General features: G+C 56.6%; 1 protein-coding gene across 1 annotated transcript; it reads right to left on the reverse strand.

Annotated features, from left to right (window-relative positions):
- Nucleotides 1-39,378: 39,378 nt before the first annotated feature.
- GSC (goosecoid homeobox) lies at nt 39,379-41,248 on the reverse strand. Its single transcript, XM_008159545.3, has 3 exons — nt 40,782-41,248; nt 40,105-40,364; nt 39,379-39,791 (listed from the first exon to the last, which is right to left on the reverse strand). The coding sequence occupies exons 1-3, from the start codon at nt 41,134-41,136 to the stop codon at nt 39,636-39,638; spliced, it is 771 nt and encodes a 256-aa protein (XP_008157767.1). The 5' UTR covers nt 41,137-41,248; the 3' UTR covers nt 39,379-39,635.
- Between the last annotated feature and the right edge of the window lie 29,331 nt (nt 41,249-70,579).

Raw genomic sequence — 70,579 nt, forward strand, 5'->3', positions numbered from 1 at the left:
GATGTAGAGAGTGGAGGGACCAAGGATGGGATGCTAGAGAGTGGGGGGACAAGGATGGGGATGCTAGAGAGTGGGGGACCAAGGATGGAGATGTAGAGAGTGGGGGGACCAAGGATGGGGATGTAGAGAGTGGGGGGACCAAGGATGGTATGCTAGAGAGTGGGGGGACAAGGATGGGGATGCTAGAGAGTGGGGGACCAAGGATGGGGATGCTAGAGAGTGGGGAGCAAGGATGGGGATGCTAGAGAGTGGGGGGACAAGGATGGGGATGTAGAGAGTGGGGGACCAAGGATAGTATGCTAGAGAGTGGGGGGGGGAGGTCAAGGATGGCAGTGTTGGAAAGAGGGCGTCAGGAGGGCAGGGCACGGGGCTCCAGGCCTCACCGGTAGGTTCCCGCCAGATCCCGAAGGGTGCTGGCGGCCTGGCTCTGACCCATCACCACTCCGGGATCTCCTGCGCCTGCCCCGGCATCTGGAAGCCAATTTGCACGTCCTCGGGTGAAAAAAGTGTGCATTAACGGCAGGCTTTGTGCTCATCAGTGTCCTAATTTCCACTGGTTTTGGGTTTTCAGCTCTATAAATCCTAAGTGTGCCTTTCATTCCGTTTCCCCAGCCTTTGAGGACATCTGTTTGGCATTTGCCTTGTACGATTGGGAAGGTGGGAAGGGGTGCCAAGTCCGTTTCTTTTTAACTTCTTTGCATTGAAGTGAGAGGCCACAAATGTGCCCCAGAGCGGGGGGGCCACGGCCGCTCCCCGCCCTGCGCCCGCGGCTCCCCTTCCCATCCTCAGGTGCTTTACGAAGATGGCTCAATTTCAAGCCCGTGTATTAAAACCACCGTCAACACGCCAACAGAGGGCAGCTTCACATGGTTCCAATTGACGGTCTTTAGCATGTTGTAATGTGGGGTTTATGGACATGTATAGTCAGGTTTTCCCCTCCTTTTTTCTCCCGATGAGCCTCCCTCTGCCTATGCATTTCCATGGTGATTTCGCCCACGATGGCTGAGCGGGACCTGCTTTTCGGGAGGGGACGGAGGCTCACGTGACGTTCCCAGTTGCTGCTTGGGACCCCTGGGGTCGAGAGGCCCTGGGACAGAACGTCTACTGAAGACCTACTATGCGTCATTGGCTGCCGTTTTTTGCCATTTTTCTATTCTCTCTCGTGGTTGTTTTTCTTTTAGCAAACTGGAACACCTTCCGTTCTGATTGTAAAACTAAACAGAGGCTGCGTTTTAAGAAAAACCAAGTAGTAGAATACGGGTTTAGCAGCTTGCAAACGCTCCTCACCTGCTTCTCCCAAAGGGATAAACACGGTTCCAGTGTGGTTGGTGCGTACTTCCAGATTATCTATACAGTATTCGGAAAATACATCCATCAGCCCTGGCCGGTGTGGCTCAGTGGATAGAGCGTCGGCCTGCAGGCTGAAGGGTCCCGGGTTCGATTCCGGTCAAGGGCACGTACCTCGGTTTTAGGCTTTTCCCTGGCCGGGGCCCTGGTCAGGGGATTGTGCAGGAGGCAACCCATCGATGTGTTTCTCTCACATCGACATTTCTCTCTGTCTTCAACTCTCTCTAAAAATCAGTGAAAAAATATCCTCGGGTGAGGATTTAAAAAAAGAAAGAAAGAAAGAAAGAGAATATAGAAATCAATGCGCATCACGAGGATTTTACAAAAACGGAGCGATACCCTTGGAAGTGCTCCCTCACCGGGTGTGCTCTAACGTGGGTCTCACTCCAGATCGCTGGATGCAGACGTTCCTCAGTGAGTGACGCGTGTTTCACCGCAGGGCGGGCTCTCCTTGAACCTGGCCTCCCTCAGTGAGCGGCCGTGCGCCCTCACCCCTATGTGCAGGGTGGCCCTGAACCTCCTCTCCAAACCGCTGTGCCTCTCGCTCAGATCGCTCCGGGGGCTCCATCCCACCGACGGCAGCGCTGGGTCAACAGATAGAAACGGTGTTGATCGGAATCACCACGTGGATCTGGTTGAACCAATTTCTTTCTCTTTTTTCCCCCCCTTTATTGATTTTCAGAGAGAGGAAGGGAAAGGGAGAGAGAGATAGAAACATGGATGAGAGTGAAACATCATGGATCGGCTGCCTCCTGCACACCCCCTTCTGGGGATGGAGCCACAGCCCTGGCATGTGCCCTGATGGGGACTCGAACCCGTGACCTCTTGGTTCCAGGGTTGAGACTCCATTGCTGAGCCACACCAGCCGGGCTGTGGACCGATTTCCACGCCACTGACTGTGCGGGGAGGACGTCTCCCAGCCCTCACCTCAGACCCAATTTGCACTTGAGCTAACCCTGCAAGAGAAAGCTACATTCTCCTGCCCCGAGGAAACTGAGGCTGAGGCCCAATTCCTCCCGTCAAGACGCAGCCTCGCCCACAGCACCCCAGAGCCAGGGAGAGGGGCTCAGCCCAGTGATCCCGTAAAGAAGGGGGGCGGGACCCCGGGTTACATGCTGGCACAGAGCCCCAGTCTCAACGCGTGTAAAACGGGAACCCGGGGCGGGGGCGGGGCAAGCTCTGGGCTGTCCTCGCTCCAGACTGGGGCCTCCACAGAAACCTGCCCACATACTGGCTGCCGGAGAAGGGAAGGCCAGGTGGGCACCGCAGGGCCCCAGTGCGTGAGCTGGCCAGGGCGCCCCCTCCAGGCGGAAGCAGCCTGGCACCTGCACCCTTCCTCAGTTTCCCCGTCTGTCAGACAGAGGAGGTGCCCTGCCCGCTGCCCCTCGACGGGCACGCAGACGTTTCTGGCTGTTTTTCTCCCCACGAGGACTCGGCCTAGCGCCTGCCCCGCCCCGCCGGGCAGTGGCCCCCACCCTCCAGCTGGGGCGCCCCATCATTTCCCCGGTCCGCCCTGGCCTGCGCTCCCCGGCTCTGCTCGCGGGAAAGCGGCAGCCTTTTTATTGAGTTATAAACCAGCATTGCTTTTGGACGGGGTTGGTAGAAAGGCCTGGAAAGTTGGTAATCTGACCTTCTCAGGTTTGGAGACAGATCTTGTTGCTCGGAGAGATAATGAGGGCTGCGTTTGCAAGTACTAAATTATTTTCATTTTTTTAGACGGTGCCAGAGGCGCCTGGCTCTGCCCCCCCCCCCCCCCCACCCGGCTGCAGGGCTCCGCTGCATGGGGCTGCGGGTGCACCCAGCGGGAGGGACCTGGCCAGGCCGGGGCCCCGCCCCCCGAGGGACAGCACCAGCCCCCAGCCAGAAAGTGGATGCAGAGGGTATGTGTCCCCGTCTCCTTTCTGGGGTGTGGGCAGAGGGACCTTGGGGGGGAGGGGGGGCGTCGCTGTGAACCCGAGGAAACTTCCTCGTCCACCCAAGCCCTCCAGGGACAGAGCGAGTGGCCGAGTCTACGTGTGATCTGGTGTAACTCACACGTGACCTTGGGCACGTTACATGCCGGCACAGAGCCCCAGTCTCCACGCGTGTAAAATGGGAACCCGGAGCCCGCCCCCCTTCTTTACAGGGTCACTGGGCTGAACCCCTCTCCCTGCAGGAGGAATGCCATGTGCTGCCGGGTCCCAGTCCCTGGCCATCATCCCAACCCTAACGCAGGAGCTAATGACAGCTCAGTAACCCCAACCCCTCCTGCTTCGTGCAGGCCTGAGGGCGCCGGCTCAGAGCTTCCTGCGTGCTGTCTCCCACGTCACGGCGGGAAAGCCAAGGGCGCATGCATCCCGGGCTCACTCCCGGCCCAGCCGCGCCGCTGGCTTGTCGCAATGGCCAGCGGGTGGGGACACGAGGCACGGCCGCCGGGCTGTCCTGCGGTGGGCAGTTCTCCCCGGCCGGACGCGATGCAGGGGAGGGGTTGAACCCGCACAGATGGTGCGGAGGGACTCAGGCCCAGCCTCGGCTTTCTGCTTGCACAGCTCACGGAAGGCGGGTGGGAGCCCTGCTGGGTCACGGAAGGGGCCCAGGTCACCGCCGCCCGCTCCAGGGCTCCAGGCCCGGCTTTCTGTGAGCCTGAGCGGCCGGCCCTTCCTCCCAGGCAAAGGGCAAGCCGTGGCCGATCTACAGCTCCTCAGCGCCGCCCCCCCCTCCGGCCCCCGTGCCAGCTGGAAAGCGTGCACCGTGCCAAGACCGCCGAGCTGCCGGCAGGCCTGGCCGGAGCAGCGGGCTGCATCCTGCTCCTCCCTCCGGCAGGGCGGCCCGAACCTGCACAGCCTCCCGCACAGACGGCCGCTTCCAGACGGCGGCCCCTTCTGACCGGCCGCGCTGGGCTCTGGATCCCGTCAGGGCGCCGTCTCTCCTTTCCTCCCCGAGAAGGTGAAACCCAAGCCTGCGAGGCCGCCGCGCCCTGGACGCGAGTCAAAACTCGAATCTGATCAATCTGCAATCAGCCTCCATCTCCTAATTGGACCGCACGGCGGCCCGAGGCGGCCACGTCGTCTGTCACTGCGGCGCTGACAGAAGAGACGGCTCTTCCAGGGGCTTCGGAGAGAAAAGAATATCCCATGATTCCCGGGGCTGCATGCCTCCCCGTCTACTCACTACAAAGGGGCCTGTGTCGGCCCTTAATATACGGCCGGGACCCCAACAACAGGCCCGAGCGTGACCTTTCACCCCCACACACACACACACTTACTCGGGGTCCATGAACTCTCTCTGCATTTGCACTCCAGTCTGAAGAAGTCCCTGCTCCTCCGGCCCAGTTCCGAGGCCCATTTCTGAGACTTCCCCGACGCCCCAACCCCTTGGTGACCGTGGGTCTGAGGTGTCCCTGCACCTTCCTAGCCCATTTAGAGCCCACTCCCCCCACCCCGGCTCCTTTCCACCCCGGAGCACCCCCGGGCGGGAGGAAGACCTCGTCCTGCTCCTCTTCCTGTGTCCCCAGAGCCAGCACGCGGCACCGGCCACAGGCGGCGCCGGAAGGCTTGTTGGGGAGTCAGCCATCATTACTCTTGTTATTAGTGTAAAGCAGTGATCTTCAGCCGAGTGGTTTTGCGCACCTACCCCGGCCCCTGGGGTCCCCCCGGCAATGTCGAGGGCACTTTGGGTTGTCAGTCTTGGAGAGGAATGCCAGGGCATCTATTGGGCAAAGGCGGGGCTGTACGCTATGACTTCTGTGGGCCCTGCCCATTTTCACCACGGTGAGCCCCTTCTGCTGTAAAAAAAAAAAATAAGCCCTGGCCGGTGTGGCTCAGTGGATGGAGCGTCAGCCTGCAGACTGAACAGGGTTCCGGGTTCGATTCCGGTCAAGGGCACGCACCTCGGTGGCAGGCTCCTCCCCGGCCCTGGCCCCGGTCGGGGCTCGTGCAGGAGGCAACCCATCCAGGTGCGTCTCTCACATCGATGTTTCCTCTGTCTCTCCCTCTCTCTCCCACGCTCCCTAAACATCAGTGGGAAAATATCCTCGGGGGAGGATCAAAGCAAACAAACACACTTAAAAATTATATTTTAAAATGAGGTTGGTCTGAAGCAAATGACAACCCAAGCTGGGTTCGTTGTTGTATCTTCTTTACTATTATATTCATTCTTTTTCTGGCTTTAATGAAAACGAAAGCATTTCCGTAAGCCCCTAAAGGAATCGGGGGCCTAGGCCCTGGGTCTCGGGTGACCTGTGGGGAGCGGCCTGGGCAGAGGCCAGGAGCCTGGGAAACGGGCTCGGTGCGCAGAGCCACCAGGCTGGGAGCACCGGCCAAGGCCAAGGTCGGCAGCGGCGGAGGGCCTGTCCGGAAGGAAAAGCCGGCCGTGGCCGCAGCTGGGAGGCAGCACCGGCGAGCAGGGCCTCCGGCAACTAGCAGGCTCGGGGGGGCGGGGGGGGGGGGGCCGATGCCCGTGCTCTCCTGAGAGCGCTCACAAGAAGGCCACGTGTGTGTGTTCCTTTTCTCCAAATGGTGGATAGAGCACGGAACACATATTTTGTTCAGAGGCAGCTATGCAGGCCGCGGGCCACACCTCATTATTCAGGCAAGTTGGGGAGCCCCATGCTGCCTCCGGCCTCGCGGTCAGCCGCTCATTATCTGAACCAGAGCCGGCTGCCAGCGGCGCAGCCCGAGGGAGGGCCTGCCGCGTGCCCCTCACCTGCCTGCCGAGGTGACCAGGCCGGCCCGCCCGCGGGGGCCTCCGGCTGCCTTTGGGAGGGGTCGGGTGTACGGGGTCTGAGCCGGGGATCTGTGTTAGCCAGAGCTCTCCAGAGAAATAGAACCATCAGGTGAGTGCGTGTGTGTGCATGTGTGTGTGTGTGTGTGTGTGTGTGTGTAGGGGGGAGGGAGGGAGGGAGAGAAGAGAGTTGGAGAGGAAGAGGAGAGGGAGGGAGGGGAGGAGGGAGGGAGACGCACACTTATTTTATGGAATTGGCTCACGCAATATAGAGGCTAATGAGTCCAGACTCTGCAGAGCTGCTGGCAGGTGGGGAGCCAGAGAGTCGCCGTTTGAGCCCACGGCCGGCATAACCCTTCTTGCTGGGGCGGTCAGTCTTTCTTCTAAAAGGGCCTTCACCTGATTGGGTGGGGCCCACCACATTAGGGGAGCAATCTGCTTCCCTCAAAGTCCACCCATTTAAATGTCAATCACACACCAACCAACAAACAACCCCCTCACAGCAGCACCCAGGACTGGGGACTGTGGTTCAGCCAGGCTGACACAGTCAATCAACCGTCCCAGGCTCTACATTCTCTTGTCCTCAGTTGCCCCTCTGTCTCTCCCTGAAAGACCCCTGGGTGCACGCCGCAGGGGAACACGCAGGTTCCACATGGAAAGCAGGCAGTTACAGGCATGGAGCCCTGACGCTGCCCCAGGGTCTGCACCCTTGGGCGCGGGTGCCACGCGGAGCCTGGGGGCATCGCTGTCCTCCTCTGCCAGGCCGGGCCTGTGCAGCCCACAGCTGGCGATCAGCAGAGCCAACCTCAAACGCAGCCTCTCTGGACCCGAAGCTGTGCCCCGTGGAGCCCCCAGCAGCTGCCTGGGCAACCCCAGGGGAAGGAGGGCGGGAAGAGCCGCATCCAAGTTGGAAACTAGTGGGAACCCTGGCAAACCCTTCACTGCTCAGCCGCCTGCACCCTGCTCCTGCTTCTCTTGTTCACACCCCACACACTCACACATACTCACACACACACCCCACACACACTCATACACACTCACACACACTCACACACACTCACACACACCCCACACACATTCACACACACTCACACACTCACACACACTCACACACTCACACACACACACCCCCCCACACACTCACACACACTCACACCCCCACACACACCCCACACACTCACACACACACACTCACACACACCCCACACCCCACACACTCATACATACTTACACACTCACACACACTCACACACACCCCACACACACTCATACACACTTACACACTCACACACACTCACACACTCACACACACACACCCCCCACCCACACACCCCACACACACCCCACACACTCACACATACTCACACACACTCCACACACCCCACACCCCCCCACACTCATGCACACTTACACACTCACACACACTCACACACACCCCACACACACTCACACACACACACACTCACACACACACACCCCCACACACACATACACACTCACACACACACACTCACACACACACACCCACACTCACACACACACACACACACACTCACACACACACACACACACATACACACACCCCATACACACCCACACACTCACACACACCCACACACACTCACACACACACCCACACACCCCACACACTCACACCCCCCACACACTCACACACACCCCTCACACACTCACACACACACACACACACCACACACACCCCACACTCACACACACTCACACACATGCACACACACACTCTCACACATTCACACACACACTCACACACACTCACACACACACACACACTCACATACTCACACACACTCAAATGCACACGCTCACACACACTTACATGCATGCACACACATACTCTCACACATTCACATGCACACACACTCACACATTCACACATACACACACACTCACACACTCACACGTGTGCACACACTCACACACATGCATTCACACTCACACATTCACATGCACACACTCACATGCACACACACTCACACATGTGCACACACACGTGCACACACTCACACGGGCACACACTCTCTCACACATTCACACGCACACACACTCACACACTCACACACTCACATGTGTGCACACACTCACACACATGCATTCACACTCACACATTCACATGCACACATACTCACACACACTAACATGTACACACACGTGCACACACACACTCACACGGGCACACACTCTCTCACACATTCACACGCACACACTGGGTGTATGTAGATAATGCATGCTACTTGCCTAGCAGAGCATGCATATTTTGTGCCCATTGGAATGATGGTAGTAGTTAGAACAATGCCTGTTAGTTAACATGTGTGGTAATAACAGGGTCATATGTCAAAGGCGAGGGAGGAGGGGAATAGAAAACAACAGGGAAGGGAAGCAACTTAATATCAATGGGACTTCGGAGGTGACACCACACAGCCCCCAATAAAGCATCAACCGCTTACCTCTGTCAAAGCACAGGCCTCTGCCCACGTGGGAGGTGAGGCATGGAGCGGCGCGTGCCCGTCCCAGGACACACAGCGTCTGCTCCGGGAGTCCCAGCCAGGCCTCCGCCGGGCCAGCTCCCCGGGACATGTGCGCTCAATGCACCCAGGAAGCGAGGGCCTGGGGGGCCTCCGAGGGGCCAGGCCTCTGCTTCCTGCATCTCTCGGGTCACCCAGGATCCGAACTCCCTCCTGCATGGGGGCCACAGGGTCAGCAATAACCTACGTGAGGGTCCCCTCCTGGTACGGGCGCAAAGTGCCAACACACCCCCGCGGCCGATGACAACAGGCGGCAGCGGCGTTATCCTCAGCGGCGGGCCAGGCGGGCCAGCCGTTCGCTGCCGTGGGGAGGGCGGGAGGGGCCGGTCCGCGCCTCTCACTGTGTGCGGCCCCTTCTCCCGAGCGCCTCCCAGGCCAGCGATGTCCAGGGCGGCCCCCTGTCTTTCGCCTCCGAGGTCCCTATTTAAACGGCCTGCGAATGCTGGCAGCCGTGCGACCGCGGACTTTTTCTCATTTCCACCCGAAGGCCCAGCGCCGTGACCTCACCCTGACCGACCCGGCTTGTTCACCGCACAGCCGCCTCGCGCGCAGACACCTGCTCGGTTTCCCGCGTGACGTGTGAGGCCCAGAGGGCAGCCCCACGGGGGTGTTGGGGGGAGCCGTGGAAGGGACACCCAGAGCCCCATCAGCCGTCGGCTGGGACGGAGACAGGCAGGCTCGCAGGCCACACGCGGGCGGGGGACCGGCCCTTCCCCACGCGTGATGGCAGAGGGCTTTCTTTTCTTTAAAAATGAGTTTTTAGAGTCCAGTTGGCTGGAGCATCACCCCGATACAGCCGGTGCGGGTTCGATTCCGGGTCAGGGCACATACAGGGATCAACCAATGAATGCATAAATGCGTGGAACAAATCAATGTTTCTCTCTCTCTCAAAAAAAATCGCTAAATATAAAACAAAGAGCTAAGGAAATCATTTCATTCTGACTACCACCCAGGAGTCTCAGTTTCCTCGCATGTAAAGTGGACAAAATATAGGGTGTGCCCCCAACATGTACCCACACACACGCCGAATACTTATAAAGGCGGTGGTCCCTAAAACACGTTTCATTTAAAAGGTGAGCTCCCAGCTGGTACATGTGTGTGCCTTTCCCTGGGGCGCCGTGTGTTTGGCTGTGACGGCGTGTGAGGCTTACCTCCACGCGGGGCTGGAGCGCAGCGCGGTCGGTGACCGCAGCCTCTGCGTCTTCTCCTGGCGCCCGCGTGCGCTCCCGGGGCCGTGAAGCTCTGCGCTGGGATGCTGCGACTCCTCCTGGAAGGCCCTTCTCCGACGGCAGAGACCGCCGTCCGGTCACCGTCTCTGGGGCTCCGCTTCCACGTTCGTACAATAGATGGTGCCACTGGATCGGAGCTCGGCTGCTGGCCCTCGGCCCGTCGGTTTGCAGGCATGTTTGGTGTTTGGCTTGCTCTCTCTCTCTCTCTTCTCCCTCTCTCTCTCTCATAATTAAAATCTATTTCTCATGGATAAAAATGAGATGATTTCGTCTAAAAATTTGGAGTTCTAGCCCCAGCTGGTTTGGCTCAGTGGATAGAGAGTCAACCCATGAACCAGGAGGTCATGGTTCAATTCCCGGTCAGGGCACATGCCCAGGTTGCTGGGCTTGATCCCCAGTGGGGGGCGTGCAAGAGGCAGCCGATCAGTGATTCTTCTCATCACTGATGTTTCTATCCCTCTCTCCCTCTTCCTTCCTCTCTGAAATCAATAAAAAATATATTAAAAATAATAATAAAAATAAAAGTCTGGAGTTCTAGCATCTCTTGAAGAATAAAAGATCTAGCAATACCGGGCCGATTTCACTCCTGGAACAATCTGGGGGAGCTGAGCAGCACCCACCCCCTCCATGGGACATGTGCGCTCAGTGCGCCGCAGTCCCCCCCACTCCCTATTGCCCTGCTGCACTCACTTGTCTCGCCGCTGGCTCCTGTGGACACTGGGCTGTACAGCGTTTATGATATATGGGCTGCCTGGCTCCTTCCCCGTCTCCTAGTCTAGGAGCCCTGGAAACCCCGCCTTGCTCCCGGAAGAGGAAACCTCCTTGATAAACTGCAGAAGAGCACCTGGCTCCCGATGATTTGCTGCAGCCTTGGCTTGGAGCAGAGAGCTCCTGGGCTCTGAGGGAGAGTCTCTTTGGAGGAAATCCATGGCCAACTTGCTCCGCAGGTTTGCAGGCCCCATGAAGACCGTGGGCAGGCCCAGGGCTGACGAGGACGGACGAGCGCGGGAGGCCTCACGGTGCCTGGGCGCCCCAGGGCACAGCCGCGCCCGGCAGAGGGACCAGTCTACCCTGATGTATGCACCAGGCACCTGACACGGACCCCCAGGACGGGGGGGCGGGGGCGTCTAGAGGGTGAGTGGGGGTGCCGTGCAGACACAAAAACTAAAAAAACAAACCGCACTGTGGCCCAGCTCAGACGTAAACGGGACCCTTCCCAGTCAATCTCCCCAGGACGTCCAGGGGTGCCCACACAATTCTCTCCCAGGTGTCTCTCAGGGCCACCCCGCAGCAGGCGCCGAGCCCACGATGTAGACAGAGCTGGCACTTAACCACGCACGCACCCTCGGACCAGTCACCCTGGGTCCCCGAGCCTCAGTGTCCTCCGCAGGAAAATGGGGACAGTGAGAATGCCTGCTTCCGGGTGGCTGCGTTCCAGTCCCTGGGCCTCGATGGCGACGCCTCCGGCCACAGTGACAGACTGCAGCGGGCGGGCGGCAGAGGTGACTGGCGGCGCGGCCCAGCTTGTGGAGGCGCCTGTGGCTGGCGCAGAGGGAAGCCCAGCCATGCAGTCCAGAGGGAGACGCATGAAACACAGACCCGGGCGCTCTGGCCCGGGAACAGACTAACACCGTGCTGGCCTCCTGGTGGGGAGACGGGCAGCGGCACTGGGAGGGTGGGGGTCACCTCTGGGGGTAACCCAGGGCGCACGGCGCGCTCCCCACATGTGAGCTGAGCTGCGGGCGGGGAGCAGTTGGGCCGTGGTCTGGGGCCATGAGAAATGTGCATTACCTCGTCCTTTCTGGCTTCTCGCCTGGAAAGTTCCTAATGACCCGATCTCCTAGGAAAAACTGTTTGAGGGAATAATGGGTGTGAGCGATGGAAGTCAGAGAGTGCCTTACACAGCGCTCTAGGGTTGTGAGGGCGATGGGCCCAGCAGGGGCCCAGGCCCAGGCTGCCGCCGCCGTCCCGGGGGCGTTCGCTGTGGCAGAGTGTGCTCGCACAGTGTGTACCTAGCGCGTAGTGAGCGCTTAGTGGGTGCTTAGTGGGTGCAGTGAACGGAGGACAGCCCGCAGGCCCGGCCGGGACATGTGCAGACACGGGGCACCTTCACTCGGAGTCCGGGAGAGACACTCGGTGCCAAAGGGCAAATGGTCACCTTATCATGTCACGTCCAAAGAGCAACGTGAAAATGGCCCAGAGGGCCCCGGCCGGTGTGGCTCAGTGGGTAGAGCGTCGGCCTGCGGACTGAAGGGTCCCGGGTTCGATTCCCAGTCAGGGCACATGCCTGGGTTGGGGGCTCGATCCCCAGCGTGGGGCGTGCAGGGGGCAGCCGATCCATGATTCTCTCTCATCACTGACGTCTCTATCTCTCTCTCTCCCTGCCTCTCTGAAACCAATACAAACATATTTTAAAAGAAAAAATGGTCCAGAGGCACCGATGAAACAGCAGGAGAACGCCGACGGCCGAGAAGAGCAGGGTGGACGGCGTCTCATCTCCCTTCGGTGGCGCTTACGACACAGTCATGGAGGGGTGCGCGCCACGGAGACCCCGATGCGTGTCCTTGTCCCACCACGGGCTGCCTGGTCTTTTTCTAATGGAAACCACCCACTAAGCACCCACTACGCGCTAGGTACACACTGTGCGAGGCACGCTCTGCCACGCCGATGGGGAGCTCCCGTCCCCGCTGCCAGGTCTTAAAGGGAGGACTCGGCATCACAGCCTCTGGAAATGGGAAAACGGCTAGGAACTTGCCCAGGACGTGCGGCGGGGAAGGGCACAGTCAGGGTTGCAGCTCCGTATGACATGTGGACAAGGTCCCCCAGGGTCCCCCACAGAGGGGGCCGGGACGAGGGCGTGGGCAGCCTTGGACGGCAGTGTCCACGGCCGTCCTTGCGCCCCCTCTGCCGGACTCTGAGAAGGACGCCCCTTCAGAACAAGGACAAGCTGGCCTGGGCCCAGAACCTCCCCAGACAAGGAAAGCGCTAGAACCGGACACCAGCGCTGAGCTTTCGGCAGTTACGGTGCCGCCACGGCCATCTCCTCCTAGCGTCCTCGCTCCGCGTGGCGGGCCAGCCTCGTCTCCACCGACGGCAGTGACAGGCAGCGATAGCAGGCTCTTTCTCACCTCCCCTTCCTTCTCTGTGACTTCCAGGATGTGCCCTGAGATTCGGGGCGCTCTGAGCCTTTAGGTTGAACCACTCCCCATCCCAGGGTTCTCTGTTCCGAAACATCTGAAAACCCTCCCTAACGGGGCACGGAGGGTCCAGACGCTCAAGGCCAAACGCTGTGCTGCGTGATCTGAGGCTCCTGCACACCGATCGGCTGACGGGTCTCGCGAGGCTGTTTCGTTTCCAAATAAACGCATCTGCTTTAACCCGTGCAACAGCTTGAAGAAACGCGAAGTAAGCCATCAGGCCGATGCGGGGGCACGCACTGGGGGCTGGCCCCGCCTTACACCTGGCCTCCGTGCTTTGCAGACGACCGCTCCTCCACGCCTGGGTTCGGGGTGCTCTGGGGTTCCCGCTAAGCCACCAGCTTCTCTGGGGCCTGGGATTCCTGAGCTCCTCGGAGCTGCGGCCCTGGAGTCTTTCCTCAGGCTCCTGGGTCCCACTTGGAGTTCTATGGCTGCGAACCACGATGACTCCAGGGAGCGCTGGCGGGTGGCAGGGAAATGCCCTCGGAAGCCAGAGCGCAGCCAAAGCCTCGGTGAGCGGAGGGGCCCGGGAGGCAGCCAAGCGGGAGGCGGGCCAGCCTGCTGGTGGGTTCCTTCCTGCGAAGGGGACGGGGGCTCGGAGTCTGAGGCGGGTCCAGGGCGGCTGGAGGTGGGATGCTGGGCAGTCGCTGTTGCCGCTGCGAATGCCAAGGGGCTGCCCATGTGGACTGGCAAGGAAGAGGCAGCAGGAATGGGAGCAACCACCTGGGAGGGCTCCCCTGGGGCCCACTGCCCCTGCACCCCAACCTGTTACCCTTCGTGCCGGGAGGCGCACTTCTTCAGGAAGAATCCCGGCAAACTCTGCACACAGGCTGGAAGGAGTCTGCTGGGCTGGTAGGTACACAGACTTTGTACCTACCATTAGCGCCCGTGGGAATTCAAAGTTAAGTCTCCAGATCCTATATTCCAGGTGAAATTGTGGCTTAAAATCTCCGCCCTTCCAGGAATGTGTGTGTGCTCAGTGTATGTATTTTAAAAAAATATTTTTATTGATTTCAGAGAGGAAGGGGGAGAGAGACAGACAGACAGAAACATCCATGATGAGAGAGAATCATGGACCAGCTGCCTCCGGCACATCCCCCACCGGGGATGGAGCCCGTAACCTGGGCCTGTGCCCCGACCAGGAATCAAACTGTGACCTCCTGGTTCGTAGATTGATGCTCAACCACTGAGCCCCGCGGGCTGGGCTGTGTTCCTTTTGGTGAAGAATAGTTTGGTTACTGTCCTTCAAACACCCAAGGGCACCTGGAAAGGACGGTCAAAGGCAGGGGGTTCCCATCCCCGGGTCCCCGAGCTCGGTCCTTTAGTCCTAGATGGCATCCTATTTCTGTTTTTGCTTTGGCTGCCAGGAAGCTCCAAGTTAAATGACCTGTTTAGCACCAGTTACTATACTGGCCAGAATTTAGAGTATGATCCTTGTTCTACGTACTTCAGTATTTTTTAACAATCCTCAATAACAATTGTGATAGTCCTACTATGTCTGGGTCTGCTGTATGTGTCTGTTATGTATAAGCTATATTATAGATGGTATAGATTATATCAGGTCTCTTTTTGCTTACAACGGACAGATATCCAAATCAAATTAGCTTAAGGAATGAAAGGTGTGTGTGTCCGGGGGCTGGGGGGGAGGGCGTATTGCCTCGTTGGTCTGGAACGTTGAAACTTGCAGGGTAGACTCAATCATAAAACCTGAGTAGGAGTGAGTCGGGTAGACACGGGCCCCCCTGGAAGACTCCCAGTGACCACAGCCGAACACTGTGAAGAACAGGATCAACAGCTGGGGCTGAACTGTACCCCAAAGTATAAGATAAACATACAGAGTCCATCTTATATCAATGACTAAATAAATGCACACACAGAGACCAGAAGCAAACCTTCCTTACGAAAGGGCTACACATTATACACGGAGTGGCCAGATTGTTATGATCTCTGAACGCATAATAATCTGGCCACTCAGTGTATATCCTATATAATCCTATATAATAAAAGGCTAATATGCAAATTGTCCCCTCGACCAGGAGTTGGACCAGCAGGCAGGCTGGCCAACCGCCCATGTCCCCTCCCCCTGGCCAGGCTGGCCGGACCCCGCCCATGCACGAATTCATGCACCGGGCCTCTAATGTGTTCAGAGATCATAATAATCTGGCCACTCAGTGTACATGTAGACACTGCCTTTGCAGGAGGCAGAGTTTCCTTAGCCTCCCCTCCGCCCCGCCCCCCCCAGAGGCGGGCTAGGTTTAGTGACTTGCTTCCAAAGAGCGAGGCTTGGGAAGGGGAAGACGTACCGCAGCACCTGGCCTGCCCACCGCACCAGGCGACGCAGGCCCGCGTCCCCGCCGCTGAGTCACGCCGAGTGACCGTGGCACCTGGCACGGTGCTCGTTCCCTAACTCCCAGCCTCAGTCCAGCCAGGAGAAAAGCCAGGGACAAGCCCGAGTCGGGGAATGTTCCAGAGCATCGCTGCCAGGGCTCCTGTCACAGACCGAGGGGAGGAGCCGTGGTGACTCAGCGCCGGCGCTGCCTGGACTGAAGAGGACACTCACGGAAACACTGTGAAATCCGAGGAACGGCGGGTTCAGTGAACAGTCACGTGCCAAGGTCGGTTCTTTTTTAATGTATTTTTACTGGTTTCAGAGAGGAAGGGAGAGGGAGAGATAGAAACATCAACGATGAGAGAGAATCATGGATCGGCTGCCTCCTGCACGCCCCCCACAGGGGATCAAGCCCGAAACCCGGGCCTGTGCTCTGACCAGGAATCAACCATGACCTCCTGGTTCACAGGTCGATGCTCAACCGCTGAGCCGCGCCCGGCTGGGCGAGGTCGGGGTCTCACTTGTGGCAAACGGACCTCCTGGGGGTGTACTGCCAGATGTCAATAACGGGGCCCGGGTGAGGGGCACACGGAGCTCTGCACCACCGCCCTTGTCCACGCGGGCTGCTGGCATGCCGTCGGCTGGTGCGGACAGACAACAGACTTTTCTTTCTCACTGTCCTGGGAGCTCCAAGTCCGAGACCGGTGGGGGGAGGGGGGGGGCAGAGGGCTTGCTCAGTTCCAGGGAGGGCCCTCGTCCTGTTTCCATGGCCGCTTTCTCGTTGGGCCCTCACGAGGCAGACAGAACAAGAGGAATCCCGTGTCTCCTTTTTTATTTTATCTTATTTTAAATCCTCGCCCGAGGATATTTTTCCATTGATTTTTAAGGAGAGTGGAAGAGAGAGGAAAAGACATAGAGAAGCATTGATGTCAGAGAAACACATGGATTGGTTGTCTCCTGCACAAGCCCTGACCAGGGCCGGGCCGGGAGGAGCCTGCACCGAGGTACATGCCCTTGACCAAAATCGAACCCGGGACCCTTCAGTCTGCAGGCTGACGCTCTACCCACTGAGCTAAGCTGGCCAGGGTCTGTGTCTCTTTTCATAAGGACACAAATCCCATTCCCAAAGGCTCCACCCTCATGGCCTAATTCTCTCCAAAGGCCCCACCCCCAACACCATCACACTGGGGATTAGGGTTTCAAACCTACGAATTGTGAAGGGACACGAACACTGCATCCACAGCTATATTTGCACCTTCTCCGTAAACTTAAAATTATTCTAAAAACAGCTTAAAACTATTGGGAAGATGACTTCATAAGTTATATAAATGCCTAGCCACTGCCGTGCACCTGAAACTAATATAATATTGAATGCCAACTGCAACTGAAAAGTATTTTTTTAAGTTAAAAAACAAAGGGACAAACTAAAAATAAATAATAAAATGGTGGACCTGAATCCGGTGGTCTCAATAATCACATAAATCTTAATGGCCTAAACACTCCAATTAAAAAGTAGAATGATTGCCCTAACTGGTTTGGCTCAGTGGATAGAGCATCGGCCTGTGGACTGAAGGGTCCCAGGTTCAATTCCAGCCAAGGGCATGTACCTTGGTCTTGGTTGCGGGCACATCCCCAGTAGGGAGTGTGCAGGAGGCAGCTGATCGATGTTTCTCTCTCATCAATGTTTCTAACTCTCTATCCCTCTCCCTTCCTCTCTGTAAAAAATCAATAAAATATATTTTAAAAAAACAAAATAAAAAGTAGAATGATTAGAATGGATAAAAGAGACCCAACTAGCCCTGGCCGGGTGGCTCAGTGGGTTGGAACGCTGTTCTGTACACCTAAAGGCTTGATTCCCGGTCAGGGTACATCCCTGGGTTGCTGGTTCAATCTCTGGTCGGGACACTTATGGGAGGCAACCGATTAAAGTTTCTCTCTCACGTCAATGTTTCTCCCCCCACCCTCTCTCTCTCCATTCCTCTTCTCTCTGAAAATCCATAAAAATAAATAAGTAAAAATAAGAAAGACTCAACTATATATTGTCTAAAAGTGATGTACTTTCATTATAAAGACAGATAGATTGAAAGTAAGCGGATGGAAAATAATGTACCATATACAAAGTGAGCCTGAGCAGGATGGGCAACCATATTAATGTCAGGCAAGATGCACTTCATGCCCTCGCCTGTTTTGCTCAGGAGATAGAGCGTCGGACTGAGGACTGAAGGGTCCCGGGTTCAATTCCGGCCAAGGGCACATGCCCGGGTTGCAGGCTCGATCCCCAGTGGGGGGGCGTGCAGGAGGCAGCCGATCGACGATTCTCTCTCATCATTGATATTTCTATCTCTCTCTCCCTCTCTCTCTTCCTCTCTGACATCAATAAAAATATCCTACCTAATAAAAGAGTAATATGCCAATTTACCATCACTATGCTACACCCACAAGCCACGCCCACCAGCCACGCCTACCAGCCACTCAGAGCGAGTATGCAAATAAACCCAACCAAGATGGCTACAGCCACAGAGAGCAGGAGGGAGGCTTGGGTTTCCCAGGCAACCGAGGAAGCCAAGCTTTCTGCCTGCCCTTGCTGGCCTAAGCCTCCACTCAAGGCTACAAAGTTTCAATTATAGAAGATGTACACAAATCCAAACAGAAATGGCTGCCGGCCACCGAGCGAGCAGGAGGCTTGGCTCCGCTCCAGCCTACAAAGTTTCAATTGTAGAAAGTAAATAAATTCCAGATACTAGGGCCTCCGCTTGGGTCGCCAGGGGGCGTGGCTGACCTGCAAACCACCACAGGCCCTTCCCTCAGGCCGCCCCACACCCCAAGGGAATCCCCACCCTGATCCAGGACACCCTTCAGGGCAAACCAGCTGGCTCCCACCCGTGCACCAGGCCTCTATCCTATCTAATAAAAGAGTAATATGCAGATTGACCATCACTCCAACACACAATATGGCTGCCCCCATGTGGTCAAAGATCCTGCCCCCATGTGGACACAAGATGGCCAGCAGGGGAGGGCAGTTGGGAGGCACCAGGCCTGCAAGGGAGGGCAGTTGAGAGGGACCAGGCCTACAAGGGAGGGCAGTTGGAGGCGATCAACCCTGCAGGGGAGGGCAGTTAGGGGTGACCAGGCCAGCAGAGGAGGGAAGTTGGGGGCAAACAGGCGGGCAGGGGAGCAGTTAAACATCAATCAGGCTGGCAGCGGAGTGGTTAGAGGGTGATCGGGCTGGCAGGCAGAAGCGGTTAGGGGCAATCAGGAAGGCAGGCAGGCGAGCAGTTGGGAGCCAGCAGTCCTGGATTGTGAGAGGGATGTCCGACTGCCCATTTGGGTGCAGGCTGGGCTGAGGGACACCCCCCTGACCCCCGTGCACGAATTTCTAGTATAAAAAAAAAGATTTGTGTTAAATTTTAAAAAGATGCACTTCAAGGCAAAGGGTGTTAGAAGAGAGAAGTTACATATAGACACGCAGGTCTAATTGTCAATAACAGCCCAGATGAGGGCATCATAGCCCAGTGGTGCTGGGTCTGTGCTGGTTCCGATCTTCTAAAGAGACAGAAAAAGCCATGTGTGAGCAGAGGCAGAGACTGGAGGGATGCGGCCACAAGCCCAAGGATTGCTGGCAGCTACCAGAAGCTAGGAAGAGGCAAGGAAGGACCCGGCTCTCGGAGCCTTCGGAAGGAGCACGGCTGACAGACACCTTGGTTTTGGCCTCCAGCCTCCAGGAGTGCGAGAGAATGCGTTGCTATGGCTTTAAGTCACCGCTTGTGTGGTCTTTTGTTACAGCGGCCGTGGGAGACTGATACACACCACGGCCCCGGGCTCCGGCCTCCCTCGGGCGCTCACACAGCTGCTTCGATCACTTCTTGGGACCCTGACAGTCCAGGAAGGAGCAGCAGGCTCCAAAAAAGCTGGTGACGGTTTCCATTTGCGTCCCCATCAGGCCCGGAGCACACAGGTCGCACTGGGGAGACAGGAAGGGTCTGGGAGGACCTGGGTCTCCATGCAGGAAACTGAGTCTGCAAGGGGGGGTGGGGCCTCCGCTCCAGGGTGGACTGTGCCACGATCCCGTTTATCCTCGGGGTTTTCCATGTAAGCAGAGGCATTTGCAAATGGATTTAGATGCACCAGGTGTGACTGCTGGATACACAGAGGGGAACTCCGGCACTGAGACGGGGCAGCCGGAGCCCCGTGCACACCACGGAGCAGCAGCAGGATGCCTGGGCCCCGGGGGCAGATGTAAACCAGTCGGGAGACACCCGGACACCCAGACGCAGGAAAAGCATCTCGGGAATAAGCCCCAAAGAGGCGGCCGAGTTAAAGGTCACCCAAGAGATGTGAGCTTAAAATACACCCCCTTGCCCTAGCCAGTTTGGCTCAGTGGATAGAGCTTCAGCCTGCAGACCAAAGAGTCCCGGGTTCGATTCCAGTCAAGGGCACATACCTCGGTTGCAGGCATCTCCCCAGCCCGGGCCCTGGTCGGGGTGCATGCAGGAGGCAACCAATTGGTGTGTTTCTCTCACATCGATGTTTCTCTCTGTCTTTCCCTCTCTCTAAAAGATCAATGGAAAAATATACTCAGGTGAGGATTAAAAAAAATAATAATAAAATCCTATCTAATGAAAGGGCGATATGCAAATTAACTGTCACTCCGTCACAAAGATGGCGGCGCCCATAGCCACAAGATGGCGGCGCCCAGTCCCCTAAGCCTCACCAGAGTCCCCCAGTCCTGGAGGGGGCTGCCTCTGAGAGCGGGCAGCGTGAGCAGCCTGGCAGAATGCTTGCTTTGTCGCCACGGCAATGGAGGTCCTCTGGATTATGGGGGGGGGGGCCCCGCCGGCCTGCAGCCTCCAGGGCTGAGCAGTGCGGGTCCCTCCCAGCTCCGGTGGAAGCCACACAGCTCCCGTGGCAGCAGCGTGGCTCCTGGCGGCGCGCTGCGGTTCCCGCCGGCTCCCAGGGAAGCGGTGAGCGGCCTACTGCGCGCGATATCGCGCAATGGGCTACTAGTTTAAAATAAAATAAAATACACCCCCTCAAACCCAAATCTTGGGGATTCACACCTTCTGGCCTTCCTGCATGCCTCACCCCACCAGACACACACACAGAGACAGATTCACAGAGACACACACGGCAGAGGCATGCAGACACATAAATACTCACACGCCTTTGGGCACAGGGATAACTATGTGTTTAAAGTGTTTTTGGAGAATATATTGCACGTATTTTACACCAGCTAATGAAGTGTTAGGTCAGATATTTCATGAATAGTTAATACTAAATAAGCAGAGCGCTCGGCTTTGTGCTCAGATCAGTGAGCATCTGGGCAACTCAGGGACGTGGGAGCCACAGCAAATAGATGTGTTTGAAGCCCCTCGGTTTTGGGATGTTTGTTACACAGCAAGAGCTGACTGATCAACACCAGATTCCTGATGGGTGAGACTCACGGTAAAGATGCACCTTGTCTGCAAATGAAGTGTGAGTGCGACTCTAATCCAAATACCGGCAGTTACTCATTTCTCTGGGATTTTAAAAATAAACTATGAAACAAAAGTAGCCACTAAAAATTCGGGGGCGGGGGTAGGTGGACTAATGGAGGAGAATAAGATCTTGCCCTGTCTGCTATTAAGAGATACCAGGATAGTTATGCAATATGGTAACCGACAAATAAACCGATGGAACACACCCGGGGGGAGGGGAGGCAGAAAAAGGTAATTGAAAGATAGAGAGAGAGAGATGGGATACAGACAAATAGAGATAATGCTCTATTACACACCAATGGTGAGGGGTGATGGATAGGGTTCCATAGCAAACAGCATTGCAATAGCTGGTTATCGCTTTGAAAACACAAAATTGAACCCTTACATCAGCCTAGATACTCAAATAAATTCCAGATGGATTAAAGACCTGAATGTAATCCATCAAACTGTAAAAGTACTAGAGAAAAGCACCGCAGAGCTGACTATTGTCATAATCTTGGGGTAAAGCAGGCCCTTCGAAGCAAGACAGAATCCAGGAGCCATTAAGAAATAGACTCACACGCTTCACGCCATAAAAATTAAATGCTCCAAACAGCCCAGGACCACAGACAACGTTAAAACACCAGCGACAGTTTGAAAGGGCACGTAATCTGTACATAAGGGACAAAGGGCCCGCTGCCCAGACTTCCCGAAGCTCTGACAGTGAGAAGGCAATCACTGTCCCATCAGAAAAGGTGGGGGAGGGCCCGGCCGGTGTGGCTCGGTGGTTGGGCATCAACCTATGAACCAGGAGGTTTCGGTTTGATTCCCAGTCGGGGCGCAGGCCCAGGTTGCGGGCTGGATCCCCAGTGTGGGGTGTGCAGGAGGCAGCTGATCAATCCATGATTCTCTCTCTTCATTGATGCTTCTACCTCTCTCTTCCTCTCTGAAATCAATAAAAAATATATATATTTATTTTTAAAAGTGGGAAGGGTATGAACAAGGAATTCATGCAACAGAGAGAAATGCAACAAGCAGTTGAAAAAAACAGCCCAGCCTACTGTGCCCCTCAGCCCGGCACAAACCCACGACCCACACCTGCCGTGTGGGGCAGTGACACAGGACAGGAAATCCACCATGAAATTCTGACCCCCTGCAACTCCCCCGGCGGGGACAGGGCGAATGGGATCCCTGCACAGTGATCTCCGGGTGCGAGCGGTGCCCGTTAAACATCGGGAACGGCTTCCTAACCAGCAGTAAGGAAATGGCCATAAACTGAGGTACGTGGGTCCCACTGCGCGCGCGCGCGAGAGGTTATCTGCAGGCGTGGCGGGTGGAGAGAGGGGCTCCTGATGGATGTGCAATGAAACACATGGAAAAGCACTGAGGCGGGAGGGATGACTGTCGCCCCTCTCCATCCCCTTCTGCGTGTCCTGGAGTTTTCCACGGGCGTGTGTGACGTATGTACTCCTAAAGAAAAATAAGAAAAGAGACGGGGACGTGCGTGGACGCCTGCGTGTTAGGTCTGTCTGAGACAGACGTGGATACAGATATAGGGATAGGTACAGTGGCACAGGTACGGACGTGATGGCTGGAGACGGAGACGGAGACATAGATACAGGTGTTAACCCCCTCACCACTTTCTGTTTTAAAATTTACTGTCTTACCCGGCCGGTGTGGTTGAACCCCTGAACCAAGAGGTCACCGGCTCGATTCCCGGTCAGGGCACAGGCCAGGGTTGCGGACTCGATCCCCAGTGTGAGGCGTGCAGGAGGCAGCCGATCCATGATGTGTCTCTCGCATCAATGTTTCCATCTTTCTCTCCCTCTCCCTTCCTCTCTCTCTCTCTAAAAATCAATAAAAGAATAATAACAAATGAATGAATGAAATTCACTGTCTTTGAAACCTAGGAGCCTCCCTCCCCAGGTGGCCCACGGAGCCGCGTGTCCTAAGCCAGGAATGGAGCCATCACCGATTTAAAGCACAACGCCCCTCTTTAGCCTGCTCCCCGACACCTGCTCAGGGAGGACACTGGGAGCTCCATCCCAAGGGAGAGGCAGGGGCCCATCCCTGTTGGTGTTGTCCCACCAAAGCCCCACGCATCGGCCCTGCACCCTCCACTTGGCTCAGCCCCTGTGTCCCCCCAGCCTCTCCTCCCCCTCCCCCCAGCCTCCTTACACGCCACCTGGACACTGTCCGTGTGGCCCCTGGGAAAAGGCTGTAAGGCAGGAATCTTTTTTTTTTTAATATATTTTTATTGATTTCAGCAAGGAAGGGAGAGAGAGATAGAAATATGAATGATGAGAGAGAATCATTGATCAGCTGCCTCCTGCACGCCCCCTACTGGGGATCGAGGCTGCAACCCGAGCATGTGCCCTTGACTGGAATTGAACCCGGGACCTTCGGGTCCGCAGGCCAACGCTCTACCCACTGAGCCACACCAGGTAGGGCTGGGCAGGAATCTTTAAAACCTTTATTAGTTCTACACCGAGGTGGCGGGCTCGCTCCCCGGCTGGGGAGCATGCATACGGGAGGCCATTGACCGACGTGCTGTTTCTCTCTCACATCGATGTTTCTGTCTCTCTCGCTCGCTCGCTCCCTCTTCCTTTTTCCCTAGAATCAATGAAAAAACAAACAAACACATCCTCGGGGAAGGTTAAATAAATAAATATGTAAAACCTTTGTTAATTCTGAGGTCTCTCTTCCGGGGCAGGATAACTAACGGTGCCCGAGCAGCCAGCGCTGAGGCAGGGCCTGCAGGGAAGGTCCGTGCCCTGGGGGTGCCCGCGGGGCCGGCCACGGCTCTCCCGCGCTGTCAGTTCCCACGTCTGGCTCCTGCCCCGGCTGGAGCTCTGCCCTGTGCATCTCCGCATCTTAGTCCCCGGCAAAGGGCAAAGGGCAAAGGGCAAAGGGCAAAGGGCAAAGGTGATGGGGGTGGGAAGGGCAAGGAGGGGGAAAGGAGCCGTGAATTGAGGGAAAGGAGAGAAAGGAACCTCAACAAGGACGAGAAAGTGCGGGCACGAGGCAGGGCCCGGAGAGCCGGCGACGGGGACAGAGACGGGCAGCCCTGGGGAGGTCCAGGCAGGAAGTGGTCGCATTGCATCATGGACCTTCGCCCCAGTGTTAGCTAAAAACAGCGCTGCTCCCAGGGGGGCCTCGGCATCCATACAGCCCCCAGGGCAGAGTCCGAGGTGGCCTGGGACCCAGACTCCACCGCGTGCTGCCCAGTGCCTCCCAGGCCTCAATCTTCCCTCTAGCGGGCCTGCCTCCCCCTCCCCCCAACCCCCCTCCCCTCCCACCCCGTGTCCTCACAGCCAGCACCCCAGCACCGAGCTCACAGCGCCACCCCTGACCATGCGTCCCAACTTTCCAAAGTTGTTCCTGCCAGCTTGGCCCGGGCCTGAGGCCTCGGTCCGATGGCCGCCTCCCTGACCCTCCAGATGGCTCCGAGCGTGGGCCCTCAGCCAGGCCTGCTCCCCGGGCCCCCGGGCTCTGGGCACTCCTGGGAGACGCCCGCCTGGACCCCGTGCTCGGCTGGCCCTCGCCTCACAGATGCAGCTGTTACAGGGAGGCCCCGGACATGTCCAGCCCCGCTTCCTCCCTCCCCAGCCTCCTCCTCGTCCGGGACATTCCTGGCTCATCTCATCCGTTATCGCAGGCATCCATCAGAAAAGGCCTCGCGCGGGCTGGGCCGGGCGGCGGTCTTCCAAGCTCGCAGACCGTGTTCACCTCGCTCGTGTCAGGCCTCCCAGATGCTGCGTCGGGGGGTCTGTAAAACACCACGTCGATGCAGCAAAAATATGGACTGTGATCAACGTCCTATTCCGCCACTTCACATCCAATTCATCTGGAGGCCGCTCAGCCTCCCTCGCAGGGAAGGCGGACGAGGCTCTCAGGCTTCCAAGATCGCCGCGAGGGGCCCTGGAGAGAACAAAGGGCCTGAGTTATTGGCGCTGCTCTGGACTCGAGGCGACCGTGTCTCTAGAAGATGAAGCGGCCTGGCCCGCCGTGTCACCCCGCTCGGGAGGCAGAGCGCAGCCCCCCCGCCCCCCTCCCCCCTTCCCTGTGCCCCTCGTCCCGCTGAAGCACTTTCACCGCTGCCGTCTGTCGGCGGCCACATAATGCGGACCAAATGCGGACCAAGCCCGCAGGACAGCAGAGGCGGCCGGCACGGTGCGGCTGCACGTGGTTGACATGATTGCGAATCGCTCACGTCCAGGGAGGCTCGGAGCAGAGCTGAGCAGGAGGCCACTGCGGGGCCCCTTCACCTCTGCTCTGAAAACAAGCCGCTCGGCGACCAGGCAAGGGCGGCCGGGTTCCAGGGGCCGCGCCCAGAACGGAGCAGCCTGGAGGTCAGCCACCCTCCCCTGCAAAGACACACCTACCCTCGCGGCCGGCCGCGGGCTGGCGGTCACCTCCCTCCCGTGCAGACGCTGGGCCGCCTCCAAATGACCCCTCTACTTGGAAGCCGAGGCTCGGCTCGGCCTGGACACCGATGCTATGTGTGGGGAAGGTCTCCCCAGCGCTGAGCGGAACCGCAGGCCGGGAGGAGGCTGCCGGTGCCAGCCACGTCCCCGCGGAGCCGGCCTGTGGATTAGTGAACAGAAGAAGCCCGCCTCTCTGGCCAGGCCTGGAACCCTCCACTGAGACGGGGGAGTTGCTGGGGAGGGAAACGCGGAGCTGGTGTGGGAGGAAGGACGGTGGAGGGCCCGCGCTGGGTTTTCAAAGGTAAGAAGGATGGGGAGGGGAGAAGGCAGCCCTGAGTCTGCGGGATGCGGCTCCAGGGCGCCCCCCTGACATTCCCTAGTGGGGACCTCCCGCTCTGAGCCGCAGGCTCCTCAGCAGTCCGAGGGAACAAATGACTGTCCCCACTCAGGGCGAAGGTGAAGTGCGGCCTGGACACGCCGTGTATACAGTCAGTGCTCAATGTGCGGTGGCTGCTGCTAGGAGCATTATCAGGGAGAGGCCCCTGCAGACGGGGCCGACGGCCGAAGCTCTGAGGGGCAGTGTTGATGAACAAAACAGAAAAGTCGGCCTGGCTGGTGTGGCTCAGTGGTGGAGCGTCGACCTATGAAACAGGGCATGGTTCGATTTCTGGTCAAGGGCACGTGCCCGGGTTACAGGCTGCATCCCCAGTAGGGGGTGTGCAGGAGGCGGCTGATCGATGATTCTCTTTCATCATTAATGTCTCTCTCTCTTTCTCTCTCCCTTCATCTCTGAAATCAATAAAAATATTTTTTTAAAAAAATGGGAAAAATCAGGTATGCTTTAAGTAATCCAACCCTATCCAGTAGGCTGCTCTGTCAAAATGTCAGTTCCACAGGTGAAGCTGATCCAAGGCTGACACGTGTCCCTCCAGATTTACATGTCGAAGCCCCAGTCCCCAACGTGTCTGGAGATCAGGCCTTTAAGGAGGTGGTTAGGTTAAAGGACGTCATGAGGGCGGGGCCTGGCCTGACGGGACTGGCGTCCTTATAAGCAGAGGAAGCGGTGCAGGGAGGAAAGGCCGCGTGAGGACAAGGGGTGAGGTGGCTGCCTGCAAGCCAAGCGGCCAGACCCGCCAACACCTTGATCCTGGACTTGCAGACTCCAGGCTGTGAGAGGCCCACTTTCTGGTCTCTAAGCTGCCCGTCCATGGCGTTTCGTTATGGCAGCCAGGGATGGCCAAAACCGGGGTCTTGTCCTGGCCGGTCGCTCAGGTGGTTAGCAAGTCGTCCTGATGGGCCAAGGTTGTAGGTTCGATCCCTGGTCAGGGCACATACATCACTCAACCAATGGGCACATGGATGGGTGGAGCAAGAAATCGATGTCTCTCTCTCTCTCTCTCCCTCACCCCCCTTCCTCTTTCTCTTTCAAATCAATGAATAAATAAAAATAAAATAAAACAGGAGGGTCTTCAGTCCCATCGGTCACTTGTTTCCAGAGTTGTCATCTCCCTGGCACTGCAGCCTGCCCATGGATGGGGCTGGGGAACAGCACTCGGGCCTCAAAACAACCCAGGCATGACCCCATGTGGCTTGTGTAGGTCCCCAAGCATGACCCCATGTAGCTCGGGTAGGTACGTGTAGGTCACCCGGCAGGACGGCATGGCGAGGCCATGGGGAAGGTCTTTGAATGGAGAGCAGCACCCCATTCTCACTGAGCTATAGCATCACAGCCATTCCTTCCTGTCCCTTCCCTCCGTAGCGGCCCCCAGAAGAGATGCCACGTCCTAACCCTGGGGACCTGCGAATGTGGCCTTATCTGGCAAACGGGTCTTTGCGGATGCAACTGAGGTAAGGATCCCGAGAGGAGCATCCTGGATCCAAATCCAGTGACGAGTGTCCTCCAGGAGCGACGGGAGACCTGACACGGACACGGGAGACGGTCGTGCGGAGATGGAGACAGGTCGGGGCGTGCAGCCACAGGCAGGAAAGTGCAAGGAACCGACTCTCCCCTGGGCCCTCGGAGAGCAGGCCCCTGCCAGCACCCTGCCAGGGACCTGCTGGGCCCAGAACCGTGACAGAACCAATGATGGTGGTTTCAAGCCACTGCGTTTATGGTAACCTGCTGCAGGAGCCACTGTGGAAACACGGCCCATGCCCTTCCAGTCCCATCCCCGTCTTCGACTACTGAGCAAGCGAGGTCACAGCAGCAAATGACGTCACAGTGCCGTTCCCGATGCCGACAGCCCACTCCCCAGGTTCTCCTGCGGGACTGGGCGCCGCCACAGCCACCGGGTTTCCGGAGGCGGCCGTGACGCTCAGAAAGGCTAGGTGACTGGCCCAAGGTCGCGAAGCTTACGCCCGGCGGTGCCAGGATGAGAACTGATCCGTCCAACGCCAATGCCGCGGGACGCTGAATGGGACCTCGGGGACGGCGACAAAGCTGTCAGCCCAAGCCGCAGCCCGGTGTCCCGGAGCCGAGGCCGCAGACCCGGCCCAGCCCGGAGAGCGGCAGCCCGCTGCGGTCTGCAGCAACAGGACTGATCTCCGTGGACACTGCGGGTCTGGCAGGGTGGCCGTGATGCCCGCAGGTCCCCTGGTGGCCCAAGCACCCGGGCGCACTGCCCGAGCCCAGTCATTCGGCAAAATTCCAAATTCTGCGGCATTGCTAGTCCCCCCCAGTGAGGGAGCCACGTGGCACATGGCAGAGGCCACCCATCTTGGGACAGACCAGAGACCAGTCTGGCGAAAAACACACTTCCACCTGTTCCATGAGGCAACCTGGACATGGGAGAGGCCAGAAAGCAGAGGGCACGGATGTCAGAGCTGGAAGGAACACTGCCAGGTGGAATCCAATGCTCTCGTGCTGAGCCCTGGCCGGCATGCTCAGTGGTTAGCGCATCGGCTGGGCACCAAAGGGTCGTGGGTTCGATTCCCCAGGGAAGGCACGTACCTGGGCTGCGGTTTGCTCTCTGCCCCCAGTTGGGGCCCATGCAGGAAGCAACCAATCGATGTGTATCTCTCACATGAATGTTTCTCTCTCTCTCTCCCCTTCTCACCTCCCTCCCTCCCTTCCACTCTCTCTGAAAAAGCAATGGAGAAAACATCCTCTGGTGAGGATTAACAAATAATAATCTTATCTAATAAGGAGGAAATATGCTAATTGACTGTCATGCCCTCACAAAGATGGCGGCGCCCACAGCCAATAAGGCGGGAATATGCTAATTGACTGTCATGCCCTCAAAGATGGCAGCGCCCAGTCCCTTTAGCTCCTGCCATCTGCCCAGGGCTGGCCTGAGGCTAAGATAACCAGGGCCAGCCGAGGCTTGCGCTGCCGGCAGTGGCAGCAGCAGAGGTGTGATGGGGCGTCGCCTTCCCCTGATCGCTGGGTCGCCTCCCGCCCCTGAGGGCTCCCGGACTGTGAGGGGGCAGGCCAGGCTGAGGGACGCCCCCTCCAGTGCACGAATTTTCATGCACCGGGCCTCCAGTCACAATAATAAAAATGTCCGAAGTCCTCACACTGAGGGGACACCGAACGCTGTTCACAGCCACCAAACGCCGTGAGCCTTTCCACATGCCCACAGGCGGACAGGGCAGGATTAGTGACCCCCAGCGGCTGGGGGAGCTGCGGCCCCACGGCTGAGGGCGGCAGCTAAGGGTCACCGAGCCAGGAGATGGAGGAGGCCCAGCTTCTGATGCTCAGTTCCCTCGCTGTCCCTCCCGCCCCCATGCTCCGTCCTCGCCGGAGCCTAACTTTGCAACATGGGCAACGAAGGCGCTGAGGATGGTGAGTGGGGCTGCCGCTGCCGGGCCCAGGAGGCAGAACACGCAGAGGACGCAGGCCTGACCTCCATCGCCGGAGCCCAGCCCCCCATCTCGGGCCAGAGCTGCCCTCAGAGTGCCCCCCTCCCCCCGGAAAAGCAGCATGAGCAGCCCACCTCCCACTGCTGAGCTCGGGAGGCCTGGCCCGCTGTCCCCAGCGCTTCCCCTGGGCCCGCCGAGCTGGGCGGAGACAGCAGTCAAGTGGCTGCTCTGGGCTGCTGTATCCAGAAGAAAGGTCAGCCGCAGGGGAGAGGCCGGGACAGCTACTCCCAGCCCCCCGCGGCCCCGTGACCTTCCACACTAGGGCCTCCAGGGGACCCAGCGCGCTGCTCCCCTGCCCGCCCCTCACTCTCTCTCACTCCCAGCCCCAGCCCTGGGGGCCACAGCCCTCCCACGTGTGGTGGGAAAAGGCACGCTTGTCCCCAAGGGAGGCGGTGGGACCCAATGACAAGCTGCCGGCAAACATCACGCACGCGGGGGCTGCCAAGGGCTGTACAAACACGCACTGTCTTCATTATCGGAACTGACCTGTGTCCCATTCCAGGAGACAAAACAGCTTAAAAATAAATCCAGGCCCGTGAGTTACTCCAGCTCCCCGAGGCTCGCCTTCTGCCAGAGGTTGTAAATAGAGCTAAGCCCTTTGTCAAGGGATTACGAGGGCGGCGCGATCCCAGTGCCATGGAAATCGGCACAGGGTGGGGGAGGGTGGCGGCAACAGGTATGTGGAGCAGGTCTGCTCCCTGGAAGCATCAGGAGGTCATGGCCACTGGCAGACACGAAGCTTGACGCAACGTGGTAGGGGGACATCCCGGGCCTTCACGAGCTCTAGGCGTGTGCAAGAGTCTGTACAACCTGTTAGAACCCCTGAGATTAGGGCAAGGTCTTTGAGGCTGGAGGGATCCAAGAAGGCTGCCTGGAGGAAGTGGTATTTGGAGAATTTGGTCACCAGGAAGCGCAGGCGTTTGGCTCTCACCTGATGCTGAAACACACATGTTGTCATATCCAGAAAGAACAGCTGTACTCCAGAGACAAAGCCAGCTATGAACGGAAGACCTCTACACCTCCGCTCGGCCCCTGTGCTGTGTGCTCTGAGGATAGCAGCTTGACCTCTCTGATCCTCTTTAAAATGGAAGGAACAGTCCCTGCCATGGCCACACGCATGCCTCAGCCAGTTCCTGTGAGGAACTTAGAACATGGGCGGGGAGGGATAGGGGGTGGAGGGGGTGAGGGGAGAGCCTCTATGTGTCAGCTGCCCAAGGACTACGGCATCTGGAAAAATCACTTTGATGAACTCTACGACCAGCCACAAATCACTGTATTTTAAAACCCATTCCAAATTAAAAAAATCTCCGCGGAAGGCTCCGAGTGAGATGTTTTTCTCTCCTTCTGCAGCAGCAGATGGAGAGGACGCCCAGCAGATGCTGCTGAGCATGGCCCCGCGGCCGCTCTGGGCCAGGAGGGCCCGTGGCGGGCAGTGGACGGAACGCCGTGTCGTAGGACCTGGTCATCTTCTGACCTCTGGGGGCAGGGAAGCCTGCTCTGCAGGTTGACCTGAAAATAGTGACCTGAGCTCTAGCCGGTTTGGCTCAGTGGACAGAACATTGGCCCGAGGACTGGAGGGTCCCGGGTTCCATTCCGGCCACGGGCCCGCACCTCGGTGGCAGGCTCCACCGGGCTCTTGCGGGAGGCAACCGATCAATGTGTCGCTCTCGCATCGATGTTTCTCTCTCTGTCTCTCTAAAAAAAAAATCAATGAAAAAATATTCTTGGGTGCGGATTAAAAAAAAAAAATTTATTTTTTATTTATTTTTAAAATATATTTTATTGATTTTTTACAGCGAGGAAGGGAGAGGGATAGAGAGTTAGAAACATCGATGAGAGAGAAACATCGACCAGCTGCCTCCTGCACACCCCCCACTGGGGATGTGCCCACAACCAAGGTACATGCCCTTGACCGGAATCGAACCTGGGACCTTTCAGTCCGCAGGCTGACACTCTATTCACTGAGCCAAACTGGTTAGGGCTAAAAAATTTTTTTTTAATTAAAACACACATTTAAAAATATAAAACAAATAAGAAATAAAACAGTGAGCTGAGCTCTGCACAGTGCCCGACTGCGGATTCCCACTGAGCTCCTGCCCAGCCAAACCCCCTACTGCCGGCTCCTCTTCACACCCTGCCCTCCCACCACCAAGCCTTTGCTCAAGCCGCTCCCCCTTCCCACTCCCCCCGCCCATCACCAGGTGCCTCAAACCACAAGGTTCCAATGACCCACCACCCAAAGCCTAGGTCCGCTCCTCTGCCCAACCACAGCATGCCGTGGGGTCCCCCACCCTGCACCCCAGCACCGGTCACGTGGTATCAGGCCAGCCTCATCGCGTGCCTGAGGACAGCCCCTGCTCAACTCAGCACGGGGCCTGGCACTCAGTGGGTGCCTGGAGAGTGTTGGAGGAACAGAGGGCGCTAACTGGTGCCCAGAAAGGCTGGGGTGAGGTGGCCAGGCAGCCTCCTCTCTGGTCTGATGAAAGGGCCTCCTTGCTGGCCAAATGCTAATCCACAGGCAACTACCACCTCCTCCAGGAAGCCTTCTGGGGTTGCAGCCGTCTTTCCTCTTTGTCTCCCAGTCGATGCCCCATAACTGAGCACTTTTTGACATCCTGTTTTCCATTGTTCAGAAACATGCGGACTGCATCACCAAGAGGGCCAGAGAGCAGCTCTCAGGCGCCAGGTGCCATATTGTATCGATCGGGGCTTCCGTATCCAGCCTTACATCCCCCCCATCACAGGGCCTACACTGTGCTAGGAACCCAGGGGAAGGACAGGAGGCATTAGGCAAATGAGTACACAGCCTGGCTCCATCCCTCATTAGCAACAGCCTGGTTTATGCTCTCAGCTTTAGACCCGGCGTCCACAAACTTTTTCTGTGAAAGACCGGATAGTAAATACTTTCAGTTTTGCAGGCCCCACAGTCTCTATTGCAACGACCCAACTCAGCCATGGGGGGTGGGGGGGGGCGGCGGGAAGCAACCATAGACAATACTTACATCAACGGGCATGGCTGTGTTCCAATAAAACTTTATTGACCAAACAGGCCATGGGCCAGTCTGCCCACCCTGTTCTGGAGGATCAGTTTGGACGACATTTAATCCCCCGCCACACAGACCTTCGATCACCTTGTAAAGGTGTCCCAACTCATCGCCTCGCGCCCCCTACCTCCTTAGCAAACTGGGCTTCCCACTTGGCACGGACACCGTCTGGAACTTCAGCCTGCCCACGCGGCGACCGTCCCCCGCAGATCACAGAACCCCAGCAGGGCCGCGGCCGGCTCCCAGCTCCCAGCTCCCAGCACAGTGCCTGGCACACACTGGGCACCTTTCACATGTGTGACCGGAATGGAGGTCATTGTTATTATTACTGTCATTGTTGTTGAAGGTCTTCACACACATACTACATGTTGCTGACTATTTTTTTAAAATATATTTTTGTTGATTTTTAGAGAGAGAGGAAGGGAGCGGGATAGAGAGCTAGAAACATCGATGAGAAACATCATTCATCGATTGGCCACCTCCCGCACGCACCCCCACCGGGGATTGAGCCCGCAACCCCAGCATGTACCCTGACTTGGTTCCTGGGTCGATGCTTAACCACTGAGCCACACCGGTCAGATGCCGACTATTTTTAATGTGTTGATATATGTTCCTTGATTAATCATTTGCATTTGCAAAACCCTACATCACTGTGGTGAGTTGCAGAAAATGATAATCCTCCCAAGCTGGAAATGAGTGGGCAGCTCGAAGGGGACGCTGCCTGCGGGGGACCCGCTGGGACTCGAACCCAGACCTCCGGGCTGTCCTTACTCAGGGCGGTGTCGGGAAGGGGGGGAAGAGCACTGGATTTGGAGTCTACCACTCAACCTTGCGTCAATGGACATGTCGTTTCACCTTCTGCACAGTGGAGACAGCAACGCCAACGTCGCCCTGGCCGGGCAGCTCACTGGGTTAGCGCTTCGTCCCCGTACGCCACGGCTGTGGGTTCGATCCCCAGTCAGGGCACATGAGTCAACCAAGGAATGCATAAGTAAGTGGGACAACGTATGGAGGCTTCTCTCTTTTTCTCTCAAATCGATAAATAAAAGATAAAATGAAAAGAATGCCAACTTCACAGGGCACTGAGGGGATTGAATAAACTACAACGAATAAAGCACTCGGAAGGGGACCCGATGCAGGGGAATCTGTCGCTGTGGCTCTTGTTACGTAACAAGATGACAGCAGCCACCGCCCCCCCCCCAGCTCCCCAGCCTTAGCAGGGGCTGGACAAGGGCCTGCCCAGGAGAGTGACTGTGAAACTGTCAATCCCTAAAGAACATTCCCGCCAGTTTTTGATGACGCGCTCCAGGCAATAAAGAAACCCTTCCTCCTCCTCAAACAAACCAACTGGCACGTAGAAGTCACCCATAAAGACAAAAGTAAATCCCAAAGACCTCCGATCTTCCCGGAGCTTTAACCGCCGTCAAGAAAAGGGTTAAGCGTTCTTCGCTCACATTTGTATCAGCGCCCAGGCCGCAGAGGCCAAAACTGAAACGGAACCGGAACCGAGAGGTCTCATCCAGCCAAGAGCAAGGGCCCGGAGCCTCGGGTTCAGCCGCGCACGGCCGGAGTCTCTTGCAGCAAAAGCAGATGCGAACGAAAATCGGCGACCCTCCAGCAGGAGGCGCCCCCGTGCGCCTGGCGCCCTGCCCCAGTGGCCAGGGGACAGCCTCTGGGCGGTTCCCGTGTGGCGGGAATCCTGTGTGCTGGGGAAACGTGTAGGGTTGGGGCGAGACACACACACACACGATGTTCCATCCCTGCCCACTTCAGTAGACAGTGATTCATTGGGTTTCGGATTTAAATATTTATTCCTCAAACACAAAACCACGCTGAGCGCACACATCCCCCGTGCCGTCCCGGCCATCTGGCCTCCCGAGGAGCATCTTCAGATGAAACCACCAGCTGGGACGCCGACTTCACAGAGGCCCGCGCCTTCCTCCGAGGGGACGTGCCAAGTGCGTGGGCCTCCCTGCCCGTGGAGGGGCCCGGGTGCTTTTTCTGGTCCCAGAGTTCGCACTTTGAGGGTTTTCAAAGGAGGATTAACCCAGCTCCATCTGGAAAGAGGCACCTCCGTTCCTCGCTGGGTGACGTCAGTAATTGGTTTGGGAGACGATTAAAGCGGGCACGGGTACCGCGAGGCCGGCCCGTCGGGCGCCGCCAGGTGATCCAGACCCCGCCGGCCCCTGGCTGCCTCTGCGGGGAGCCCCTACCTGGCCCCACCTCAGGAGGCACGGCCACGGGGGAGCCCTGCCCTGCGCTGTGTGCGGCCTGTTTGCGACACGCCTGTGGCCACCGCCGGCTGCTGGACAACGTGGGTCTTGTCCTTGAATTTTATTTTTTTTTAATAATTGGGATCATATAGTATGTGACATTTACCCTTTTTTAATATTACATGTGATGGCTAATTTTATGTGTTCATTTGGCTGTGCTACAGCTTTCCCAGGTTTTGGGTCAAACACTATTCTAGATGTTTCTGTGAAGATATTATTTTTATTTTTTTAATATATTTTTTAATCAATTTCAGAGAGGAAAGGAGAGGCAGAGAAACATCAATGATGAGAGAGACTCATTGATCGGCTGCCTCTGCACACCCCCTACTGGGGATCAAGCCCGGGACCCTTCAGTCCACAGGCCAATGCTCTAACCACTGAGCCAAACCGGCTAGGGCAAGGGAGAGGGATTCTTAAGCTCCCTCTTCACTGACGCTCCCCAGGGCTGGGCTCCTGAGAACCAGTGGGGACCGCAGGAATCCAGAAATTACAGACCCGCTGTGAAGGCCGCAGCGCGCCATCATCCACCCTGCTCGGTCCCGGGTCACTGGGCTCGAAGACAATGGCTGCTTATTTTCCCAGGATCCACCACGCCGTGGCCTTCCCTGTTGTCACGCGGCTCCAGCACGGGCCTCCGGGACGCCCCGGGTTCCCCAGCCAGTGGTCCCGGCTGCCAAAACCCTGCCACGATTCATTCCTTCCAGAACTTTTGAAAAAAAAATTTTCAAGGTCATTTCACAAAGCTCGGAAATTGAATCCAAATCCACTCCCAATTCTCGCCCTCTTCCCTCTAAATCTGCTTTTCTAAACCTCTTAGGGAGAAGACAACCTATTATATCTTATCAGCTGCTCCCTTGTCTTAAGCCCCTGTCCTGTGGTCATGCAAAAACTCCCACACCAATGACAATTAGGAAAAACAATTAGGAACAAGGTGTGTTCGGATTTCCTAATTCCGATCTGTTTGTGTCAGGCATGACCCAGCCAATGGGAGGGCGTCTTCCGAAGCACTGGTGGGAGGGGGGGGGGGGCCCTTACCCCTATCCCCTCCAACCCTCCCCAAGCCCACTCACAGGCCAGGAAGGACTCCTCCCCGATCCCTCCGAGCACCTGGCCCCCGCAGGATGGAGGCTCGGACCAGTGTGGGCTGCGGGCCAGCCGCCCAGCTGTCCACTCGCCCCATCGCCCCCTCGTGTTGTCCAGCCCTCCCCCGGCTGGAATTCCACCTCCATGAAGGTGAACGGACGCATTCGCCCTCCTTCATTTCCCGTAAGGAGGTGACCCGATTAGGTGTGCAATGGACAAAAGGACAGCGAATTGGGGGACGCACCACAGGGACCTAAAGAGCTTCGGGTGGGGGTCTGGGTGCCTACACTGCTGTACTTGAGCCCCTGAAAACCTCATCTGATTCAGGAAATGAGCTCCCTGTCACCCCTACCTCCCGGCCCCGGCTCCCCCACACTCAAGGAGGAAGCTGCCAGCTCCGCTCTCACGCAGCCATTAGAACAGCATCCTTCACACAGGCTCAAGACAGTAACTCCACGTCCCTGAAAGGCCACTTGACTGAGGACCTGTCAGTGCGAGGTGCTCTCCAGGGGTGTGGTTAGCAGATGAGCGTTTCCCAGCGCCCCCACCCCATGCACAGCCCAGGGCTAAGAGCAGAAAGCACTCGCTCCACGGAGCTCACGATCAGGGGATCCGCTCTTCCCCCCACACTGCACGTTACTGGGCCCAGGTGACCAGCACCTGGAGGCCGCTACCCCATACCTTGCCGGCACCCGCAGAGGCCTGTGGGAAGCCTGCTCAGGCTGGGGCTCAGGGCCCGCTGGGTCCTTTGCTCTGTGCCAAGGGCCAGGCGTTTAGTCGGGGCCTCCACTTCCCATCTGAAAAGGGCCCGGCCTCCCGCCTCCCGAGGGCCTGGGACGTCTGCGGCAGCCTCTGCAGGGGGGAGGGCTAGGCCTGGGGTGGGCAAACTTCTCAGTCCACAGAGCCAGATATCAACAGCACAACGATTGAAATTTCTCTTGAGAGCCTAATTTTTTAAACTTAAACTTCTTCTAATGCCACTTCTTCAAAATAGACTCGCCCAGGCCGTGGTATATTGTGGAAGAGCCACACTCAAGGGGCCAAAGAGCCGCATGTGGCTTGCGAGCCGCAGTTTGCCGACCACGGGGCTAGGCTGACGTTAGGGGTTATAGTGGTCCCTGCTCTTTGCACTGAGTGGTAGATGAATTCCTGTGTCCCCAGGGGCAGGCACTTGTGCGTCACGTCACGTGCTGTTGAACGTCTGTCCACAGCCGTACGGCCACCAGAAAGAGCAGGGGGGTTCTGGGAGGCGCCTGGCTTAGGACATTGCGAGAGCCGTGTCTCTTGCAGATGGCAGTTCTCCTCTGGGCCCCTTGTGTTAACGGTATGCCTCGGTTTGCTCAGCTGTGAAATGGGGAGAATACCTTCCGTTCCAGGGGAGTTGTACAGAGTGGAAACCACTCAGGCTGTCACCCGGCGTACGCCCAGCCCGTCTGAACACACACGCACACCACTCCCCAATACCCTGACCCCACTTCCCACAATCTCGAGGCCCAGAGACGGCTCGTGAGGCCGCGTGCCGCCTGCTCCGTGACACCATCCAGCCTCCCTGACCCCCACAGCGGGCTGAGACCGCAGACTGAGCCCCCGCTGCCGGGGGACTGCAGAAAGGGGGCGGACTATAATTAGACAGCCCCCCTCCATTCCCCCTTCCCTCCCTGTGCGGACTGTTTACTTCCTGTGAGCTGAGCTGATACCGAAGCACTTCTCCGGCGTGGACACGTGGACAGGAAAAGCGCTTTCGCTTGCCACCTCGAGCCTGTCTGGGCCACGTGGGAGCAGCTCCCAGCTTCTCCCCCCTTTCGGCTCCCCCCACCTCCCCGCTGCAGGTGCTTCTGGGGGAAATGTCCAGGAACCTGCTCCCCCCGGGGTCCCCTCTCCAGACTAGGCAAATGCACTTTTTAAAATACAAGGTCCCCTCACACAGGAAGTGTGAGAGCGCGTTATGGGCAGAGAGACACAAAGGGGTTTACAGAGTCCTGAAGGTGTCAAGTCTCTCAGGGAGGGATGCTGCTGCCGCTGCTGCCCTGTTAGAATGTTCTAGAATAACGGAGTACCGAAGGAGGGGAAGTCAGGGCTCATCCTGGATCGCCTGCAGGCTCACCCCTCTGCAGTGGGATGGGGTCCGCACCCAGGAGCCGCAATGGGGAGCAGAGTGCCCAGCAGGCCAGGCCCCCTCACCCCGGAAGTCCGCAGGCTGAGGGAGGAGGGAGGCCAGCACAAGATCACCTGAAGGTGAGGCACGGGCTTCCCGAGCATTCCTCCCCAGCCCGGGGCTTAGCGGGGACGTTTCCGGGTGTAAGACTGACTTGGGCGAAGATGGCGTCCCTCTCTACTACGAACCCAATGTTGTTCAGACAGTTAACCTTTCAGAACCTTAATTTCCTCATGTGTGAAAACGGCGAAGACATTCCCCACCCGAGTTCTGGAAAAGGAAAATGAGATCATGTACACAAATCCCGACGTGCGGGCCCGAGACAATAAAAATCGCCCCTTGTTTCTAAAACGGCGGCCACGGGGAAGGCGCCTCCCTGCCGAGCAGCCGAGAGCAGCGGGGGAGGCCCAGGAGGCGCCTTCACGGGGCCCGGCTCACGGACGTGGAAAGCAAGGAGCAGAGGGGGCCAGTCCTTGGTCCAAGGTCGCCCAGGATGGAGTCTGGGTGTGAACCCGCGACCTTTGCCCCCTCCGCGGGTCTGGGAGAGCTCCTGTAAAAGAGGAGTGACCCGGAGGCCTTCGCACTCCACCAGCGTCGCCTCATCCACTCCAGAGGCGCCTTTCACCACGTAAGCAGCTGCGGGGAATGCTGCCTCTGTAAAAAGCCGTTACCTGGCAGGGCTGCGCTCTGCAGCGGCACGCACAGCCTCCCCCCGAGGGTCCTTACACCCAGGGCGGCGCAGCTCACATGCTCCGGCTCTCACATCCCCGAGCTGGGGGCTCAGTCTTAGCTTCCTCGTCTATAAAATGGATTTACTGCAACTCCTAGAACGTTCCAGCACTAGAAGCCACTTGTGCTGGCCCTGGACCTCCTCCCCGCCCTCCCCGGCCCCTCCCCGGTCTGGGAAATCACACGGAAGGCGTGCTCTTATCTTCCTCCTTATCCAAGAGCTCACCGGCCCGCCCTATCCAGGCCTCCGCAGGGCGAGGACCAGGGCACCCACCGGGCTCGCTCCCTGCATTCCTGTGGCCTCAGTCGGTGCAGAGAAGAGAGCGGCCAGTGCGCTCTTAGGCCCGGTTGGCCGCCAGATCCCCAGCACCAGGCACTTAGGGAGAAGCACTAAGGGCCCACCGCGCCCTGGGCACGCAGCCCTAGCCACCGGGCAGGAGCCAGGCCAGCAGGGCTGTGGGGCACAAAGGCTTGCCCTGGAGGAGACGGGCAGCAGCAGCGCCCAGGAAAGCAGAGGGAGAGAGGGCATGCCTACGCCTGACTTCACCCGCCCGCCCGAGGACAGCAGGGCCTGCTGAGGGTCCCAGGCTGCCGCAGCTCCCCTGTGGATTCTGCTTCCCTAAACAGCTTCCTGCCTGCGACAGGAGGGAAGGCTCCTCGCTCTCCCCAAGGGTCTGGGGAAAGGGGAACCTGAGGCTGCCCCTCTCCGGGCAGGGGATGCTATATCCCGCCCCCCAACAGACCCCTGTGCTCCCCACCCCGTTCCAGGAGACCTAGAAACCAAGTGTGCTTTCAAACCAGAACACCCGCCCGCCCTGCGCCGGATTCATACCCAGTTTCTTTTTCTTTTGGACACGGCAGAGCTGCCCAATTTTCCTTCCAAAGCTGGGCTACATAGATTTGCTTTCTGGGCCTCCGCCCCTGGTCCTGGAGAGGCACGAAATACAGCCTGTGGCCCATCTACATGGCCGTCACTTTATTGTGTTGTCACCTTTAACTTAACTATAAATACTACAGCGATCGCGAGCAAGGCGCAGGTGGCTGCGGCTGCGGACGGGGCTGCGGGGCTGCGAGCCACCGCTGCCCGGCGCCGGCCGCCCGGCCCGCCCGGCTCTGTACACTATTTACAGCTCCTCGTTCCGTTCCGTTCCCGACCCTCTCCTGCAAGGCAGCGTGTGTGCAAGAAAGTGGCATCGTCTGTCTGTGCAAGTCCTTCCAGTGAGGCAAGCGCCAGGCCAGCCTGCGGCCGTCAGCTGTCCGAGTCCAAATCGCTTTTACCTTCCTCTTCCCTCTTCTCCGGCGACGCCTTGGAACACGGCTTGGTCCACTTCTCCGCGTTTTCCGACTCCTCCGACGAGGACCGCTTCTGCCGCCTCCACTTGGCCCGGCGGTTTTTGAACCAGACCTGGTGCGCACGGAGGACAAAACAACAATTACAGGCAAAGGCTCGCTCGCTCCCCCAAAGCCGGGGCACCCCGGACCCCGTGTGACTCAGAACCCGGGAACGGAGAGCGCCCGCGACAACAAAAAGAAAGGAGACTCGCTCCCTCTTCCGCATTTCCCGTCCACTTCCTGCGCCTGAAGGGCCCTCCGCAGCCTCCCGGCCACCCCGCCCCGACACTGTGGAGCGCGGAGAGGCCCGTGGCGCGCGGACCAGCCCGGCCGGAGCCCGAGGATCGGGGAAGGGCCTCTGCGCGCACCGCGGGGCCGGCGCCTACCTCCACCTTCTCCTCGCGGAGGTGCACCTTCCGGGCCAGCTGCTCGCGCGTGCCCACGTCCGGGTACTTGGTCTCCTGGAAGAGGTTCTCGAGCGCTTCCAGCTGCTCGTCCGTGAAGATGGTGCGGTGCCGCCGCTTCCGCCGGCAGTGCAGCTGGTTGAGGAGCTGCAGCTCGGAGCGCGACAGCGTGCCCACGTTCATGTAGGGCAGCATCTGGTGCGGCACCGGGGACACCAGCACCGAGCCGGGGCCCTCGTAGCCTGCGAAGGAGCGGGGCGCACGGTCAGCGGCTTCCCGGCCCCGGCGCGCCCGCCGCCGCCGCCACTCAACGTTAATTGAACTCGTCTACAAGGGAGTGCTGGGAAGTGGAGGTGCATGGAAGTCGAGGGTGCAGGGAAAGGGGGGAATGTGCCGGGGTCCACCCACACTCCCAAAGCCGGTCAGGGAACCCTAAAAGCCCGAGTCTCCTCCGCAGACAGTTCCCGCTAACCCCCCAACAAGTCGCAGCAAGTGTCAAAGCCCTGCCCCGATCGGCAAAAACAGAAAATCAAAGGGCGGAACCCAGGTTTGCAAGAGGAGAAAAGTTAGTGGAAGTGGGAAAAGCGAGCGCCACCGCCCGCCCGCGCCCCGAGGCGGAGGCCCGCGGCCGGCGGCGGAGGCCCGAGCGCGCGACCTACCTGGGGGCGTCGGGACGCAGGAGCACTGCTGGGCGCCCAGCGGCGGCACGGCCCCGCAGCAGGCCGGGCCCACGGGCGCCGCCTGCACGTGCAGCTGCCCGTAGAAGTAGTTGTTGTAGCCCAGGCGGGAGCCGCCGACCGCGGCCGGCAGGCCTGCGCCGCCGGGGGCCACGGGGCGCGGGTAGAAGGCGCCATAGTCCGAGGAGGCGGCGCTGCCGGCGCCGTAGAGCGAGTCCCCGTGCAGGGCCGGAAAGACGACGGGGGCGGCGGTGCTGGGAGCGACCGGCAGCACCGAGTCCTTGCAGCGCGGCCGAGCGGCCAGGATGTTGTCGATGCTGAACATGCTGGCGGGCATCCCCGAGCCCCGTGCCGGGACCGGGGGGCGGAGGGGGCGCGCGGAGGAAAAAGAGCCTCAACGTGGGGGGGTCCGCGCTCCTCCGGAGCCGGACCAAACCGAAAGAGAGCGCCGGAGAGTGCGCGGCCCCGCTCCCCTCCCCGCCCCCTGCGTCCGCGCTCCCTCCTCCCGCCCTCCCTCGCCGCAGCGCTCGCCGAGCTCAACCCGCGGGTAGGACGGAGTTTCGCCCAGCTGAACCTCTTGTTGGTTTTATACTGAGTCGACGTCATCCTGGATTTAGTTCCTGGTAATATGCAGATGACAAACAGACCAGATTCGGCCCTTGCCGTTCCTTTGGGGGGGGGGGGCTTAGGAGGGGGGAGGGGCAAAGGTGCCAAGGGGAGGGGGTTAGGGGGCCTGCACAGAGATTGTGGATTGCAAATTAATGAAATTAACCTAATCTTTTCCATTCAGCCGCCCCGCCGCGGGCCGGCGGAGCTGGGCGGGCGTCCTAATTGCCCCGGTTAATCTGATTAATTCCATTGTGCGGCCTCAGCGCGCCGCTCCCCCGCTGACCTCTCCGCCCCACCTTTCCCCTCGGATTGGGTCCTATTATTGGGTGCCATTTCCTCGACAAAAAGCTCAAATTCATTGTGGCCGATTCTACTTTGGGGCAACTTTTCTTTTTCCCCCCCTTTTCCAATTTTGTTTTGTTTTGTTTTTGGAAAATGTGCGGGGCAGCGTCCACCTCCAGCAGCGCTGAAAAGTCCGCTCCGGCCCCGGCCCCGCGCACTGGCCGCCTAAGGTCACCTCTGCTTTATTCTGTCTCCCGAACGGGATTGGTTAACCACCGCCCCGAGCCCTTTCGCTTTTGCGAAGGCCAAACTTTGTAAAGGCACAAGTGATGGAAGAGGTGCCGCGTGCTTCTTTAAATATTTGTATGGATGGATTTTTTTCGCCGTCACTTTGGGTCTGAAAACTCCCCTAGCAGTGCGTCCCCAGGCCTTGCCCAGCGGAAGCCAAACTCGGCCACTGTTGACGCTCGGCCGTCAGAGGTAGCATTCTGAGCCCGTTCCCGGCTGATTACCGCGGGGGTGTCGGTAGGTTTTGTGTTTTTCCTTTTCTTCCTAAAAATTATTATATTTTGGAAATGGGTTGTCTTCTCCCCCACACTTTTTGTTTCAATACAAAAATGGGGCTTTGGGGACTCCCCCTCCCCCCAACAATTGAGTCGCGCTTTTCCCCTCCGACTGGCCGGCTCCCGGCCTGGCCAGGCCCCCTCGCTGTCCCTCCCGGGCAGGCCCAGGCCGGGCTCCCGGCCTCCCTCCGCGGCCCGGCTCCGCTCGCCGCCGGCGCGGCCGTGATTTGCGGGATCCTCCGCGGGATCCTCCGCGGGATCCTCGCGCGGCACTGCCCGCCCACCCGCCGGAGCCTCCGGAGCCGCGTCCAGCCCACGACGGCGCGCAGGCAGCCGAGCGCCCCGCGAGAAGGTAGGCGACTGAGCGCGCGGAACGAAAGGAGACCCCGAGGCCCCCCGGGCCGGCGCAAGCTGTCGGCTCTCGGCCCTTCGGGGAGGCCGCTCCGGCCGCTGCGGGGAAGGAGCAGCGGGGCCCGGGGAGACCGCCGAGGTGGGGGCGCCGGGGGTTTCCGCGGGAGGGCAGCCTGGAACGCACGCCGCTGCCGCCTGCGTCTCGCGGGCTGAGGGTCCCGCAGGGCTGCCGGGGCCGCCGCACCAGCGCTGAGAACGTGGGCCGCCGCCTCGGCGCTGGGGCCCGGGGAAAGGGCGCTGGTCCGTGGCGGTTCCCGGTCGGAGCGCCGAACCCCGGCGGCGCGCAGGAGTGGCCCGAACGGAGAAGGCGGGCGGCGGCGCTGCTCCTCCCGGGCCTCCCCGCACAGCTCGGACCTCCGCGTCCCCGCGCCCACCCGCGGGGCCTGAGCGCCCGCTTCCGATTTGAGCGCCGAGCAGACGGAGAGGCGGTGGTCGGCGGCGATGAGGCGGGGGAGCCGGGTCTCAGTGCGAGAGGCGACGGGACTTTTACAATAAAAGCTGCTCCCAGAGGCAGGAGTGGGGGCCCCCCTTCGGAGGGGTCAGGTCCCGGGGAAGAAGTGCAGCGCCTTCCCTCTCCTACCCGCCGAGGCCGGGGGCCTTTCCCCGGTTCTGGGAGCCTTCAGCCTCACGGCTCGGGGCACACGCACCCCCGCCCCCCGCCTTTCCCGGGTGCCAGCGCTGGGAGACCGCGCGAGGCTGACGGCTTTGGGGTTCGTGGCCGGGCGCGCGGCGCGGACCTTTCAGATCCTGGCCGAGCCCGCCCGAGGCAGAGGCGCCGCGCGAAACGGGGCCGAGTCCGTGTGGCTGTCGGTGGCCGCGGTGCTCAGAGCAGCGCGCGGAGACGGCGCCGCATCCAGGACGCCTGCGCGGTTCTCCCCCGCGCTCCTGCCCGTGGCGCGTGGGCGCTCTTTCCAAGCGTCAGCGGTAGCCTGCGCCCTGGCTTTCCGGCGGCCCCGCACTGGCCCACCGGCTCCCGGTGCACAGAGCACTGTGCCGCGAGTCTGACGCGGCCACTTCTGCAAATCATCCCTCCCCTCCAGGCCTCAGGGTTCCTAGCGGAGAGAACCGAGGCCGCACCCAGGGTCTCGCACCGCCCTGACAGTTAGAGCGGCTGCCGAACTGTTACCCCTTCGCAGCGGAGGCTGGGGGTGGACTTAGGGGCATTTTATTTTATTTTTTTAGTGCTTTTCCTTGGGACAAAGAAGTGTGCTGTCCCCACCCCTCACGCCTCCAAGGATGTCAGCTGGGTCCAAGAAAAGGAAAATCCTTCCAAAGTTCTGCCCTCCTGCAGAGGGGCTTCCTGGGAGAGGTCGCGGGGAACCCCCTCCCCCAGGCAATGCTACTCCCTTTATCCCACCAGCTCTCCCCGGGCGGCGGGGCCTGCCCCTCCGCATCGCCCCTCTGTCTGCGGGCGCTCGGCTGGGTCCGCGGGAAGGTGGTCAGGGGCCCTGCAACCGCCTCCTTGGGCCGAAACCCACAAGTGTCCGCCACGCACACGCACCGAACAGACAATCCGCGGCCTCGCGTCGGCCCGCGCAATTGGAATGACAAACGCGTCGCCCGCAAATTGCCCACCTCGTGTGGGCACCGCTCAGCATGGGAGGACCCGGAGCGGCCGCTGGGCGGTAAACACGCCGCTGATTTCCCCTATTATCACCCGAACACGATTTCACACGAAGCAATCACCGCGCAGGAGTCGACGAAAATGTGTTTGCCGAGGAGCCCGTCGCTCGGGTAATAGCCCTCATTTTTGAGATTTAAAGAACGGACCAGCGGATCCCACACGCATAAGGTGTATCCGGCGCCGGCGTCCGGCCTCGCCGCAGTCGTCGCTGGACTGAGTCCCGCGCGCAGAGGACATGGCTTCTCCGAGGTAACAGGGCGCCCACCTTGGGAGCCTGCGCCGGGCACCCCCTGTGCCAGGCTGTTTCCATCCGAAGGAGCACCCGCGGCTGTTACAAACAAACAAACAAACAAACAAACAAACAAACAATAAAAGCCTAAAGCATCCGTGGCCCCAACTTCTTAGGCTTTCGGGAACGTCCCTTTCCTAATTCTTTCAGCCTCTTGCCCGGTGACGGAGCAGAGCGCAGAGCTGGATGCGTTTCAGTGGGGTTCTCCGTGTCCTGTGCAAAGAGGGGCCTGTCCTTCTCAGAGGTGCGGAGCTCGCCTCGCAGGGCCAGTGACGGGGCAAAGCGCAGAGCCCGCTGCAGCCTGTGGGCAGCACCCAGGCCCCGCGTGGGTGTCACAGCAATGCCACTGTATTGGGGCTTAAAAAAAACCCAGTGTCTCAAACGAGTGCTCCAAACTTGCCCCGGGGCCTGCTGCCCCCAGGGGACGCCTCTGGTAGCCGGGGGGAATTTGCCCCTGGGGGTTAGGTGGGTGCGGTAGAGCAAGAGGCACAAATGCCACCCGGCTGCCCCGCACTCAGGGGCTGGGGCTGCCGCACGCAGCAGTAGAGACCCTCTTTTGCAACATTCCAAAGGAACGCACTGAGCCCCTGGGGACGAAATCATCAAGGTGTTAGGAAAACTCAGCATAACACTGGGGGTAAAGAAGAGGGTGTCGAGAAATGACGTGTTTCCAAAGCATCAGGAAAAAATAAAGTCGTTTCCAGGGCTGCAGAAACCGGCTTTCTACAGCGGGAGTTATTTACTCATTTATTTCCAAAGTGACTGCCTGTTGCTTTTGCAAATCACAGAATGCAAATGCCGCTAATTTGTTCTCGGCGGGGCTTTCTCTTGAAATGATTAGCAAAGTCAGTCATTTGAAAATTAGAGCGAACGCACCGCCGGTTCCGAAGCCCCTCGCTAATCGATATCAGCTTCTAAAGTTTTCATTCATGTAAACCTCATTAATGAAGATCTTTTATTTAAACGTCAAGGGGATTTGAAATTTAGAGTAAATTATGAAGCTTGTATGTCTAGCCAAGTCATGGGTCAGATGCATTTGTAAAAACTGCTAAAAGAGCATATGGTTTTGAATTTTTCTACAATGACTAGTGTTTAAATAAATTGCTTGTACTGCTTAACTTCATGTGTAATTTTGACAGAAATTGGCCTATAGCCTTTTGATATGTAAACATTTCAGCCTTTTATGCGGCATAAAAAAGACACGTGCTTTTTAGGACCCGCTCAGGCGGTCACCCTGTAATTCAGAGGGCTGGCGCGTACCATTACATTCTTGCGAGATTTCAACTTTCAAGTGGCAGCCTCGGGGAGAAAAAAAAAAAAGAAAGAAAGAAAGAAAGAGGATATTTCAAAAGCAATGTCCATTTGAGATGAAAAGCTGCAAATGAGGTGAGAATGTGCCACTTAGCTATCTGAAAGCAATGGGTAAACCATAGTTATTAAAGAACATTCTCTGTCATTTTTCTTTAAGCCAGCCCATCGGAGGGGACACTTACGCCGGGCCGGGAGTGACTGGCAGGTCATTAAATGCTCGTCGTAGGGCCGAGCCGATCAGTCTAACATACAAATAGGTGTTAAAAACTCTGGGTCTCACTTCAGGATGTTCCCGGGGAAATGGCTCCGTGTCACAGAACCCATTAAGATGCAAAAATCACTCCGTCTCAGGAGAGAGTTGAGAGTCGTGGTGGGCACGGAGTCACAGGACACAGTGGTCGATCCCAGCCGTGCACGGGGGTTTTTCTGGGTGGGAGGCTGTTGGTGGGAGGCTGGAAGGCGGTGCAGGGTGCCCTTCCGGACTGCCGGGCCGCCAGGGTTTCTGGAACACATCTGAATCTGCATGCACCCCTTTGTTGCTCATATATCCGTCTCCCATACAGAAGCACGGGGATGTGGATTGGTCGGCCGCACCCAGGGGGATTGGGAGCAAGCGGCCCTACAGTTGCTAGACTGAGCCACTTGACTTCGTGTGGCTGGGGCAGGGCAGGCACCCCCTCCCCTCCGAGCTCCGGCCCTGCTGGCCTTTATCACGTTTGTCATGCACACACTTTCCCAGAGACCTTGCCCCCGGCGGGAGCGGTGGAGGTGTGGGGGAGAGAAGACGCTCCTGAAGCAAAGGGCCCCTTTCTTTGTACACAGTTGAGTTTTCAGAACAAAACAAAGGAGACCCTCCTTATAAAACCGAGCAGGGGGGGCAGGGGTGTAATTAAGAAAAAAGACAGGAGGAGGCGTTTATTTACATTTCGTATGCATTCCAGCACATGGCATTACGGCCAGCAAACCAGAGGGAAGGACATGTGCCCTGACTTGGAGAAGCCACCAGGCTGTGGGTGTTTTCTTTCTCTCTAAGCGGTCTGCATCCCTGTCTAAGCTTTCTGTCCATCTTGATGTGGATAAGGATCATTTTTTTCGTTAGCTGTAGTTTTAAAGTTCTTAAAACACACACACACACACACACACACACACACACACACACACACACAATTGACTTGTTAATAAAATAGTCCCGGACCTTTTAGCTTCTTCACTTTCAGGCACTTATCCCTGAAATGTGTCTGTGATCAGAGTTCGCTAAGCGAGATATATGTTTTGGGTAAAAGAGGGACACTCAGCCCTGAAAAGATAGTCTGGGAGGTTGAAGGTGGTGTTGTTGTTTTGAAGTAATAATACTATCGAAGAAAACCGAAAGTTACTGGAAAGGGTGTCGCAGGGATACAGTTCGGGGCCGGGAGAAGGGAGTGTTGGGGGAGGTGCGTGTGCTGTTTGTTCCACTTTGCCAGGTGTTCATCTTAGAGAGGGTGTGACAGCGCGGCCGCCTGCTGCTGGGCTGGCTCGGGTCTGCGTGGGAAACGGAGATGAGGTGGCATCGTCGGTTCTCTTTCGTCATCCAAGAGAGGGAACCAGCAAGCCCTTCCCCAGGTGCCTTGTCCTTCAGGGGGTGGCTGCGGGCACTGGGCTTGCTCCGAGCTCACTGGTGGTGGTGGTTCTGAACAGGGTTCTGAACTAGAAGGGCACGGACTGGGCCCGCTAATTCCTGGCTGCCTTTTCAGGAAGCAGCCAGACTCCCTGGCCCATGTTTATGTGCAGCAATCAAGGCTTTTGCAGCCTGAGGAGTCAGGGAAATGGGGGGAGGGGCCGTTCTTTCAGAGGTCACAGGTCCTGTCCCCTTTTCAGTGCCACCACCTGGATGGCCTGAGGCTGTGACTCAGTGACAGCCGGGCCTTGCCGGGAGCAGAGACTCCAGGCCAGTCCCCTGCTGTCCCTGATGGGAAAAGGAGAATTCCCAGGAACAACCCAGACTTTCAGTTTGATTCTTGTTGGGGCTTTTCATTGCCTTTTCTTGGCCAGGAATACACTGCCCTACACACACACACACACACACACACACACACACACACGCACGCACTTTGTTTTGCGTGCCTGCCCGTCCATTCCCACCAGCTCCCTGGGCACCTCCTGGCCGGGAGTTTGTGTTTATTCTCTTTTTGGGGCGTCTGCCCTCCCAGGGAGGAAGCCTCCTTGGTGCTTGAACCCTGATGTGGATTGGATTTCACTTAGCAGCCAAATTCCTTCTGCAGACCAGAAGGTCCTGGGTTTAAAATCGCAGGAGTCTCTCTCCCGTGCCGTTGGGCCGTGCGTAATTTATGTGTTACGGGGAAAGTCGTCTGCGCGCGGTAACGACGGCCGGGGGAATTCAGCATCGCACCAGCCGGGACCGTTGGACGGAAAAGAGCCCCTTCTTGTCCACGGGGTCCCTGCAGGTTGTTAACAGGCCCCCGAAGAGCATTCCGCACCCCCCCCCCCCCGACGGTTTGCAGGCGCTTTCTGCTCTGCCTGGCGGGTCACCGTGACATGTGCAAGTGAAATGGTGACGTCAGAGCACTTTCATGCCCAGCTTGTGACAGGACTTGCTCTGAAACTCTAGAGTGCTGCAGTTACTCGGATCTCGAAGTATCTCCAGTTGACTCGGAGACGGGAACATACGTTTTTGATCATGCTGTCCGCATTCTGATTTAGGTCTTGGCCATTCTCCCCCCTCCCTGCCCCGCCCCCCCCCCCCCCCCCCAGCCCTCAGAAAGCAGCTTCCAAGTTAAACTAGAGCAGGGTGATCAAGTCAATGTTTGACTTGAGATAACTTTTAAAAGAATGTGTTCGCCGTCCGGGCCCTTCAGCGAAGGCGCGGCGGCGGGCGGGCGAGTTGCGTTTCCCAGCTCTCGCTGGGCCGGGAATGCGGCCCTTCCGACGAGCGGCGGGCGCTGGCTGTGTGTGGCGAATGCACGCCACGCCGCCGTGTCAAGGCGACTCTTTATGGAATATTTCTCGCTCACGAAACTGGAGGCGCTGTGCAGTCTCGCTGCTCGGCTCTCCGTCGGGGCGGACCGAGTGTCTCGACCTGTGTGTGACACATTGCCTCTCCCTGGGTTCCCGTTCTAACTGAGGGCGGGCGCCCGCGTCCCGGGGCCACGTGACCAGGTCTGACCTAGGGCAAGCTACGCGTCCCGTTGTTCTAGAAACGAGTGGACCGGGTGCCCGATCCTGAAGCTCTGGCCCAGGAGGTGGAGGGAGGGAGCACCACCTCTGTGCACAGCTGTGCCCCTGGAAGCTGGGGCCTCTCTGGGTGAGCACATAGGACAGCGAGGACCTCGGCTGAGGCCTGAACTTAAACTCGGCTCTGTGGAGCTCCAAAGCCACCCCCTTGCTATCATACTGTGTCAGCGCTTGTCAATCAAGAGAGGTGCCCGGTGCTCAGGCTGGCAAGCCAGACCCCTCTCTCCCTGGCACCGAGTACCTTCCCGCCTCCCTCCCCGAGTGTCCCCCCACCCCGCCCCCCAGGACTGCCGTCCCTGTCCCCTGGCTGGTCTCCACTCCTCCTCCACGGCCGCCCCTGTGGTTCTGCAGGCCCACACCTGGCTTCCGGTCCTGCCGTGGGCCTGTCCTCTCCCGCGCTGAGGGAATGCCAGAGGCAATGGTCGGGGACTGGAGTCAGAGGTGTCGGGCGGGACCACGGGGCCCAGTCAGCAGGACTCAGGCCTGTGTCCACAGCGGCGGCCTGGGCGCAGGGGCTGTGCTGGGTAACCCTTTGTGTAAGCAGAGAACACATTTCCACCTTGGCTGCCCACGCCCTGCCTCCAGGGCTCCTGATTCCAGGCCTAAGAACATTCCCAGGAGAGTGTTAATTAAACACAGTGGGTGCTCTCCTGGAGTGAAGAGGAGGAGAGGGCCAGGCAGGCTGTCCCCAGAAGCTGGCCGGGGTCCCGTGCAGCTCCTGTTGGCCCGCAGGTAACACCTGCAGCCACACCTGTGCACACAGGCCGGCGCCGGCTGTCACCTTTGAACCCGAGGACGGACACACTCAGCGGGTGGGTCCCGAATGAAGAGCATGAAGACGTCCCAGTGGAGCCTTCCTCCTCCCATCTGGGAAATGGGGAGCAATCCAGAGCAGCAGGCAGGTCTCCTCTCGGCACAGGCACCTGCCACGGGGCATGGAGCCCCAGGCCACGGGGCAGAGCCGCCTGGACGCCCCCGGCCTCCCAGGGTGCTTCCCCTCGGGCTGGGGAACTGGAAACGGCCCCCTCCCTCCGGGACCGAAGTGGTGACAGGTCGTAGGCGGGCCCTGCTCCGCGTTTGGCTGTCTGAAGACCACGGATCCCGCTGCCTGCCCCTCCGCGCTGACAGGCGCGGCCGAAGGAGTGACGGCCTGGGGGCACGCGGGCCCTGGCGGTGCGTCTAGTGTCCAGCGAGAGAGCCACGCTGAGCCCGCCTGTCCCTGTGGGTCCCAGAGCTCCCGGTTCCCGTGGCGGCGGCCTCCGCTGGGTGGTGGCGGCGAGGCCAGGCTCCGCGGTCGGGCTGCCTCCAGCTCCGCGGCTCGTGGGCCGTGTGAGCGGGCCGGCCCTGTCCGTGCTGCGGCTCGGCCGTCAGTCTGTGGCACGGGATGCCGGGCCCTCCTGGGGCCTGTAGTGAGGGCGGGAGGGGGACGCTCACCCAGCAGCTGGGGTCCTTCCTGTGCGGAGTCCCCGCACAGGAAGAGACTGTACCATGAAGGAGGGCCCCCCTCTCCCCGCCAACAGTTTAAGGGCGCTGTTCATCCGAGGACCGAGAAGCCGAATGCCTGGGCAGCTGGGACAGAGGCCTGGGCTCTGCTCGCTGCGTAACCAGAGGTTCCGTCCTGTGGGGGCTCCAGGGAAAAGGGTGTTTTCCTCAGGAGCCGCAGCTTCATTGCCAGAGGGAAGCCAGAGGGGCCTCGGGCAGACCTTGCACCGCAGCTTTCCTGCTGAGGACACCAGGGCTGGCCGCCCAGGGACGTGCCCAGGCCTCAGGGCTGGCGGTCGGGGCACCGCAGTTGCTTGCGGGCCTCCGGGTAGCCTGGGGCTCCCGCCCACCAGATCCCTCGGGGTGCAGCCTGGCCTTCTGCTCCTTCAAACAACAGCCCTCCAGCTCTGCTGCGGCGGAAAGCGGGGGGGCTTCCCCGTGGTGACCTCCCCACCACCCACCCACCCCTGGACCCACCGGCCCGTGGCTTACCCGCCCTGCCCACGCACGAGTGGTTCAGGGATGAACCGAGCCACGTTAAGGGTTCTCACACCTCAAGTCAACCCACCCCAGAAACCCCTCCCCCCCTCACTGTTCACCAGGCTGAGTGGGCGGGTAGGTATGGCGTCGAAACACCCGAAACGCTCGCCGTGGGCTTCTCATTAAACAAGCCGCCGCCCACTCATAACGGTGCCCACGCAGCCGGGACCACGCGCAGCCTCGCGCACCGGCAGGGAGACTCTCCAAGGTGTATTGGCGAGCCACGACGGCGAGTTGCAGAATTCTGGCATAGTGTGACCGTGTGTGTGTGTGTGTGTGTGTGTGTGTGTGTGTGTTCACAAACACATGGCAGCACTAACTGGGTTAACATGTGGAAGGCAGTTAAGACAATGCCTGGAACATAGTAAGTGTTGTATCCTGTTTGCGGGAGAAATAAAGACGCAAGAGGAGGAGATCCGGAATCCCTCTGTGGAATCAGCAGTCGCGATCCCCGCTGTGGAAGAGGGGCTGGTTAAAGGGGACTCAAGCCTTATCGCTCATATTTTATTTTTGCACAAAGACCCGACAGTTCTATTTTACTTGGGAAATTACATATGCATCCAAAGCCAGCACCTCCAAAATAGGAGTCTCTTTTCCGCCCCTGCACAGCACCAGGTCAGACAATGACAGGAGATACGCCCCCCGCCCCCACCCCCTCCTCCCTTCCTCAGCTAACACCTCATCACAGGCAACCTGCAGCCTTGGCAATGAGTCCCCTTGCTAATGACTCGCTCCTGGTCAGCAGCTGGAGGGGGAGGGGTCCTGAGTGGACAGCAGCTGGAGGGGGAGGGGTCCTGAGTGGACAGCAGCTGGAGGGGGAGGGGTCCTGAGTGGACAGCAGCTGGAGGGGGAGGGGTCCTGAGTGGACAGCAGCTGGAGGGGGAGGGGTCCTGAGTGGACACATTGCAGGTTTAAAGTCTCAAGACTGGATTCAAGTCCCACGATGTGCCCCTCGCACGTGCTCACTTCTCATCTGTGCGGCGAGCAGCTCGGTCCCTGCCTGGCGTCCCTCTCAGGAGTGAGCGTAACGAGAACCATCGGTGTCCCCTGCGCCCCAGGGCCTGGCACGCCGAGGGGCTCCGTGGTGTTCATGAACCTGAGCTGAAGGTTGTTAATTAGGAATTAAAGCAATAGCAAGGGCGGTGCATCGTGACGCACGGAATCGACATTTTTGATCTTCCCAATCCGTGTTTGCGGGGCCATCACTCCGCAGGCATTGCTCATTCGCCGTCTGTGCGCCGGGAAGAAAGGGGCGAACGTGAAGAGCCCCGGCTTCGTGGAGCTCACCCGCCAAGACATCGCTGGCAACCCCAGCGGTGGCGGGGAGCCATCTGGCCGCCGGGGCAGGGACGGACGGGTGGTCACCGTCGGGAGTGTTGCGATGCACACGGCACGATGGGAGTTCCTGGGCCACGGGACCGTCCCTCAGTGTGGACACACTTGGTTTCCCGTCCGCGAGCTCACACATCCTGCTCGGCCCTCTGGTGAGCCACTGGTCTCCACCGGCAGCCGTGCGGAAGGAAGGCAACTTGGATGAAGGTTTGGACCAACCACTCTAGTGAGTCGGACCCGAGCTCCAAGGCCAGCTCCACCAGCTCAGCGCTGGTTTGCTCGGGGTGACAGGGCGGGGAGTCAGGGCCCCCGCGCCTCAGGATTCGTCCGTGTCAGATTGCACGTTGGGACTGCTGTCCGTGGGCAAGAGCCCAGCACACAGAAGGGCTTCAGCCAACAGCAGCTTCTTGCAGGGGAGGGAGGGGGGCCGGTAAGACACCTGCCCCCCCCCCCCCCCCAGGCCGGCTGGCACTGACTGCAGCCCACGGAGGCACCCTGGGGCTTCAGGTTTAGCGTTTCCCAGGGCCCGGATCACTCCTACCTCTCAAGCCAGAAAGTGAGCCAAGGTCCTCCTCAAGGAGAGAGAGAGATAAGGAGGGTCCTGATAGTGTCGCCTTGTCTGGAATGTATTTGAAAGCCCGTTGGGTGGCCTTGTCATCCCCATTGGCACCTGAGAGAAGGAGGGCTGGGCGGTGAAGCCAGCACACCGGCTGAGGGGAGGTAGCGGAAGTGTGAACACACCCCACGCGGCCCAGGGCCTAGCTGACCAGGAGGAACCGCGGGAGAACGGAGGGTCCCAGCAGGGGCCTTGGACTCCGCAAGTCCCTCCTCTGCATTAGCCTGGGCATGTGTTTTAACCGCTCTGGCCCTCAGTTTTTGCATCTGTAAGTTGGGGTTGTTTGTAGTCCAGTCCATATAAGTTGCTGTGAGGATTAAAGGAGTTCATTTTGGCCCTAACCGGTGTGGCTCAGTGGATAGAGCATCGGCCTGCAGACTGAAAGGTCCCAGGTTCGATTCCGGTCAAGGGCATGTACCTTGGTTGCGGACACATCCCCAGTAGGGGGTGTGCAGGAGGCAGCCAATCAATGATGTCTCTCTCATCATTGATGTTTCTAACTCTATTCCTCTCCCTCCCTCTCTGAAATTAATAAAGATATATTTAAAAAAAGAAAAAGGAGTTCATTTTGAATGGCGTTAGCTGGCATGATGGCCCAGAGGATGAGGCTGTATGGAAACACGTGGGCCCAATTCATAGAAGTCGGACTCTGACATTGGAGGAAAACAATTTACGTTGCTTGTATTTTTTTTTTTAATAACAGCACAAGGGAGAGAGATACAGGGTGGGGCAAAACTCAGTTTACAGTTGTGAGTACAAGAAACACAGAGTTTATTGTTGCAATTATTATTTATTAATTATTGTATTATTTTCCATCCGAACCACTGTGTGTGCACCTACCCCGTATGATAAAAAATCACTCTGTGGCTACATAAGCCTGAAGGTCTCGTCACGTAAGAATGGAGGAGCTCAGTAGCCTATGTAGGCACAGACCACCTGAGATCTTCGTGTGGTGCTTAGCAGATGCCAGGGTAGAGTTAATGAAGAGATGGTGGCCTGGCCGGCGTGGCTCAGTGGTTGAGTGTTGACCTATGAACCAGCCCAGGTTGTGGGCTCGATCCCCAGTGTGGGGTGTGCAGGAGGCGGCCAGTCAATGATTCTCTCTTCTTATTGATGTTTCTATCTCTCTCTCCCTCTCTGAAATCAATAATATATATTATAAAAAAGAGAGAGAGAGAGAGAGAGAGAGATGGTGAGCAAGTGGAAGCAGGCTTGGAGCCAGGCGCCCCGATCCTGAACAGACGTAGGTAGCTGCCTGGCTGCCTTCTCGACCCTCTGCTTCCCCGAGGGGGGGGAGGGGGGGGGGGGGGCTGAGACTGCTGACAAAGGAGGTCTGGCAGCTCTGTGCACACTGCCCTGGGGGAGTGGGGGAGGGGCGGAGATGCAATATTTGGGAACTCTGTCCCCGTCCTTCCTCTTTGCTGTACTTGGGACAAGGCCGAGTTTTGGGAGAGGTGGGGCTGCCCGCAGGTGTGGGATGCGGCCGAATCCCACTACCCTGGTCCCTGGAAGAGGGCTGCGTCCGCCTGGGGCAGGCAGGCAGACGGACAGACAGACGGGCCGGATGCTCCGAGCTGGGAGTCAGGCCCTGCACGGCCGCTCCAGCAATGGAAGAATGTGCTGGAAGTACTGCTTTTTCAAACTCGGGCTGAGAACTTTAAAGATTTACTTTTTTGGCAGCTTACAATTTTATTGACCGTCGTCCCCACGCCGTATCTGATTATGGCCCCCTTCAGGTGGGAATTAAAAGGCACCTGTGGGACTGGGGTCGAGTTCGTGCGGATGCTGGTGTCAGGGGCAGGGCCGTGTTTAGGGTCAGGGGCACAGGGTTGACTCGAGGGTCGGACTGAGGTCTAGAGTGGGGTCGGGTAGGGTCAGGGCGGGGCCCGCCCTTGGAGCGGGATGAACCTGGCAGTAGTTTGGCGTGACCTCGGGACTGTCCTCTCCATCGTGCTGCGGCGTTGCGAGAGTCGGCTCCGGTTAGCGCCCGGCACGCACTCTGCCCCCCTCGATGCTGAGAGGCACTTTCTTACCTTCTTTGTGATTTACGTCTCAGCGCATCTCCGTCGTCAGGGCTCCATGGCGAGCTGTCATTAAGCGGGCAGCACGCTTACCTTTCTTCACACGCAAAAGGAATGCTCAGCTCGTGTTGGCGGCACCTTTGGTCAGTACAAATACACAGTCTGGTGGCTGTTCTTTTTTTAAATAATTGTTTTATTGATTGCAGAGAGGAAGGGAGAGGGGGAGAGAGAGAAACATCAACGATGAGAGAGAATCATGGATCGGCTGCCTCCTGCACACCCCACACCGGATGGAGCCCGAAACCTGGGCCTGTGCCCTGACCGGGAATCGAACCGTGACCTCCTGGATCTTAGGTTGACGCTCAGCCACGGAGCCACGCCGGCCGGGCGGGTTGCTGTCCTTGAGCCCCTGCCCTCTGCCTGGCACACAGTGTGCCCGTCAGTTTGCTTAGATGGGTCACCACGCTCGTCCCCCTGTGCCCCGGGGGCTCCCACGTGACTCCAGCATGTGCCTCGGGGTGTTTTCTGCTCAGTAAGTTGATGCTTTTCTATCCTGCTCCTGTGAGACCCTCCAGCGAAGCAACTAGCCTTCGCCAAACCCCTCTCCCCCTCAGCCTGGCCCCCCGCACGCACCAGCACCTGGTCTGGTATGAACCGTGATGTTAGTAACAGCTGCCATTTTTCGGGCACTTTTTACAACGAGGGAGGCATTTTCCAAAAGTTTCACGTTTATATGAATCCTCATAATGGCTCTCAGAAGTAGCTATGATGATTATTGCTCTAATTTATAGATGAGGAAACTGAGGCACAGAGAGCTTATGGGGTTTATTCAAGGTCACTTTTTTAATAACGCGCTTGGGGGCAGCTCTGAAGACAGTGCACGTTTTTAAGAAGAATAGCTTCATAAATATAACCCACTTCCCGGAACGTTTACCCGCTCACTCTCCCCTTCATTGGTTCCTCGTATAGTCACACGACTGTCACTAGGCACACCGCCCCGTTCCAGAACCTTCCACCAGCCCACGAAGAACCCCAGGCCCATTAGCAACCGCCCCCGGGTGCTTCCCCCTCCCGCCCTTGCTCTCCGTCTCTGTGGATTTGCCTGTTCTGGACGTTTCATACACGTGGAACCTACAATCCAGGACCTCTTGGGGCTGGCTTCTCCCCTGTCGTCCAGGCCCACCCACGTCCTCGCAGATGTCCGTGCTTCGGTCCCCTTTCCGGCGCGTGATACTCGGTCGTGTGGATGGACCCCATTTTGTATATCCGTTCATCCGTCGGCGGGCACGTGGGTATTGTTAGGCTACCGGGACGAACGCCGCCCTGGACGTGGGGGTACAAGTGTTTGTGAGGACGTATGTTTTCGTTCCTAGGAGTGGAATTGGCGGGTCAGATGGCAGCTCTATCTTTAACCTCGTACGGACGTGCCAGGCTGTTTCGAAGATGGCCACACCGTTCTGCATGCCCACCAGCAGCATCTGAGGGTCCCAGCTCCTCCACATCCTTGCCAACACTTACTCTTGTCCGCCGCTGCTCACCGTAGCGACCTGAGTGGCGTGAAGTGGCATCTTGTTATGGTTTTGGTTTGGGTTTTCCTAATGGCTGATGACGGTGAGTGGGCGTTTCTAATGTATGTATTGGTCATTTGTGTGTCTTCTTTGGAAAAATGCCTGTTCAGATCCTTCGCCCATTTTTTAATTGGGTTGTTTGTGTCTGCTGTTGAATGGTAAAGATTCTCGGTGTCTTCGGGATGCAGGTCCCTTGTCAGAGCGTGTGAACACGTCTCTGTCCTGTGGGTTCTCCTCACTTTCTTGAGGAGGCCTCAGGCTGTGTATGTTCTCGCTGCCTTTATTTACCAGATTCCAAACTAGGACGTTGGTTCTCTAGCATATTCCTGGAGGGACCCCGTGAGTTACAGTTTTTCCTTGTATTTTGTCTCCTTCTGAGATCTGAGCTCATGGGTTTAAGTTTCCTTTATGTGTTTCAGCATCCTGAAACACGTTTTCTCTTCATACTCACGTTTGCCCGTCTTTGGTGGGAGGGAACCTTGGCAAATGAGCCTTATATGACAAGGTGTTCCAGAATCATCTCATCCCCTTCCTGTCCAAGACCTAGAGCCAACGCCCCCTGGTTTCTTCCCGTGAGCAGCAGTGTTTGGAGGCCCCCCTCTGGAGACTGGGGATGCGCATCGTACTGGTTGCCTGTTGTGTCTAGACCTTTTCCGTCGGCCTCGAGTAAGCAGAGTTAAAACACACACCTTTTTAAAAGATAAGAGATGTCAGCAGTTGGTACTGATGCCTCTAATCCTAATCCAGGCTACATTTAATCTCGAGAGATTAGATGTCTATCTCCCTTTTCCTGAACCAAACATCAGGGCTCCGATGGGCAAACGGGGAGATAACTGAGATAAGCTGATCGGTGCAGAGCAAACAGAACGAGCTGCCGGATACTGAGGGGCTCTCAGGTGCCAGCCCATCCGTCCGCCCAGCCAGCCCATCCGTCCGCCCAGCCAGCCCATCCGTCCGCCCAGCCAGCCCAGCACCACGTTACTGTCGTTACTGTCTACTGTCGCGCCTGCGGAACCCAGGCACGGGGCGGGGAGGAGGCTGCCCCAGGCAGTGACCTCGGTTAACTTGATTCCCTGAAAGAGCCGCCTTGAAGGGAAGTCAGAGCCTGAGGGCCTGGGGCGGGGCGGGGGGGGGGGGAGGGGGGCGCGGGGGGTGGAGGGATCTCCCTCTAGACCAGCGGTCGCCCACCTTTCGGACCTCACGGGGCACCAGGGGTCCGCGGACCACCGGTTGGCAACCGCTGCTCTATACCACGGTGAGGGCTGGGCAGTCCCAGGTTCCAGCGGGCACTCGGCTGCTGGATTCCTTCTGAAGCCCTCACTCCGCATTGAAAAGATGGTTTGGGGGAAATTTGAATGCAGAATACTTACGAGGTTATAGTATTTATTTATTTTGTTCATCCTCACCCGAGGACATTTTCCCATTGATTTTTAGAGAGAGTGGAAGGGAGAGGGAGAGACAGAAACATCCATGTGAGAGAGACACATCGATGGGTTGCCTCCTGCACACACCCCGATCAGGACCGGGGAACCTGCAACCAAGTTATGTGCCCTTGACTGGAATCGAACCCGGGACCCTTCAGTCTGTGGGCTGATGCTCTAGCCACTGAGCCAAACCAGCTAGGGCAGGTTATAGTATTTTTAAAATAGTCACTTCCCCAAATTTCATCATTGTAACGGTTACATAAGAGAATGACCTTGTAAAAAGAAAAAAGAAAGAACAAGAGAGAATGGCCTTGTTAAGAAATACATGCTGAACTCATGAACACCGAAGGCCACCCTCCCTGCAGCTCACTCTGCGACGGGTAAGCGCGTGATGGCAACAGGTGGGACAGTTAGGTAAACCGCTTTGCTGTGTGCTGCTGTCCATTGCACATTACTGAGTACGTCACACACACGTGCATACATGTTGTCAAAACCAAGCACACGCTGCCTCCTGCCGAGTTTAAGGGCTTTTCCTGGATATCTTGCCTGGAATGGTTTTTGCCTCACCTTCTGGCTGTAGCACCTGAGCCCCATGGAGGAGGCATCTCCAGGGTAACTATTGGTCAACAACATTCAGCCCTAAAACAACAAAGTCACGGCCCTGGGATTTGGGGGAGGGGGAGGCCGAATAATCCCAGTGGGTGGGAGAGAGAAGAACCAGGGACAAGAGAATGGAGAGCGTGAGCTCAGGCCAACAGGCCCGTGTGTTTGTCCGGATGCTCATGAAGGTGTTTGCATGAGACGCGGTCGAGTGTGGTAGCTGAGAGCTTAGACGGCGCTGCCCAGCAGAAATACAGCACGAGCCGCAGTGCAATTCCACTGTCTCTAGTAGCCACAGTGAAGGTGTAGGAGGGACAGAGGCGAGCTTAACTTTGATACTGTATTCGATTTAACCTAATATGTCCCAAAGAGGTCATGTCAACATATACTCCATATAAAAATCCTCAATGATATATTTTTCATTCTTTTTTATTTTAACTATATCTTTGGAATCTGGGATGCATTTTACCTTTATGCACCTCTTACCTTGGATCAGCCATACTTTTTTTAAAAAAATGTATTTTTTATTGATTTCAGAGAGGAGAGGTGAAGGAGAGATAAAAACATCAGTGATGGGAGAGAATCATTGATTGGTTGCCTCCTGCACACTGGGGATCAATCCCGCAACCCAGGCATGTGCCCTTGACCAGAATCTAACCTGGGACCCTTCAGTCCGCAGGCCGACGCTTAATCCTGTCTAGGGCGGATCAGCCATACTTCAGTCCTCAGTAGCCACCCTTTGCTGGTGGCCACCACATAGAATAGCACAGGGTCAGGCCATGAAACAGGAAGTGGTGGGTTCAAATCCCAGCCCTGCCCCTGTTTAGTTTTGTGAACTTCGGGCAATCCGTGTAATCTCTTTAAGCCTTAAGGTTCCCTAAACTGTAAGGTGGGCTTTGACTTGGGAGCCTATCTCTTGTGTTGAAGATTAAAGTTAATGATCTGCGTAAAGCTCTTTATGGAGCGTTGGTCCACTCACTCATCCATCCATTAAGGCACCCCTTCAACCGATGCCCTCCACGCAAGCAAGCGCGCTGCTGGTGCAGATCAAACCACCGAGCGCGCGTAGCACGAGGGATGATCGTGGAAAATGCGTCGGGAAGACGCTGGGCAGAAGCAGCATTCTCTGAGGCCGTCCGGAAACTGTGCTGACTCCTTTCGGAGCGCCTGGGTCAGTGTGATCACCCACCGTCCCTCACCCCGCACGCAGCGGCTGCACCAGGAGCTGTGCCTGGAGCGGGGAGGAAACAGCAGGGGAAGCGGTGCCCAGGCCAGCATGGAGGCGCTGGAGGGTGAGCCAGGCGAGGCGCTGGGACGTGGGGGAGGCGGGACAGGGCTCGGAGGCTCCGTAAGACTTGGGGGGCGGGGAGGCAGGGACCTGGGACAAGGCCGCCGTGAGGCAGATGGGAGGCAGTGCGCAGCGGCAGGACCGTGGCGGGGACCAAGTGACCGGGACGGCGAGCCTTTCCTGCACACGTAAGCGGAAAGGAGAGGCTCTGCTTTGTGGCTTAAGGAGAATAAAATTGACTACGTTTTTCTTTTTGTTTTTTTTTTTAAAAAAAAGAGTAAAGGCAAGGCCTTAGCTGGTGTGGCTCAGTGGATAGAGCGTTGGCCTGTGAACTGAAGGGTCCCGGGTTCGGTTCTGGTGATGGGCACAGGCCTGGGTTACGGGCTCGGTCCCCAGTGGGGGCGTGCAGGAGGCAGCCAGTCGATGATTCTCTCTCGTTATTGGCCTTACGAGAGGCCTTTCCTCTCTGAAATCAATAAAATTATTATTTTTTTAAAAAGTGAAGGAGAGGCAGATGGCATTTCTGAGAGGAAAAAACCACCACTCGAAGGTCACATATGAGAAGAGGGCCTGGGGCGTGGGGCTGGGCAAGGCTGAAGGGCGGGGGTGGGGGCGTGGGGCTGGGCAAGGCTGAAGGGGGTGGGGGCGTGGGGCTGGGCAAGGCTGAAGGGGGTGGGGGCGTGGGGCTGGGCAAGGCTGAAGGGGGTGGGGGCGTGGGGCGGTGGAGCAGGAAGTGCCTGGAAGGGCGGGGAAGGTGTGAGGGAGTTTGGGTGGTTACCACGGGGCATAGAAAGGAGGGCCATGGGAAGGGGCGGGGCCTCGCAGGAGAAGATGCTGATGATCAAAGAGGAATTGCCCTGGGTCCCAGCTGGGGCCGAAGAACCAGAAGCAGATCCCTCTCCGCCCTGGAGACCAGGTTCCAGGAAAGCAGTCCTGGGGGGGGGGTGGGCCAGGGGAGCAGCAGGCTGGGCTCTCAGCCTGAACTGAAGAGAGGACACAGGACCCAAGTGCCGGACAGTGGCGTCAGGGAGGAGGAAGAGGAGAGGAAGAGGACTGACAACATTCCTCTAACCAATCTCCATCGCTCCAGCCTGGTCTCCAGGCCTTTCCATTTGCCGTTCTGGCCTGTTACCTAGAAGCTCAGCTCACTGTCCGTTCTGGCCTGTTACCTAGAAGCTCAGCTCACGGTCCGTTCTGGCCTGTTACCTAGAAGCTCAGCTCACTGTCCGTTCTGGCCTGTTACCTAGAAGCTCAGCTCACGGTCCGTGCAGCTGCCCCCTCCTCAGCGAGCAGGTCTCTTCAAGCCCCTGGGAAAGGCCTGTCCTGACCCCCCTCCTGCACCTTCGTCTTCTTGTCCTCTCTCCCCACCGCTCCAACGGTAGCCCGGTTCTAGGCCTCCCCTCCCACCACCGGAAATCACGTCATTGTGCTGCAATTGTCTGTTTCCTCCTCTAGAATGTCATATGCGCCTTCAGAGCAGGGGTTCGTCTCGTTCCCTGTTCTTGACCCACCTTTTGGGACAGTACTTGGCATCCGGTAGGCGTCAGAAAGATCGTGGTTGTCCGGATGGATGGGTGGATGGGTGGGTGGACAAATAAATGTAGTGACTCTTCTTTTCTTTAATATATTTTATTGATTTTTTACAGAGAGGAAGGGAGAGGGATAAAGAGTTAGAAACATCGATGAGAGAAACATCGATCAGCTGCCTCCTGCACACCCCCTACTGAGGATGTGCCCACAACCAGTGTACACGCCCTTGATGGGAATCGAACCTGGGACCTTCCAGTCTGCAGGCCGACACTCTATCCACTGAGCCAAACCAGTTAGGGCTGTAGTGACTCTTTCAATGTGCTTAAAACTAGGATGGATGGAGAGGCTGCACATAATTGGAATGGAAGGTGGGAATTTTTTGATGTAGTCCTTATCTCAGAAATATTTCAGAGCTGAACTTCATCTCAAGGACTGACTGTGCCGTTTGCATGGTGAAGTGAGAGGTGAGGAAATGGGATCCTAAAACCATATACAGGGTAAGGAACCATACCCAGTCTATATGGATGGTTGGTTGGAACTACATGATCTATGAACATTTTTTTTTAAATTAGTTGCCTGCTTTGAAAAACCTCTAAAGATTTCAAATAACTTATTTATTTATTTATTTATTTATGGTTAATTCTCACCTGAGGATATTTTTCCATTGATTTTTAGAAAGAGTAGAAGAGAGAGGGAAAGACAGAGAAACGTCGATGTGAGAGAAACACAATCAATTGGTTGCCCCCTGCAGGAGCCCTGACCAGGGCCTGGGCCTGGGGGGAGCTTGCTACCAAGGTACATGCCATTGACTGGAATCGAACCCGGGACCCTTTAGTCTGTAGGTGGGCACTCTGTCCATTGAGCCAGGTGGGCTAGGGCTCAAATAACACATTTAGATGCCTATGTGCACTTACATCTGGCAGCACCAGGCCTGCGTTTTTACGGGACAGAAATTGGCGGGAGTGTTTGCTCCCCTTTAATCTGGCCTTTGCCACCCGATCTCTCTAAAACACCCTGCCCCCCACCCCCTCATCCTTGTCCGGGCCTCCTCGGCCTCTGGGTTTGCTGCTCTTGGTCTAATGCTCAGAAGGATCATCTCCAGTGGTGGCTCCGATTCTGAAGTGTGAGGACTCCCTTGTAAATAAGTTCCCCTGCAATCCTAGAACTAACACGTCCTCACGGCAGGAACTCAAGAAACACAGAGGAGTAATAAAAGATAAGTATTGCCCACACGCCCGGCCTGTGTGACAGCACTGTTTACTTGAGCGGATGTGAGGACCCCTAACATTTTTACCGTCCTCATAAATAGTTTTATATGCGGTAGATATTGGTTGGGCAAAATAAGATGTAATTTTTGAAAAAAAAAACACACTATGAAGGACCATGAATGAAGAAATGTGAACTTCCTTCCACACATTTGTTACCCACAGCCACTGGGAGAATAGTCATACATGCACATGGACATATGTTACGGGCCCACCCGGTAGACACTCCTTGGTGCCCACGTGGAGGCTCAGATGATTGGCTTATCTTTGTGGGCCCGTAACTTCTGCTAAGAAAATGCACTGAGCGGCCAGATTATTATGATCTCTTAAGGGTAAATAGGTAAGCAAGCAATTAAATAAACAAACAAATAAATATCTGAGAGCTGACACCAAAGCAAGGAGTGGTAGATAGTGAGGGAATAAATGAAGTACTAACTTACTACCGGATTGTCCTGGATCACAGGCTTGTGTTAGGACCACCAATGAGAAACTAAATTTTGGGTTCTTAGAAAGGTGGGGAGCTGAATCTGAGACAGCTACTTTGAGCTCTGGATTCTCTAAAAAACAGACAGGAAAAGAAAACATAAGCATCGAAAAAGTACAAATTTAAATGATGTCAACAAGGTCCAGTTATTTCAGTAATCACGATAAATACAAGTGGACTAAACCTATCAATTAAAAGACACAGGTCCGCTTAGCTTTTTAAAAATTGTGACATATTAATGATAAGACACAGTTGAAGCTAAAATATAGAAAGGTTGTGAGAAAAAGAAAGATAAGGACTATACCAGACAAATAATAATGAATATCAAATAAAATAATATTTAAGAAAAAAATTCAGTGTTATAGAGAATCAATATATAATAATAATAAGTTCAATTCACCAGTAAGATATGACAGTTATAAACTTGCATCCATTTCATTAAGCCTCAAAAACATAAAACAAAAATTGAAAATAGCTACAGGGAGAAACAAGCCTACCATAATAGTAGGAGATTTCAACACACTTTTGTTTTATTGATCAGTTAAACAGACCAGATGTTACAGATATTAGTAAAGACATAGAGGAGTTGAGCTATGATTTAATGCATATATATATGTATATACACATATATATATATATATATCTTCAAACAAGTAATGCTTATTCTTCTCAAGGAATGTGGAAACTTATGTTTCAAGATTTCTTACCATTTTTAAAAATTGATTTCTAACTTAATTGTATTGTGGTCAGAAAACATGGTTGAAATATATACACTTCATTTAGCTACAAATCATTTGTCATGATATTGAAAATCATTATCACAGATATCATAATCCTCTGATAACAAGGAAATTAAGAAAGTAGAACCAGATAATGCAAAGATAAATTTCAGTAATCTTCTATGTTGTAAATTTAAGCACACACTTTATTTTTAAATATTTTTATTGATTTCAGACAGGGAGAGAGTGATAGAAACCTTGAGGATGAGAGAGAATCGTTGATCGGCTGCCTCCTCCACACCCCACACTAGGGATTGAGCCCGAAACCTGGGCATGTGCCCTGACTGGGAATAGAACCATGACCTCCTGGTTCATAGGTCAACACTCAACCACTGAGCCATGCCGGCCGGGCTAAAAGCACACTTTAAAACAACTCAGGAATGAAATAAAAATAATGTAAATGTAAAAATAATTAGAAGTAAATGATACTGAAGATATCACATGTCACGTCACTACTTGTATTCAACAAAAGTGGGATTTTAAGGAGAAACCCATAGCCTTAAATATTATATTAGAATAAAGAAAAAGCTGAAAATGTATAAACTAAAAGAACCACAGAGCCCCTCCCCCACGAAGGCAGAAAGAAGAATACAGTAAAGATAAGAACAGAAATGAATGAAATAGGGAAAAATAAATAGAGCAGATTGACTAGGTTACATGCTGGTTATTTGAAAAGATTAGTAAAAAAGACAGACTTCTAGTAAGAGTGATTAAAAAAGCACACAGGAAAAAAAAAAACAATATTAAGATCAAAACCATAGCTACAGCAAGGATTTAATAGAATTTTATAAAAACCTCTATGCCAAGTCCTAGCTGGCTTGGCCTGCAGACTGAAGGGTCCCGGGTTTGATTCTAGTCAAGGGTACATGCCTGGGTTGTGGGCTCGATCCCCAGTAGGGACGTGCAGGAGACAGCCAATCAATGATTCTCTCTCATTTGATGTTTCTATCTCTCTCTCTCCCTCTCCCTTCCTCTCTGAAATCAATAAAAATTATTTTTTAAAGGTCTCTATGCCAAAAATTTGAATTATTAGATTAAATAGTAAAACTTTTAGAAAATAATACAATTCCATAATTGATTCAGAAAGAATTAAGAAGTTCAATTTTTCTTATAACTGTTTATAAAATGAGTAAGAGGCTAACTATTTTCCTACAGGAACTAATAGTTACAGGTCCCTGATTTTTTTTTAAAACTGGAGTTCAGACAAGCTTCCAAGCTCATTTCAGTCTTACACAAAATCTTCCAGAGATTAGTTAACAAAATGCCTAACTCATTCTGTGATGGTAATATAACCTTGATATCAAAACCATCCAGGGACCATATGATAAAAGAATATTGCAGGTAAATCTCCTTGATGAACATACGTGAAAAAGTCCTGTCTACTACATTACCAAACTTAATCTGACAATATATAGAAAAGATCATGAATGAGAGCCGAGTTGTGTTTAATCCCCAAAATGCAAAGGTGATTTAATATTGGGGGAGGGGGGAATCTATAAATATTTACTGCCTTAAGAAATTGAAGTACACAAATCAGACCAAAATGTGTAGAAATAAGAATCTGGAGAATTTGACCCCTATTTATAATCACTCAATCAATCACAAAAATATTTACCAAAACAGAGAAATGGAGAATAGCTTGTTTGACAGCCTACTAGTAACTGCCTAATTATTAATCTTAACGGTGCTAAACTGGAACCTTTTCCTTAGAAATTAGAGATAAGATAAGGGTGCCTTCTATCACCACTATTGCCCTTGAGGTCCCAACCAGTGCAATGAGGCAAGAAAAAGATGTGAAAGATATAATAATCGTTCTGATTGTCTACGTAGCAGGTATAAAGCAATCTACAAATTCGTAAGATTAATGTGAGTCTAGCAAAGTGCCTAGATATAAAGTCAATAGTAAAAAATTAATTGTATTTCTATACACCAGCAAGAAGCAATTAGAAAATGTACTTTCAAAAATGATACCATTTATTCCATTAAGAGAATGTGATATTTTTGTATTTTTTCTTTATTTTTATTGTTGATACTATTGCAGATATCCCCATTCCCCTCTTTTGCCCCCCCTCCACCCAGCTTCCACCCTCTTTCTTTTCTTTCTTTTTTAAAAATATATTTTATTGATTTTTTACAGAGAGAAAGGGAGAGGGATAGAGAGTTGAAAACATCGATGAGAGGGACACATCGATCAGCTGCCTTCTGCACACCTCCTACTGGGGATGTGCCTGTAACCAAGGTACATGCCCTTGACCGGAATCGAACCTGGGACCTTTCAGTCCAAAGGCCGACGCTCTATCCACTGAGCCAAACCGGTTAGGGCCCACCCTCCTGTCTGTTGGCCATCACCACCCTGTTGTCTGTACCCATTTATATAATAACACACCCACACACAAAGGTATGAGTCATCTGACAATATTTCTTTTTAATGTAGAAGACTTCTATAGAGAACATTACATCATGTTAGAGAAAACCATTAAGGGAGTCATAAATAAAAGGAGAAAGTTGTCATTTCATAGCTCGGATGGCCTGAAATGTTGAAACTCTCAAATGTCCCCAAATTGAGCCGCAGACTTAATGCAATTCCAGTCAAAAGCCCAACTGGGCTTTCCAGGGACCCGAACAAGCTGATTCCTGCGGCAGCCTGGGGGGGGTCTGCCCAGGAAGTGCGGAGGCCCGTGCCGAGGTCCACAGCACCCAGACCGCCGAGGGCCCTGCGCGGCTGGCACAGAGACGCGCCGTCAAACACGAAGGAGCTCAGGGCGGACCCGCGCAGGGCGGCCCGTGCTTGACGGCAGCAGCGTGTGGGCGCCAGAGAGGAGGGGCTAGTCGCAGGAGAGGCGGGGACCACGGCTCACAAAGCAAAATGGCCCTCACCCGGCCTCTCGCCCACACAAGCTGGACCCAGACACTCAGTGAGTCCCGGACAGGCTCAGGCAGGGTCTCAGCGGGCAGCGGAGGAGGGCGTGCTGGGCCCGCCCATGAGGAACCTTTCGAAACCAGGCTCATCAAGGACAGTCGCTGAAGAGATTGGAAAAGACGGCAAGTAAAATGAAAAAATGAAGAAAAAAAAAAGTCCAAATTCACCTTCAACAAACGTCAGTCCTGGCTCGGTCGGTGGTCGAGCATCAACCTATGAACCAGGAGGTCACGGTTCGATTCCCGGTCAGGGCACAGGCCCGGGTTGCAGGCTCCATCCCGTGTGGGGCGGGCAGGAGGCAGCCGATCCATGATTCTCCCTCATCGTGGATGTTTCTCTCTCTCTCTCCCTCTCCCTTCCTCTCTGACATCAATACAAATATATTAAAAAACAAAACAGAACTGCAAACTGGGACAAGACAGTGCAGCACCTTCCCAGGCCAAGGACTGGTCCAGGCGGCGCACAGTCCTGTAACCCGCTGAGAAGCAGACAACTTCCCGGGACAATCTTGATATTAGAACGGGATCCCCCCCCCCCCCCCCCCCCCCCCCCCCCCCCCGAGACAGAAGCAGAGCTGTCTCCCGCCTGACGGTGTCTGAGTTTTGTGCCGGGAGGAAGCTAAGGAAACACGCGTGACGAGCGTCCCCTTCCCGGGAGAGCAGGGCCACTCCTCAGGCGGATGCTTTGATGGGGCCGCAGCTCGTCTGGCCCCGGGCCGCAGAGAACTGGAGATAAGGAAAACTTGTAAATAGGGAAACAAAAATTCTCTTTTTATCGTTATCTCCAGAATAATCCTTAAATGAAGGGGATTAACGTATGGGCAAAGGGTTTTGAAAACAAAGGGTTTTATCAGCCATGGGGTGGGGGCCGTTCCCTGCCTCCGGAGCTTAGCCTCCAAAGAGGAGGAACTGGGCTGCAAAGGTACAAGTTAGAGGTCAAATGGGCACGCTGACCTCCGTGGTGGGACGGGAGCCTTTGCCAGCTGCCAGCTGCCAGCAGTGCCTGCCCGCGAGCCGAGATGGGCAGTAAGCCCTGGGACAGCAGGGGACCCTGGGCAGCTGGGAGCGCTGACCTCAGGCCCGTCCTGTAAAAATGGGGTGGTAACACCCTGTGTCGCTTGGGGAGCCCGCAGCCTGGCACACAGTAGGAGCTCAGCCAAGTTCTGGGGCTCTGTCTCCCCGGGGAAACCCAACAACACTTCCTTGCTGAGGTTCAGCTCCTTCCTCCTCCCTCCTCCCTCTGCTTCTCTCCTCCTCCCCAATTTCCCCCTTTCCTTTCCCATCCACATGTAACTCGTGAAGCGCCAAGCCTGTTTTGTCCCCCTTTCCGTTTAGCCCGCACTGTCCGATTTCAGCAAAGTGCTGGCGGCCGGAGAGCTGGGTGAGGCTGCGATAAGGCTGCACGTGCATCTTCAGATGCGTTTCTTGTATGTCTTTATCGCCGTCCGTGCTCTGTGTTCGTTTAGAAATGCTTTCTCGTCAGCCAGCGGTCTGTGGTCCGTGGTCCAGGGCAGTTGAAACAATTTTTCTTCACCCGTCACAGTAACAGTGTCAGAAGAAGCGTGTGAAAGCGGTTCGAGTGAAATCAGTTTTCCTAAGACACGTCGTAGAGTCGTTCTTTTTCCGCCGTCAGAGGGTGAGGATTTTGAAGAACGGCGTGATCCGAGAGGTAATCAGCCAAGGATTATGCCTTTCACCCGTCCGTCTGGCTTGAGGATTGAAGACTTGAATGTAAAGTCATGTGCGACAGTAGAGGATCCTTATGAACGCTCTGTGCCTAACGAATTGTCTGAGGAGATCGCCACACAAACGAACGTATACGCGTCACAAAAACCAGGGGTTGAAAACTCTCAGCGTTTGTGTAGGTGGACTGAGACAAACAAATGAAATGAAAAGATGTTTTGGTTGATTCTATGGATGGGACTAGTTAGACTGCCATCTTTATGCTTACATTGGTCCCATGATCCCGCAGGTGTGCAAACTTCCCCGAAAAAAATAATGTCAAGAAATAGATTTGAAATACTATTACGAATGCTGCACTTCTCAGACAACAGGGAGACAGATGTTTCCAATCGTTTATGCAAAATACAACAACTAATAGATAACATGGAAATAAATTTCAAAAAGTATTATGATCATCTGAGGCTATATGTATCGATGAATCTTTGATACCATTTCGTGGCCGCATAATATTTAGGCAATATTTAAAACAAAAACGCCACCAGTATGGTATTAAATTACCATATTTTCCGGCGTATAAGACGACTGGGCGTATAGGACGATCCCCAACTTTTCCAGTTAAAATACAGAGTTTGGGATATACCTGCCCTATAAGATGACACCCGGCGTATAAGACGACCCCCGACTTTTGAGAAGATTTTCCTGGGTTAAAAAGCCGTCTTATACGCCGGAAAATGCGGTATTTAAGTTGTGCTGCAGATCTGGGTACACGCATGCTTTCCGTGTATATGCAGGGGAAAGTCTAGAAAAAGAAAAGACGACACCAACTCATGCTGTCATGTCTCCTTGTAGAGATGTACTCAGTCAGGGAACCACGTTGGACACGGACAACTGGTGCCTGGCTGCCGTTCTGAGGGTGAAAAGGCCTCCGACCGGGGAAGTCTCAGAGCCGCGCCTGCCACGGCGACTGCGCCCGAGGGGCTGCCATCGCGGCTGTCCTGGTGCTGGGAGCGTGCGGATGGCGGGCCAGCCCTTCTCCAGGGCCCCCCAGTGCGCCGGGGAGCGTGTCTGTCAACCTCCCGGCGCCCGAGACACACAGACCCCTTCCAGCCCATCCTGTCTTGGGGGGGAGGGGAGTCCGGGTTCACACTCGAAACTGACTCCCCAGCTTCTCCTGGGAAGCTCCATCTGGTGCCCCGGCCCGCGTCCTGGGGTGACAGTCACCTCTTTCGAGCCGACACGTGCAGGTCCGCGCTGCCAGCCTCGGGAGGGAGCTGCCCCTGGCCCGGCCCTGCAGGCGTGGAGTCCGCCAGCCCCGGAGGAGGTGTGACTCCCGGGCCTGGAGGGAAGGAAGGCTTCTGAGAGAAGGTGAGGCTTCAGCAAGTGCCTTCTGGAAGCAGGAGCCAGCTCGTGTACTGAAGAGCGTAGCATGTGCACCGCGTGTAAAGGACAACGAGGAAACGCGCACCCTGATTAATTCTCCACCTGTGGAAGGTTTTATTTTTTGTTTTTGTTTTTAAATACATTTTTATTTATTTCAGAGAGGAAGGGAGAGGGAGAGAGAAACAGCCATGATGAGAGCATCATGGATCGGCTGCCTCCTGCACGCCCCCTACTGGGGACCAAGCCCACAACCCGGGCATGTGCCCTTGACCGGGAATGGAACAATGACCTTCTGGTTCATAGGTCAACGCTCAACCACGGAGCCACGCCGGCCGGCCCCCCTGGGAGGTTTTAAGTGTGACAGCGATGTTGCCCCGCCCCAGCACATCCCCCCTCTCCACTCTCTGCCCCCCCGCCCCACCCTCAGGTCACTCCTCCGCAGAGCCTCTCCGCCGGCCCTGCTCGGCTCCCCGCGCTGAGCTGCCCTGTGCCCCCCCTGTGGTGACCGGGACGTGTCCATCTCTCTCCTCCGACAGGAGCGCTTTGGGG

Source organism: Eptesicus fuscus, chromosome 5, assembly GCF_027574615.1.
Source record: "Eptesicus fuscus isolate TK198812 chromosome 5, DD_ASM_mEF_20220401, whole genome shotgun sequence".
NCBI classification, from domain to species: Eukaryota; Metazoa; Chordata; class Mammalia; order Chiroptera; family Vespertilionidae; genus Eptesicus; species Eptesicus fuscus.

Bases quoted from the DNA above. Each gene is read 5' to 3' on its own strand.
- GSC (XM_008159545.3), bottom strand. From the start codon at position 41,136: ATGCCCGCCAGCATGTTCAGCATCGACAACATCCTGGCCGCTCGGCCG. The intron at 40,365-40,781 runs GTAGGTCGCGCG...GCTCCTTCGCAG, and splicing joins CTGCGTCCCGACGCCCCCAG to GCTACGAGGGCCCCGGCTCG. The intron at 39,792-40,104 runs GTAGGCGCCGGC...CGTGCGCACCAG, and splicing joins TCCGCGAGGAGAAGGTGGAG to GTCTGGTTCAAAAACCGCCG.